This window comes from Cupressus sempervirens, chromosome 1, assembly GCF_028749045.1.
Source record: "Cupressus sempervirens isolate cs-2001-9-10 chromosome 1, ASM2874904v1, whole genome shotgun sequence".
In the NCBI taxonomy this organism is placed as follows: Eukaryota; Viridiplantae; Streptophyta; class Pinopsida; order Cupressales; family Cupressaceae; genus Cupressus; species Cupressus sempervirens.
In genome coordinates, this window is record NC_143118.1 from 348,136,538 (window position 1) to 348,208,626 (window position 72,089).

At 33.9% G+C, this 72,089-nt stretch overlaps 1 protein-coding gene across 1 annotated transcript; it reads left to right on the plus strand.

The window, feature by feature from the left end:
- The first annotated feature begins 26,240 nt into the window (after positions 1 to 26,240).
- Positions 26,241 to 56,655, plus strand: LOC149577661 (uncharacterized). Its single transcript, XM_089797221.1, has 3 exons — positions 26,241 to 26,433; positions 55,488 to 56,252; positions 56,519 to 56,655. The coding sequence occupies exons 1-3, from the start codon at positions 26,241 to 26,243 to the stop codon at positions 56,653 to 56,655; spliced, it is 1,095 nt and encodes a 364-aa protein (XP_089653347.1).
- Positions 56,656 to 72,089: the final 15,434 nt, after the last annotated feature.

Below are 72,089 nucleotides of genomic sequence, written 5' to 3' on the forward strand. Positions count from 1 at the left end.
AGTGCAATAAAAGACTTATAGTTTTATTGTATGAGCTATTTCATGGAACTAGTCAATTAATAATAATTTTAGTTATTAGATATATTGTTTGATTTTATTCTCGCAAGTTTTTTTAATTTAGTGATTTGTAGAATTTGAACAAGAAATTTCATATTAATTCTTTCAGGTCTTATTAGTAAAATATGGTAGATGCTAGTATTGTTTGTGGGAAAAATAATTAAATCCCTTAATGAGGATGGGGTAACACCGCAAATTTTCTTTAAAGATGATTAATGTGAAGGCTACAATTGATAAACGATGTGAGATATGTAAGATGGGTTTTATTGTAATGAAAATTAAGTTGGATATATAAGAAGAACATACCATTTTTTAATTTGTCAATTTCTTTCTTAGGTGAATGGACATTAAAAAATCTATTGAAAGTAATTTATGAAGTAGTGTTTTTACTTTTTTGACTAACAATAGTTACTTTTGCTAGGTTTGAAAAAGAGTCCTATTTGGGGTGGGTGAATAGATTGTTATGCAAATAGTTATCAAATAGTACACCAAATTATGTTGTTGCAAGTAAAATCCTTACAGATAGACACCCATCTTTATTTTGAAACTTGTGGTCTGCTAAATGCATCAATCTCTTATTGGAGGACTTTGGCAAATGCATGTTGTTGTGGCTAGACTTATTATAGATATGTCTCCATCCCTACTTTAAACTTTGTGTTGCTCATTGTGTTGACCTTATAGTCGAGGATTTTGGCAAAATCCATGGATTATAGCATTATGGAACAAGGTAAAAATACTTTGAAATACATGTACACCCATGTTTGAGTCTTCAATTTAATGAGGTAATGAATGGACAAATTTGACCTAGTTAAAATAGTTCACTTTGCAATAAAATTTATAATGTTGCAATCTTACTTTAGTCAGAGATGCTTGAGCCATATTTTTGTCAGGGAAGTACAATTTACATCCAACACTTACCAAAACTTATCCAAGGGTTAGTGTTGTTGACTGAGTTTTGAATGAGCATAGCTTTTGGTATTCAGTTAAGGATATTGAGAAGGCAAGGTCATTTTTATTTATTTATTTATTATTATTATTTTCATTTCTATTTTTTATGTATTTATGTTGACACTGATTTATGTTAATTTTTAATAATAATTGTAGCTCATAGAGCCTTTCATTTTTCTTCTTTAGGCCATTGAGAGGGAGAAGTTTGGAAATATATATATAAATGAGGGTATGGATGGGGCCAATGAGACCATTATATCCATTTATATTGGGTTAAGGATAAGTATTGTTTCATATGGGACATCTTTGATTAATGATGACACCTTTTATTTTAGAAGCCCTTACTTGTGGCCACCTAATTGGATCTAATGTTCTAGTTTCAATTATTAGTCCTTACCTTATAAAAGGCAGGGAACTAATGTTTTCAATAGACCCCATATTAATTTAATGGAAAAAATATAATGTCAAAACTTAAGGTTTTTACATATATATTTTCAAATTCAATTATTAACATCAAATTTCTATTTTTTTATTTGTCAAGAACCAATTTCCTGGGGTACAAATGTCTTTTTCTTGAATGAAAAAAACCCAAAAAAATCAATAAGAGGTAAGCATGTATTTAATGCTTGTCAATGTCCTACTGTCAAATTTTTGATGCACGTTATTGGCGTTTAAAATTGTCCCTGGTTCTCCACACGTCATTGGATGCATGCCTCATCACCATGCCATACCATACTTGGCAACTTCGTATTGTTCTTAATTCACTTTGAAAGTAAATTGCGGTATAATTGGATTATTGCTCAGAATATACAATTATTTAAAGTGCCCAAGTGGGGAAGAAAGATTATTTATAAGTAAATTTCAAATACTTCCTCCTCGTAAGCACTTTTATATAAAAAAAATTAGATATTAAAATTTAATATATTTAAATTTTAAATTTTTATTGTTCTTTAAATTTTTAATAATACTCGTACTATAATTTATAACTTTATATATTTAATATAAACTTATTTAATAATGTTATTATTAATTTTCTTAAAATATATAGCATGTGTTGGTCAAAAGTATGGTTATTGTCAATGGGCCCTTCTCGTGAAGTTGAATAGCTCACAAAGAGCCCACCAGGGATCAAGTACAAGGCTCCAACACAATAAGGGATGAGGCTGGGATCGGGTTGCCTCACCTTACACTACCCCGTGAGTTTTTCGGGAAAGTGAGACTTTATCTAAAACATTTACACTTTATTCACACCACAATGTTGTGATTTTTGAAGTTAATTTTTAATTTATTATAATAAAAATTATTATGAAGTAAAATTAATTTGATTATATAATTAAAGCTTTTAATTATAAACTTAAAACTAATAATAAAGTAAAAACTTCAACACTTGTTTTAAGTATTTTGTGTTAATGAAAGATTTTACTTTTACAAACTTTATTGTAAATTATAAAAGCTTTTTAAATTTATATAAAATGATTATTAATTGTTAGTAAAAAAAGTTTGGTTATTTGATTAAAATTTAAAAATAATTAAAATATAGAGAAGAATAAATGTTTTAGAAAATTATAGATTAATATTTTATTCTATTTTTTAAAAAGTTAGATCTTAATAAAAGTTCACAAATTACTATTGTATTGTAAGTTGTTGCCTTCAAATATAATATATATTAACAGATATATAAGAATATATTATATTTAGATAGTAAAATCCTATTATACCAAAGGTGTCTTAGTATATAAATTGACATAGAGAAGAAGATGAAGCTTTTTAATATTAGTTCTATAGTGTTTTATTAGTTTTGTCTAAGTTATTTTATTTTCTCTTAATTGATTTTCATTTTTTATATTTCTATTTTTTTCAATATTCTAATTAAATATATCTAATTAAAAAATTAATAAATGTTGTAGTTGACATTTTTTAAAATAAAATTTGAGGCTTTACTAATTAATTAATGTCTTTAAATATTAGCATAATATTCTATTAACTTTGAATGCATTATATTCTATTAATTTTGAATGCAATTGTTCATTTATAATTGGTTAATAAATTTGTTAAAAATTGTACTATCCCATGCATATATTAAAATCTTTGAAGTACATATAAGTAGCATTACAAATTTTAATTAAATTTAATTCAAATTTGCAATAAAATTACAATTTATTAAAAAATTGTGAGCTCAATCTAGTGAAATAGAGCTTAGTCAACTTCATGGTTGCTCCCATTTTTTCAGAAGGCAAAAGACAGGGGCTCTAGCTCACCAAGAGCTCTTGTTTATTCTAGGATCTTTGTGAACATCATAGTATTAAGAGAGAAATAAGTAAATATGGACCATCCTCAATAAAATGTTGTTATTGAGAGGAAGAATAAAACTTGAGTGGAGATAGTGTGGTTCATGATACTATATAACAGTCTTCCTTTGTTGCTATGGGTTGAGTCCATCAATACAATTCATGTTTTGAATACATCTACTACAACTTGTTTGTTGAATATCACTTCAAAGGAAGCGTATGGAAAGATAAGAAACATTTTTTTTCTTCAAATTTTAGAGTATTAGATGTGAAACTTTTTCCCACTTTATAATACTGATATAAGAAAGTTCTACAATCTACATATTTTACCTAGTACAATAATAAAGTAGTAACATGACAAATACTTGAAAGTCTATGTAGATCAAATTAATGAGGAATATAGTATTTGTTAACTAATCTTATATAAAAAACAACCATACCAAAATAAATCATAAACAAACAAAAATAAAATTAAAATAAATATACTTAAATTAAGAAGTTCAATTTTTTTTTACAATTTGTAAACTTGACCTCAAAAACCTCAAACGTATGCAATCCACATATTTAACCTATATGCCAAACAGCATGATGAATCTTTGACCAGAAACATACTAGGCCAACTAATCTTATACAAGAAACAACCAGTTAAAAACAAGCCATAAAAAACAAGAAAAAGTACAAGATGCTCATTTTTCATGAATACAAATGCCTAAGCCTCCAAACGTTTGTGACATCATGCCACTGAAGGGAAGAAACAGTAAACCAGATAAGACCTAACGTGTAATAATAATAAACATAATCACCAAAACTAATGATGAAATAAAGAGAAAAGAGAGACACCCCAAAAGCTTGGATTCGTTTTGTCGAGATTATAAAGCAAATACAATGATAATCACAATTCACCGGCATAACATCCAAATGTTTTAACTGACTTTTGAGTTGTGTACAAACGCGGTTGTAAGGAAAGTTATGAGTAATGATGGGAGCTTGGCCGCGTTATGATTACGTAGCTAATCATGTGCGCTCTTTCTCTTTTCTCTTTTTCTTTTCCATGCATTTTATGCTGCCTTTGAATTAGGGTTACAAAAAAGGTGGATAAGGTAGATTCTTCACGTCGGTCCAACAAATACGTGAAGGAATTTCAACTGCTGCTTGTTCTTAGTCCCCCTTGCACATGGGATTTTTACTGTGAAGAAGAAGCTTGGTCTTTGTTCTAAATGTTTTTTTAAGGGTTTTGATTCTCTTTGGCCTTTTCTAATACATTGCTAAGCCTCATATATATAAGATTCAATTTCTTTGATAGTGTACTTTGTATGCACATGTTTTAGGCTTTTTCCAAGTGGTTGTCTCCTTTTTCACATGTATATGTTGGTGCATGGGATTGTTGCTAGTTGGTAGTTGTGATGTTATGTTGATGTAAGGAATTAGTTGAATTAGTTGTAGTTGTGACCTCATGTTAAGGTAAGTAATTGATGAAATTACTAACATGGCAAGTGCCATTGATAGAAGTATTAGTATTTGTGAAATTGAATCAATTATATATTATGAGTTTTTCATTAGATAACAAATTTTGTTTAATATAAAGTTCTTAGTGGTAAGATTTAGTAATTATTTATTGAGATATTTTTTGGTATAATTTTAGTTTTACAATTTGAGAGGATATTTTGTCAATAAAATTTAATTTGAAAGTGTGATTAAGAGTTGAATTTAAGTTATTTTTATAGACAAATAGAATCAAGGCCAAGCATGTCAATGACTATATATATCCCATTACAACATAGATGTCATATGAGACATTAGAAAAGCAAGTTCAAACATCAATAATTAGTAATGAGAATAATTAGCAAATAAATATTAATGCAAAACATTTAGGGGTTTTAGTCTCAAATTGTGCAAGAAGCTATTATTTCCTCTAATGATTTTCTCAATCCTTCAAGCTCAAGGTTTCAATTGAATCCTTGATTCTAGTGCTTCCCAATTGATACAATAGTAAATTTCCAAAAGCAGTTTTCAACACCAGCTTTTTCTAGAGATTACGATGAAGACGTCATGTGTTTATTCACTTTCTTTTCTCGCTCTATTGGAAGGAAATTATCCATATTATTCTAATGTTAGCTCTCCAAATCAAAGAGAAGAGGAGTTAGTGCAATCTAGAATAAATAATTATTTCAAATATAATATCATGTATGTGATATATTTTTTGACTTAGAACATGTGCTAATCTTGATGACCTCGATAAGAACAGATCTTGATATTGTTACATTTGTGTACATACTTTGTAATGTGCGTAGTAGCAATTTCCATTGGTTTAAATAATTAAAATTAAATTACTAATAGAGTTAGAACCATTTGGTTATATGCCATGTATCACATGTTGGGGAATATGGTTGCTCGTAATGGATATTTCACGTTGTTTCCTCAAAATCTTACTGTTTTTCTATATATTGGGAAGCAGACACTGTTGCTGACATAGTGTCAATGCAATTCATTTTTTATGATCATTTCCTTAACCTCATTAGTAGGTATGCTTCTAAGCCAAATATATGTATCCACTAGATAATTTAGCTAATGAAAGTATATACAAATTATGATATTTTTTCAGATTGAGCTATTGTATGTAGTCAGTTGATATTTTTTCAGATTGAGCTATTGTATGTAGTCAGTTGGTTAGATTCAACTAATGTATTAATATATAAGTGTTCCTAATAGCTTTCATAATGCTAGCAAGACTATAATTGATAAATAAAGAGTATTTTTCAATCTTTCTATTTATTAGGCTTCTCTACTTTAATTTTTCTTAAATTATATATTCTATATGATTTTTTTCCCCTTTATGTTCATATTACTATTTGTTTCAAGTTGCTAATATACAAACCATAAGTGGATATCAATGATATAAGCATCTCTAAACTTTCTCATTAATATGATTTAATGTAATTAATGATATGTATAAGAATATTATAATTCTAAGTCTTTTTGAATATATGATATGTGTTTATAAATAATGTGATGAAATATAAAATTTGATTTCATATCAATATATTAGATAAACAATGTGACATAACATAAAATCTAAAATCTATTTAAGGGAAATAAATAAATGATAAATAATGTTACAACACTTGGATGATGGAAATAAGAATATGCAAGATAGTTTCAAAAGAAATAATAAATCCTAATGGGCAGAAAGAGATTCAAATAGTTTCAAAAGAAATAATAATTCTTCATGTGCATAAAGAGATTTATATGATAGATAAAAATTTAGCAAATTATCAAGAGAATAGCGGGGAAGTGAAGAAGGTTCCATCTCACAAAGTAATGAAAAAGATTATTAAGGTATAAACACAAAAACCTATCATGTTTTATTTGTTTAAATCCAATTCAGTCACTTGGTAGCCTCAAGAGTGATTCTATAGGAGCTAAAGCTTAAACCATGCTGATGATTGGGTTTAATGGGAATAGTTCTAGAAAGAATTTACAAGCCATAGTGTGTCCTAGAGAGGTTGAGGAAAGTTTCAATATTTATGTTTCAAGTACTTATTTAAATCAATAAAAGGTTATATAACATATGCATGATAACTCACTATTTAAAGGAAGAAAATCTTTAAAACTAATGGGATCTCTCAATCTCACTTCATGACATGATATTTTTGAAAACTTGTAACTTGGGATCCTTACATAATGGAAAAGGAGAAATATGATTCATCACCACTTAAAAAGTGTTATAAATGTAGACAAGGACGTATGAAAAATAGTCGAGTTTAGGTCATATAACATAAGAAACTTTATAGCTTGATCCAAATTTATTATGTAAAAAAATTAAACATTATAAAATGTTAAATTGAAAGAATTCCATAACATATACTATTCAAAACTTCATTAACATGGACAAATATTCAATTTTATTGGGGTGGGAATGATAGAGATTTAAGGCGGGAATTTGGCTTAAGGGATTGACAATAGACTTGCAGGGCATGTGAATGTGGATTCTGGTAATGGCAATGCTGGGAATGAAACTCTGGACAAATCCCAGGAGAAGGAAGAAGACAAAGTATTACTGGGATTTGTTTCAAGAAGGCATGGGGATGCTGACTTTTTTTAGATTGATGCTCTATCCTCTATCCTTGCTCCTCAAAGGGATCCACTTCAGAATATCAAAGGGGAGGGCTCTTCATCTGTGGTTAGTTAGGATATCAAGGATTCACATGATCTTGTGTGTAAGGAGGATACAAATGAAGTTGGAGGATGAACGTGGTCTTCTCTTTTTGGAAAAAGACCAGTATGCAAGTCAACCTTTCTCACTGTTACTTCAAAATCATGTTAGGAAAAAGGTGAATTCCAAATTTTTGTTTTGGACCCCATTGTTGATTTCTCTATTTCTTCATTGTATTTAACCGTAGTTGGGAAATTTCTAGGGCCCTGACCAAATGTTGAATTCTTATGCAATATGGTAAAAAAGAAATGGGTCCTTCGGGGTCAAGTTGATATTGCTATAATGTCTAAAGATTTTCTTCTTCTTTTTATTTACTTGTAAGGAGGATCTGAATATGGTATTATGTAGGGGGCCATGGTTTTTTGGCAATAGCTCCCTTGCGATTAAAAAATGGGAACTAAATATGGACTTATCAGATGCTCTCTTTCTCACTACTCATGTGTGGGTAAGACTCCTAGGTCCCCCCCCTGGAGTTTTGGCATGAAGATATTTTTAAAGGGATAGCTAGATCTTTTGGTGAACTTATTGCTATTAATAATATGACTTCCTCAAGGTCTAAACTTATGTCTGCTAGGATCTATGTTAAGGTTTCTCAACTAAAGGATCTACTTAGAAGGTGGAGATTATTTCTAAATTGGGAAAAAAGGATTAAGAGATTATTTTTGAAGATCTCCCTAATACTTGTTTCATCTGCAAGAAGATGAGTCATTGGGCAAAAAATTGTCCATTGAAGCCAAAAAAAAGAAAAAGGTGGCGACAATGGAAAAGAAGACTCCAAAATTGGTATGGAAGCCTAAATTAATAAAACGAGAGTCAATGCCTAAAGAAATAAAAACAAGAGACATTCCTAGCAATCAGGCTAAAGATAATGAGAGAGGGATGCAGGATGTTGATGGAAGCAAGATGATGGAAGTAGAGGAAAATATTTCCTCCATCCCATACGAAAATGACGAAACATGAATGATACAGAACTAGATGGTTATTTATTTGAATATGGATGAGGATCTGGGAAATGATGAAGAGGAAGGGGATTTTGAGGGAGGAAAAATCTAAGAGGAAGAGAAAGGAGATCTAGATGATATTCTGAATAACTATGTTGAGAACTCTCTTGATGGAGGAATTTTTCCATTAGCAGAACCTCTATTTTGTTGGATTTGAGGAAAGCCAACTCCGAAGACGCCCAAGATCACCTGCATGCGAACCTGTCAAAGAGAAACCAAGAAGGGGAAGAGCATGGAGCAAGGGAAAACCCTAAACGGACATGAGAGCAAATTATGCAAACACAATAAGAAATGTATTTACAATATGCAATATGATATATGTTGTTATGAAAATACAATGAGAGAGAGCCCGAATATAAAGAGCTCATGGAAGCTTGTAGAACAAGCTGGAAGGTGGTAGAAGATAAGATTGACAACAAGAAGGGAACAAACTCCCGTGTTGTCAACAACTAACCACTACATGCATTAAATATAAAATATTAAATAAATGCATTTACCTAAGTAAGCTTAAGCAAATAGAATAAATAATTAATTATTAATTATTTACTCTAACACCCCCCTTTAAGTGCAACTTAGGGAAATGCCTTAAGCTCACAAAACTAAGATGAAATGCATAATGGGTCCCGACAACGAGGCCATTTTAGGTACCCAAGTACAATGCAAGAAAATGCAACCTCTGTAAACGGGGAAAGAGAGAAAACCACGTGGGAAAAACCCTCCCCCAAAAAGAGGTAAGAACCTAGTGAAGAACTGAAGAAGTCTCCAACTAGGGAAATTGTCCCCTAAAATAGGAACAAGAAGTGATCATGTAAAGCAACATCACTGAAGCATAAAGAAGCCGCAAGTCTGCCAAAATGTTGATATGAAGAACCTCCATGGAAGAAGAAGGCACAAACCGAGCATGTCTATATGGTAGATGATCCATCTCACCGAAATGCATAGGTAGCCAGCCACTGCAATCGCCTTGTATATAGGATCAACCACTGAATACATAGTTCACACTATCGAACCATCGAACCACAGATGCATTAGAACAACAATATAACCCCCCTTTAATGAAGACGGGGTGTGATGACAGGCAACTGAGAAGGTGGGCCAAAATATCCTACAAACGAACCAAGAACGAGGAGAGAGGAAAAGAGGTACAGACACCGATAAAGACACGGTCTAACTGACTCTGCATGGGGCTAATGTCATGGAAGGGACACTCACTTGAAAAAAGGGAGAATGACTAAAACAGCAAAAAATAATCCCCCCCATGGTGCTTTATGAAAATAGTGCATGTACAACTGACTCAAAACAACGTTCATGACCCCCGGAATGCAAAAGTGACACTTTATCTCAGTGCGAAAAAAAAGTGCTTCAAAATGATAGCTACAATGATCAAAACTGAAAAAGAGCTGCAACGAAGGAAAGTACAGCTAAAAAGAAAGCAAACCATGCTAGGAAAACGATCCTCGAGCCTAAAACAGTCAAAATATCCACCATATAGCTAAAACGCCAAAACTATGATAGAAAGAGCAGAGGCCAAAAACTAAGGAAAAAGACTACATTTCTGAAAAGATGAGAAAACCAGCTTTCCAAAAATATAAATTTTTCCAAAAACGGGCATGGGATGCAAAAGATATGCATGCCGGAGTTAAAAACAGGACTTCGGACTTCAACAGAAAAAATGAGCAATTAAAAAGCATTAAAACCAAAAAATACCTGCACTAAAATCTTTGTCTCAGAACTAGCTTTCCGACGCTTCTTTCGGATCAGAAAAATACCTCCGTATGCAAAAGTTATGGCCAAAAAACCACAAGTAGGTCCAAAAGAGAACTTGAAGGAGAGTGCAAGCAAGGATGATGACACAACGATGACGTCAAAAAAACCATGGATTAAATTTGACGGCTTGGAGGCCGTCGCCGCAATAAGGGGTGCCACGTGGCATAGCCACATGGCAGTACGGATGATGACGTGGCAGGGGCCATGTGGCAATGTGCCACGTGGTAGCCTGCCACGTGTCACGCTTAGAACAGCGCTGACGAGGCGAATCCTCCACGCGGGCGCTGACTGTAAACCCAGCGGAGCGGAGCTGGAGGCGGAGGTCGGCGGGCGGAGGTGGCCGCAGGGGCGGTGAAATGAAGCGGCACCGCCGGAAGGGCGGAGAAGGGGTGGCCGGCCGGCGGCGGCCGGGCTGGGGCTGCCCAGCGGCAGCTCAGCCGGTTGCGGTGGCCGGCGAGCGGTGCACAGGTGGCTGCCCGGCGGTGCGCTGGCGGCAGCCAGTTTTAATTTTTTTAATTTTTTTCGACCCTGCGTCTGTACGATCCGTACGGCAGACCCTGAAGGCTTCAAAAAATCCCCAAAATTTCCCTGTGTCAAAAATCGAAAAGCTTTATATGAATCCTGACTGCAAACGGCCTTCCGGATCCAATGGTGATGTCCATTTGGGCTGAAAGTGCTCCGAAAAAATGCTGATCCTCTGATTTGAAGAAAAAATGCACAAACAAACTAGGGTTTGTGACTTCAAATCACGGCTTCAAAATTCTTCAACGAAGCAGCAGCAAGAAGGCTCTGATACCATGTTGGAGTTGAGGAAAGCCAACTCCGAAGACGCCCAAGATCACCTGCATGCGAACCTGTCAAAGAGAAGCCAAGAAGGGGAAGAGCATGGAGCAAGGGAAAACCCTAAACGGACATGAGAGCAAATTATGCAAACACAATAAGAAATGTATTTACAATATGCAATATGATATATGTTGTTATGAAAATACAATGAGAGAGAGCCCGAATATAAAGAGCTCATGGAAGCTTGTAGAACAAGATGGAAGGTGGTAGAAGATAAGATTGACAACAAGAAGGGAACAAACTCCCATGTTGTCAACAACTAACCACTACATGCATTAAATATAAAATATTAAATAAATGCATTTACCTAAGTAAGCTTAAGCAAATAGAATAAATAATTAATTATTAATTATTTACTCTAACATATTTGAGGAGGTAATCTTGACTGTTCTAGTCTCTGGTTCTCCAAGCATCCATAGGGAACAAAAAGTGGGTAAAGAATAATTTAAACAAAAAATTGGACAAAGGAAGAAAATTGAAAAGAAAGTTCCCCCAACAATCTCATCTTCAGGAGTTGTGACTAGAAGAAGTAAATTGGAGATAGTGTCACCAAAAGTAAAGCTGGATGTTGGATCTCTAGGAAAAATGGGTAGAAAGACTATTAAAAACAAGAGAGAAACAAAAAGCATGCAAAATATAGCTAATGGAAAGAAAGCTACTTTTCTAGATTTTACCCCGAAAATCTAATGAAGACTATATCCTGGAATATAAGGGGGATGAATAGCATCCATAAACTAGATGTAGTTAGGAATTTTGTTCAGGATCACAAGATGGATATCATGGTGATCTAGGAAATGAAAATGGAGAAGGGAAAAACAAAATTTTAAAAATCTTTCAACAATTATGGCCTTTTGGCTAGTAGTTCTGAAGGGTCCTCAGTGTAATCAACTAAAAATGGTCATCTAGACTATGAGCCCCCTTTCTAGCATTTTTTCATAATTTATCTAATGGTTATTTTTGATCAAATCCTCAAAATTTATTTATTCAATTATAACCTATGGTATGACCACTTTATCTCAAGTTCATATTTAATTAAAAGAACATGTCCCCCTTTTAATTAAATAAATTTTTTCACTCATCTCTTATCTTAAGTGTGCACACATAAAGCATTACTCCTATTTTAGAAATAAAAGAAAAGGCATTTTTGTCTGCAAATGAATGCACAATTTTTTATGTGAGAGGAATCTTCTACATTTAAAATAACTTTAATTCTCCTCCACACATTTGAAACCCTCTCAAAAGTCAACCATTAATTGTGATTGGTTGAGGTGCTTGTGCACATGGATCAATCAAGATGTATTCTCCTCCCTTGATTATTCCTCCTTTGCCTCTTAATCTATACCGTCCATTTTTCTTTGAAAGGGAGGGCTCTCTTCTCATTCAAAAAATCTTAGTCTCTCATGCTATTGTTACGTTGTAGGTTTTCTTGGTGATTTTGGAGACTTGGAGCATTCTTGCATTTTTGTATTTTAGCTTAGCTCTTATTCTACTTACATAATGGCATACTTTTTTTTTATCTTAGTTTTATTTATGCTTTAGCTTACTTCTCTTTGTTAGCTTGCATTTCATTTAGAATAGTTGGCATTTGCATTGCATTTTATTCTAGATTCTTGAATATTGGCACTCTTGCCTCTACTCTTTGAATCTCTCATTCTATGGTGCACCTTGCAAGGGTTGCATAGTTTGGTTCATTTGAGAGCCACCATCTCATAGCCTTTGCACGTCATAGATAGAGAGCTATAAGCCAGCTCTTGAGACTCCCTCTTCCGTGGGTTGTCTCAAGAATAATGGTTTATAGAAGTGTGACACTTTTATGCACACATTTTTTGGCGCCCACCATGGGGCTTGAATCAAGTTTCTAGCTCCATTTTCTTTCATTTCTCATTTTTAATTTTTTACAGCAGCATATTGGATCTAATCAAGTGGTTCTATAGAGTTCTCACTTTGGTTTTAAGGCTAACCCATATGCAGATTGGTTTGAAGGCCAAAACCTTAGGTTTTTGAAGATTTGATCATATCTCCTAAAATACTTGGAGTTTGGTCCTGAAATTATTTTTGCAAGTTGACTATGTGTTCGAGATGCCTCAATCCAATATTCAGACCATTTCAACTTGATTTGCATTAGTTATGATTTTAAAAAAAAATAAAAAATCATTTTTGGTCACAAATCAGTGATTTTTTCAAAAAAAATTTACATTTTTAGAATTTTTTTAAAATTCTAATGGGGGTGCTTTCTTTGTATTTTGAATTTTGAGGTCATATTAAGGATCAAAAACTCGATTTGATAAATCTAGTTTGTTTTGACAAAATGGGTCCCCAGGGCACAAATGAAGAGATGAAATGAAGAGATTTTTTTGAATTTCTTGCATTTTTGAAAAGCTCTCTAGTTTTTAGTAATGGTCTCTTCTTTTTATTTCTATTTTTAGATCCAAAATTATAGAAAAGAAGTCCAATCTTTTTGACTAGGTCAAAAGCAAAGAGTAAAAATGAGAGCATTTGTGATTAGCTTGCACTTTCTTTGCATACACTTGGTTGGAAGATAACTTGGATCTTTGAGGCAACTAACCACTTTTTTTTGCATGTCTTACTTGGTTATTATTCCCTAACCTTGGTTGTTTTGTAGGGAGTTTCTCATTTCATTGCTAAAAAGAATGCATGTCAAAGCTTCAAATGCACAAGGGCTACTGATACTTGTTTGTAGGGCTTCTCGATGCTCAAAAACTCGATTTTCTTGCTTTTTATTTCATGCACGACATCTACTATTTGTTCATTTTTTTAGGCACATTAAACTTGCAATTGAGATTCCTTGGTGATAGGAGAGTATGCTCTTCACCCTTGCGGTGAATCAGAAATCTTGACCCACCTTTGGATTTCAAAAGTAAGTGGATAATTGAATCTTCTTGGTGTGTTTGGGGGAAGCAATCAAGGTATGAGAGTATGCTCTTCACCCTTGAGGCGATTCATAAATCTTGACCCTTGAGAGTGGATCCATTTTGTGGTAGCTAGGATCTTTTGGAGGGCCTACTCTTGAACAACCTGAGAGGAATGACCCAAGTGGGGACAAACAAATTACCCAGATCATCCAACCCATTATAAACTCAAGGCTATCAAGGACACAAAACATTGGTAGATGTAGTGTTTGTCTTTTCTTAGTGTGATTGCTTATGGGATTTTGACCATAACGAAATCACTAGGCAAGAACGCTTAAGGTGCTCTTGCGATCATGAAGTTTGTTACCCACTGTAAGGTGGGTTGTCCCTTAATTGGGTGCAAGAGGAAAATTACAAATGGAAGCCCTTTCTAAACACCCTAAGTTAGTATCTACCCTATTTTTCTACTCAAATTTTTGGTGCAAGGATTGATCCTAGTGGACTACTCAGATCACCCCAAGATTTACACAAACTATATGTGTTCCCTTGGTTGTGCTTATGGCACTTCCATGACAAAGCCAATATCTCATGTGAGAAACCACTTGGTGTGAGGTGAAGGAGCATCAAGTGTAGGCCAAGTTGTTGAGTAATGAACCATGACTTTTAGGTAGATATTGCTTGATGTGTTCTCAAATGTGCTAGACCTGTGGAAATCTTTTGAACATACACATGATGATAGTTCTAGGGCTTTCTTTTAAGACCTTACATATGCTTGTATCATGCAAGGTTGTTTTGTCCCTTGCTTGATTGTTTGAAAACTACTCCATGTGTCACTATCTTGCTTGGAAAGAAATTGCTTTTGAACATCAAACTTGCTATGCTATCAACTATTGTCAAACTCTATCAACCAAGTCAAAGCATCAAGTCTTAACATTTTTCTTATGTCACTTGCTAAGGGGAGTCTCATCATTTGATTTTTCTTTTCTATGTCTCTAGTGCTTGAACATGCTTAAAGTGACTTTTTGATCTTAGTGCTCTTGGTTTTTCTATCTTCATGGGCTAGGTCTGCTTGCTAGTTAGATTTTTGCTGAAATGGTTACCTTGATTTCTTGACTACACTCATATGTTGGAAAAGTTGTTCACTTGTCACCCCGCTTGCTCTATCTACTTGGCTATTTGGCTTCTTGCCTAGATCTTGACTTGAGTCACTAGTGTTGTAAGCTTCTTGGATACTTTCTTGACAAGTCACTTTACTCTATCTTTACTATTTTGGCAAGTGAATACTCTACCTCTCTAGTTTGGACATCAAGTTATCTTGTGTCACCTTCTTAGCTTCCTCTAGTCTCCTTCATGCTTGATTATCTATCTACCACTATGGCATTCAAACCTTGTGCTACCAAACCTCAACCAAAGCTAGATGATCATGATATCCTCCATGCCACTAAAGAGTTTCAAGATCTATACACTCAATACAAAGAATTAGAAGAGACAAATGATCTTTCTTACCTTCATTTCTCTAAACGTATGATAGAAATGAAGTTTGAACTTGAGAAAAGATTAGAGGAGAAGATTTCATTCTTAAATGAATCTCCCTTAAGACCTTTACATACATATGATTCATCTTCTTCAAGGTCTACATATTCTACTCCAAGACATCAAATGTCTTCATCTTCTAGATCCAAAGACCTCCTTAGAGAGAAAGAAAGTGGTACCTCCTTTGAGCCTATTCCAAGCTATCATGATAGACCTATCTTTGACCAAGACAATGATGAAGACATGGATGCATACCATTCACTTGAGAAATAACAAAAGGACTCTAGACATACTTTTGATAGAACTTTTGCTCCCTTGGAAGATTCTTATGTTGACACTTTGCAAACACTTCTTGGCACCAAGCTCATCAAGTTACTTAAGTCTAGCTCATATGGAAACCCATTCTTGAATATCTATTGTGCTTATCATCAACATAATGAGCATAGTACTTCAGATTGCATTGAGCTGAAACATAAAATCCAAGATCTTATTGATACCTCTAATGACTCATGTGATGAGGATACTTTTCTTGAGAAAGATCATATTAATGAACCTATGTCTAGTGATAATTTCCTTGATACCTCCACTTCTTCCAACACTCATGCACCTCCCAACACTTCAAATATTTTCAACATGCCTCTATCAAATAAAGAACCTAATGCTTTTCACGTACACTATGCCTATCTTGAAGGGCTACCTCTAATAGAAACTCAAGATAACCTTCACTTGGCTGCAAACCTTTTCCATGCCACTAAGCCTAAATATCCAATCGCTACTCCATTCACTCTTCATTCTCCCTTGTCCTTAGAAGTGGCTCCATGTCAAGAGGACTCTCAAAAAGAAAATGCTATAAATGTCAAGAAAGATCAAGACCAAGCACCCTTTCATCTCCTTCAAAATTTCACCCTCCATATCCTATGTCTTTTCCATTCCCCAAGTATGATGAAGATACCACTTCCATTATCTCCCTTTAGCTTACTGAAAATTATGAGAAACATTCTCTTCCTATGCTATCCAAAGCTACTTGTGAAGATCAAAGAATCCCCTCATGTTATACTTCTCCATATCCACTTCAAAATTGTGCTCAAGCTTCAAGTGATCCTATTAAAAATGTTGTTCCTATCAAAGCTACTTATGAGTCTATTGATGGCTTTGACTATGTTGCTCACTCTAAAGATGTTGATATCCCTTTTCACTATTCCTTTGCATCTTCTAAATCTATCCTTGGTCCTTATTCATCTAAGCTAAAGCCTTTAAACCTTCCATCCATATTGGGACCTTATGTTCCTTCATCTCCTATATTTTTCACTCCTAGTTCTCCCATCATACCTCAAGATCAACAAAGACACTCATCCTTAATGAATTTACACCCATCTATCCATCTAAACCTATCATATCATCCTTATTCATCCACAAATCTCATCTTTTGGAAGTGAGAATAAACATAAGAATCCATTGAAAAATGAAGATCACTATGTCCCATCTAAATGACATGTGAATGCTAAGAAGGAAAATGTGCAAAAGAGACTGTAAAGGTCCACTATTAAGAGAGCTAAATCAAAGAAAATATGGGTTGCTAAATCCATCATTGAAGAAATACACTCTCAAGCATCCAAAGAATAAGAAAAATCTAAAGCTTTACGGATTCCCAGGTCTCTTTTGAAAGACCTGAATATTAAAAATACTTCAAAGTTGACATTTAAGCTTCCAAAGGCTTCCATTCCATCTTCTTCCAAAAATCTTCCTAAAAATATTCCAAAGCCTTCCACTCCACTTTTTTCCAAATCTCTTCTACCACCTCATACATCTAAACCTCAAGCTATTTCATCCATGATTCCTCCTTCATTCCAATACCCTTCAAGGTGTGTGTCAACGTTGATCTTGTCCAATATTTCAGCTACCCTCATGAAATCCTCTAAAGCTTACACTTACTTTCTATACACGGACTCTTATCCTCCATATAATCTTCCTACTACCATCTCTCTTCCTTCACCTTATCAACATCTTTAAGCATACTTATCTATGGTCTTGGCTTCTCATGACTTATTCTTCCTATAGGCGTACTATCTAAATTGACAAAGCTTGAGCTCTTTCTAAAAATTCAAAAAGGAAAAAAAGAAAAAAAAAAGAAAAAGAAAAAGAAAAAGAAAAATTGCATTGGTGAAAACCACTTCTTGTGGCACCCTGGCAGCAAAAGTAAAGAGAAATAAATTTGTCCTATGGTGAAAACCACTTCTTGTGGCACCTTGGACAAGTACCATGATGAAAACCTGGTAAACAGGCATCATGCGTAATCCTTCCATCATCCATGTATCCCCTTTTCCCTCTTCCTCTTTGATCTTGACATTGTTGATTTATTCTTATGTATTGGCTATCTTATCCATGAGATTCTCTATTATGCTTGCTCATTCGTTCATATCCTTCATATCCAAATCCATTCTTATTTCTCTATCCCATTTCTATCCTATCTAGTTGACCCCTTGGTCTTGATCACACAAAGAAAACATGGTTCTCATAGGTCTCTTGACATGGCTACTCTTTTAGACTGCATGCTTTCATGCTATCTTGCTTATTGTCTTCCACTACTTATGCCATATACTATCTCGCATGTTGGATTCACTGCTTATCCTATATGCTATCTTGCTCATTGCTTCCATTGCTTATCCAAAATCTGCTATGTATGGATATCTTTCCCTAGCTTAGGTACTCTTAAGGAGTCAAGTCCTTGAGGATCACTATCACTTGCTTCATACTCCTTTTTTATCCATCTCTGTGTATCCACTAGCTTTCTGCTCCATCATATTCTACACTTTGCTAGACATTGGGACAATTTATGTGATCTTTCTTGAGAACTAGTAATCTCTAAATCAATCTAAAAATCTAAAAAAACTCATATATGATGTTGAAAAAATCATAAAAATAAGAAAATGTCCTAAAAAATGAGCATCTTAGTGAAAACCTAGCAATAGGCACTTTGATGTATCACCAAAATAAATAAATAAATTCAAAAATCCAAAAAAATTGATAAAAGTCCTAAAAAAATTTTCTAAGTGGTGAAAACTTGGAAACAGGTGCTACTTGAGACCCTTGCACCTATGTCTATTAGTCTAAATCACACATTCCACTACACACTTCCTAGCTTGGGATTGTTTCTTGTCCTCATCTTGGGGGCAAATATGATTAGCCTATTTGAGGTCTCCTTGTGCATTAGGGTTTCTTTAGCAACTCACACAATAGTGTTTCTCAACACTACCCCCCAACTTGATGTCAAGTGTTTCTCAACACTTTTTAGCTAGTTTACCTATGGTCTCTGATGTGATATTTCTCACTATCAGAATCAAGTCTTGAAGAAATGGCCCAATAACTTACACACACACACTCTTAAAAACGATGTGCTATGCTGATCTTTATTTGTTTTTCTTCTTTGTGTGTTGTCTATGATGATTTATTTGCTATATGTTCCCTCCCTAATAGTCTTTTGAGGATGTCATTGACTAAAAGACTGGGGGCATGGGGCATGTTTTCTTGATTTCTACTTGTGGGTATACTTTATTTATCTATAGTGTTTTAAGCATTCATGCTTGTCCTAGTTGACACTTTGACTAATAAATGCATCATCCTTGACTATTTCGCAAGACCATACTCAGGGGTTATCTGGGCACTTATGCCTTGATATAGGTGTAATCTTGCTATACTAAACTTAGGGAACCTAATCGTGTAATTATCTTGAGTTACATATCTTTGATGCTTAGGTTGGATTCCCACATACCTATCTGATATAGATCATATTCATATCCTCATAGTTTTACTAGTGATGATTGTATGATCTTATGATGTCCCTAATAAGGCTCGATGATAAAAACTAGGACCTACTTATGTAACACTTGCAATTGCACCTTTTCATACTAGCTTGCATTCTAGGGTTCATTCTAGCTTAGCTTTGTATTTTGCATGTTGAGAGAGCTCTCTTCTTTATCTTTCATGGACTTGTTAGGTAACTACATTCATCATTCTCTTACCTCTTTTCAATCTTATCTTATCTCTTCTTTCCCATTTCTCTATTCTTTTATATCTTACCATCTCATCTATGCTTTTGACCTATCTTTTCTAATCTCAACATCCTGGATCCATTTTAAGGATCAAAATCCAAATTCGGGTTCATCTTGCTACTCAAAATTTCTTCCTTCTCCTATGTAGTTGGCTGACCTATTGATGCTTAATCTTTGAATCTTGTTGGGGAAATCATCATTTCTTCATTACTTCATCATTTCTACTCTCTTCCACTCTTTGCTTTCATTTCTATTTCATCTCATTTCATCTTTCTTCTTTATTTGACCTAATTCTTATGCTTTATCTTTCTTGGTCAAAGTTTTTCAGACTGGGGCATATCTTTACTGCTTGGTGGTCACTCTTTGGTCTTAATATCTTATCTATCATCATGAACTTTTCTTTGTTCCGATTTGATCAAATTTAGCTTATTTATTCATCTCCGCTATCTCATTTTGATTTCGATCCCGAGGGGGCATGAATATTCTATCATTGTTGCAAATTGCTTTTCTTCTACAACTATATTTTTTTTCTTGGTCTATCTTCTTTTCTTGGTGTTAGTACTCTTTTTGAGTTCTGATATCATCTCTATCCTAGAGTTCAGTATTTATGCTAATAGACTGTACATTCAGGACTAGCTATCTCTTTTTGCATTTTAGTCTTCGTAATCAGATCTCTCAATCATCTTAGCTTCTTCATTCTTTGACATAATGTGTTCCTAGACCAATCACACATTAGTCAAAGAGGGGCAAATATAATCAACTAAAAATAGTCATCTAGACTATGAGCCCCCTTTCTAGCATTTTTCCATAATTTATCTAATGGTTATTTTTGATCAAATCCTCAAAATCTATTTATTTGATTATAACCTATGGTATGACCACTTTATCCCAAGTTCATATTTAATTAAAAGAACATGTCCCTCTTTTAATTAAGTAAAATTCCCCACTCATCTCTTATGTGCACACATAAAGCATTACTCCTATTTTAGAAATAAAAGAAAAGGCATTTTTGTCTACAAATGAATGCACAATTTCCTATGTGAGAGGAATCTTCTACTTTTAAAATAACTTTAATTCTCCTCCACACATTTCAAACCCTCTCAAAAGTCAACCATTAATTGTGATTGGTTGAGATGCTTGTGCACATGGATCACTCAAGATGTATTCTCCTCCCTTGATTATTCCTCTTTTGCCTCTTAATCTATACATTCTATTTTTCTTTAAAAGGGAGGGCTCTCTCCTCATTCAAAAAATCTTAGTCTCTTATGCTATTGTTATGCTGCAAGTTTTCTTGGTGATTTTGGAGACTTGGAGCATTCTTGCATTTTTGTATTTTAGCTTAGCTCTCATTCTACTTACATTATGGCATACTTTTTTTTTTAATATCTTAGTTTCATTTATGATTTAGCTTAGTTCTCTTTGTTAGCTTGCATTTCATTTAGAATAGCTTGCATTTGCATTGCATTTTATTCTAGATTCTTGGATATTGGCGCTCTTGCCTCTACTCTTTGAATCTCTCATTCTATGATGCACTTTGCAAGGGTTTCATAGTTTGGTTCATTTGAGAGTCACCATCTCAAATCCTTTGCATGTCATAGATAGAGAGCTATAAGCCGACTCTTGAGACTCCCTCTTCCATGGGTTCTCTCAAGAATGATGATTTATAGAAGTGTGACACTTTTATGCACACACTCAGGAGGCACTCTACTAATGTGGAAACACTTAGTGTTCTCTAGAAATTTGATGGATGGAAGTAAGAACTTTATTGTGGTTAATATCCAACATTTAACTCTGGGAACCTAGTGGTATAAGGTAAATATATATACTCCTAATAATAAAAGTGCAAGAAAAAAGTTCTAGGACCCTTTATCTAAGCTTAATAGTTTAGATTATAGTGGTAGATGGGTTATGATAGGGGACTTTAATGTTTCTGTCTATGAACATGAAAAAAAGGAGGCAATCCAAGTCAACTAAAAGGAAGATTGGATGTAATGGATTTTATTAATAGAGAGAGGTTAATGGATTTGGACCTCCAAGGAATATATTTTACCTAGAGAAATAAAAGAGTTGGAGATAACTTTATTCAAACCTGCCTAGATAGGGTCCTTATATCCCCATATTGGACCCAAGATTTTGATTGTGCCCTTTCTTCTATCTAGAAGATTGCTTCTAACCACTTCTCGCTTCTATTTAAAGCTGAGCCTCTTCAAGTAAGGAATAATTTCCCTTTTAGGTTTGAGAAATGTGGATGTAGCATCCTAATTTTATTACTATTTTAAAACTATGGTCAAATATCAATATTGATGGTACAACCCTTTTCCATATAACTAAAAAACTTAAGAATGTGAAAAAAAGGGTTAAAGAGTGGAACATGAGATCTTTTGGAGATATCTTTGAAGATAAATCTAATTTGAAAATGGATTTAAAGAACATTCAAGATATAATTTGGTTTGATAGTTATTCAAAAGAGTTGTTAAAGGAAGATAATTAGAATCTGGTTAATTACCATGATATTGTCTCAAAAAAAGAAACCTTTTGGAGGTAGAGATCTAGGCCTATTTGACTTAAAGAGAGTGATTGAAATGCTAATTTTTTTTTATCTAACTACTATGAAGCATAGGGCTAAGAATAAAATTTCTAGCCCAATTAAGGGAAGGGATAAAATTACTAATGAAAATGAAATAACAAGAGAGATAGTATCCTTTTTCTCCTATCTTCTCTCTATTGATTCAAATGTTGATGATACTAGACAGATGAAGCTTCTTGAAACTATTCCTCAAGTTATTACTAATGAGTAGAAAAAAATGATGACAACTATTCCTTCTGGGGATGAAATCTATAAGGTTATCTATTCCTTTGAAGGAGATAAATCCCCTAGTTTGGATGGTTTTCCTATGTTTTTCTTCCAGAAAATCTCGAAAATTGTTGTTAAAGATGTCAGTGATGTAGTGCAAGAATTATTTGGGGCTAAAAGATTGCTAAACAAGATCAAATCTACTTTTCTATGTTTGATTCCAAAGAATCTAGGTGATGATTCTTTGGAACATTTCAGGCCTATAAGTCTATGTAATTCAATCCACAAAGTTATTTCTAAAGTCCTTACTCGTTGTACTCTGACTATCCTTCCAAAATTGATTTCTGATCAACATAATGGCTTCATTCTAGGAAGGAAAATTCTGAATTCTATTATTGTTGTTCATGAAAACATACATTCTTTATCTCTCTCTAACTCTCAGGGTTTTGTGATGAAGGTGGATATAGAGAAAGCTTACGATAGAGTTGACGAGAATTTCCTTCAAAAGGTAATGCAAACCTCTAGTTTTAGTAAGCAATGTCTTATAGATTATAAAGCAACTTGACACCACTTCCTCATTGGTTGTCTTGGTAAATGGGAATTCTTCAGATTTTTTAAGCCAACTAGGTGGTTGAGACAAGGTGATTCTATCTCTCCTATTCTCTTCACTATTATGCCAAACTATCTTGGTAGGTATATTGGTAGGCTTGTCTTGAAAGGGGAAATTCAATATGTAAGGCCTACTTCCCAACCTCTCTTATGTTTTCATGAAAAATTTGTGTATGATACTATTTTCATGCTAAAGGTTGATGTTAGGGAGGCTAAGATTCTTAAAAGGGCTCTAGACTTATATTCTACAGTCACAGGGAAATTGGTCAATTAAGACAAGAGGTTTTTATTTTTTATTAACACCCCTATTCTTAGGAAAAGGAAAATTGCAAATATCTTGGGATGCTCTATATCCATTATTGACACAAAAGTCTACACCCTTGCTTGAGGTATGACCCACAAGCTACTTTGTGTAACATGGAAACAACCTCCAAGTGTGGGACTTGTGCTTCAAGGTTGAATCTCTAGAGAAGGTCGACTTCCTCACTATTAGGGTGCACCTAAACTACAACTTGAGAGGAAAAGGGAGAAGGAGAACTAGAATTAAATATGCATAAGGGGAAAAGGGGGTGATGCACCAAGATAGAATTGTGCTTACAATCTCTTCCTATGACTACACAAAACATCAATGAAAACCCAAAATACACCAATCTTAACTCTATTCTACTTCCCAAGGGACCAAATGCAAGTTTGGAACTAACTGAAGTGTTGAAAGGAAAGATATTTCACTATGCAACAACTACTAGCAAACTTAACACAACATACGAATCAAGAGAAAACATAAAAGAAACACTCACTACAAGGCAATAAACATGCACAATTTAATGAATGGAAAGATAGGTAAGGAACAAGATTTCATTAATGGAAGGAAAACAATTCTAGAGCATAATGCTATTGCAAAATACAAACAAAGAAGAACCTTGAAAACATATTTACAATTGCCTTTTAAAAAGTTTAGGCATAAATATGATTTAGCTTGAAGTTCAAACCCCAACCAAGATGGAGTTGAGTTGTAGAGGAGAGAAATAAATGAGAATCAAAAGAAAATCTGATCATGAGGTGCAATTACCCATTGGAAGTGATAGGATAAGACCAAAAAAAGTGCGCCTAGCCGCAAGAGATCAAATCACTAAAATTTGATCATTTCATGGATTAAAGAGGCATGGAGTGCAATGATTTTGTGCCCATCAAGACCCAAAAAGAAGATGGGTATTGAAGAACTGACCTTGATGGCATGCCATGGACAAATAAATCTGTCAAGAAGGATAAATTATAGAGTTGATTGCAGGGGGAAATATGATTTTCCTAAGATTGAATGATGGCTATTGAGATAGATCTCTTATTGAAATGAATGACCTAGATGCGGTGAGAATCTGCCCCAATGATAGATAAAGTTACCATCATTGATGCAAATCTTCCCCTTGAGATGGATGACTGAGATGCAACAAGGAGACTCCAAGATGAGCCAGATCCAATGATTGTCATGTAATTTTAGGCTTCGGGTCCTCAGGGAGACTCTGTGGAGTGAAGAAATGCTAGAATGACGATGCATGGTAGCATGATGCAATTTTGGGCTTTAGAGCATTGAAGGAACAAGGCAATGTGAGGAAATGTCAGAATGGTGAGACACAACAACATCTTGCACCTTGGTATTTGACAAATTGGATGGTCATCTTTTGATCTCCCATTAAATCTCCATTGTCAATCTGCACAATACATGTTGTATTAAAAAAAAGCACTAGAGATGGGACCTTCCATCACTGAGTGGGACACTTGACACACTATCATTATGTCACTATAGCTAAAGGACTTACAACTTTTCATAACAACATAGTGAGAGTCATTGATCTAGGATCCATTGGGCAGATGTGTGCAAAAAAATGAGAGCCATCAGATTTGATAGCCAAAATCAACTTGACCAAGAACAAATTGAGCCATCTCAGTGAAAGAAGAAAATGCAACTTGGTTAGAGAACAAGTCAAGTCAAGTCAATCAAAATAACAAACTAAGGTAACAAAAAAGGTTATCCACTAATCTACATTTGTCAACCCTCTACAAAAAATCTAGCCTGTTCAAAATGTCTTAGATCAGTTACCAATGACAGGTTGAATGGGGGTGAAAATAGCCCACAAGTACTTTTCCAAGTACTTACCTTGGTCTCCCTTTGGTGCATAATCCTTCTAACTCCTTTTGAAAGGATCTTATGGAGAAATTAAATATTGGTGTGAAGACTCTTCTTGTTGAAGCTCTTATTTGGGAGTTCTCTTATGTTGAAGCATTTGTAAAGTTCTTTTGAAAGAAGTCATGTTTATGATGTCATATTGTTCATCTTGTAAAAATTTTCAACTGTAATAAAAGCATGCTTTGTGAAGCATTTTGTCATCTCTTTATCTCCATATTGTTGTGTTCTTGGTATGATTTGGTAAGGGTGGTGCAACCCTTCGTCACTAATAGTAGAAGTCAAAACTAGAGGGGGAACAATTTTAAACATTCCTATGATCAAAATAATAGAGATTAATGAGGAAAAGGAAGAGGACAAGGATTACGAAGAAGAGGCTTCCATAGAACATGTTTTCACTGCAAAGAAGAAGTTCATAGAGAAATTGAATGTACTTAATTCCAAGGAAGGGCCAACTGGAGAATTGAATGTACTTAATTCATAGAACATGTTTTCACTACAAAGAAGAAGTTCATAGAGAAATTGAATGTACTTAATTCCAAGGAAGGGCCAACTGGAGAATTGAAGGCTATGCCAGAGTTGTACATGTGGATAAAGATAAAGAATTGTCACATTCCAAAGATGCTAAAAGATGAGATGTCCTAGTTAATAAGAGAATCTTTTTGAGTGGCGAGAATGAACCAAATCAAAGGAGGATCTTGTTTCTCACTAGGTGCAAGTGTGAAGACAAGTGTTGTGATGTAATAAGAATGGTGGAAGTACTAACAATTTAGAGATAGTTTAGCACATTGCTTGGGTATAGGATGACCATATGGTCATGGTCAATGAAAATTTCCTAGTAAAGTTCAAGATTGGGGGCTACTATGGTGAGGTACTATGTGATATTATACCTATGGATGCATGTCATATATTGTTGGGTAGGCCATATTGAAATTTTATAGGCATACTATGCATGATGGTCATGCAAATACGTATTCCTTGATAAAGGATAAAAGATGACATAAAATAAAGCCATTGAAAGACCTAGAAGAAAAGGTATGTAGTACTGCTAGAATAGGTTTAATTGATGGAAGAAAGTTCCTAGAAGGTATGAGGCATGAACATATGTGTTTTGATATAATTCTAAAAGATGACAAAGAGGAAGTAGAAAAGGAACCCACAGAAATTGCTGATTTGTTGGATGAGTTTTTCGATATTGTATATGATAATGTTACCGATGGATTACCACTAGTAAGAGAGATTATTCATCGGATGGAATTGATTCCAGGAGACCATTTTTCAAGTAAGGTAGCACACATAATAAAACCAACATAAAGTGAAGTATAGAACAAAAAAGTACAAGAGTTGTTGTATAAGGGGTTGATTTGAGAGAGTTTGAGTCCATATGCCATACCAACAGTATTAATATCAAAGAAGAATGGAGAATAGGTGATGTGTATAGATTCTAGGGCTATCAATAGTATCACAATCAAGTACATATTTTTCTTATCGTGGATTGATGATAATATGGATTGTTTGAGTGGAGTTGTGTGTTTCACAAAGATAAATCTTAATATTGGATATGATCAGATTCTAAATAGATAAGGAGATGAATGGAAGACTACTTCTATGACAAAGGAATAATTATATGAGTGGTTAGTCATGCATTTTAGGCTAACCAATGTACTGAGCACTTTCATGCAACTCATAAATGAGGCATTGAACAAATTAATGGGTACATTTCTCATTGTTTACCTAGATGATATTTTGATCTTTAGTAAGACATTCGAGAATCATATCATGCATATTAATAGGTGTTTGAGAAGTTGATAGAAGGAAAATTGATGATTAATTTGAATAAGTGTAGTTTTGTGAAGAACATACTCTTTGTTGGAAATATGGCTAAGTAAGATAAGTTAGTATGTTATTGGAGTTGTCTTTTATGGAAACATATACCTTGTATGAATAATGCACCATGTACAGATAAAGTCTCCACAATTAGACATGGAAAATTGTCTAAGTATCAAACAATTATCTAGCAGAACATAGATAATTTTGATAGGTATGGATGATAGAGTGATTAGTGGAACATGCACAGTTAAGAACAAATAGTACAATATCTTAGGATGAAATATGTAAGTGCATAGGTCTATACAAATAATACAAAAGGAGCTATGGAATACACACCAGTAAAGGTAGTGAACAGAGAAAAACATAGCATATCATTAATTTGGTAATTATAGGTTAAATAATTATTTTATGTACAAAATAATTATTTAACTATTGAGGGATGACATCCTAGATGTTAACCCAAAGAAAGGAAGAGTTTGTTTTTTTATTTTACCAAGCATCTGAAAGCTTGAAGGCCAACTAGGCAATTTTGATAAAATGTAAAGGTATAAAGGAAAGATTATATTATACAAAGTAATGTGCAAGTTGTGTGATATGTGCAAACTCATATACAAACTATATGATACAAATTTTGATGTATGATCAGAGGTATGCAAAGAGCAATAAAGGAAAGATCAAATATTGAAGATATTAGTAGTGAAGAGGTTTTTGTATCTATCTCTTTTGCATCAAGGAACTATATTGTATAATTGCATGTTTGGATAGTGGGATCATCTTGCATTCATTTTGTAGTTGTTTATAACAACTCCTAATAGGTTTGAGGCTTCTAATAGGGCCTAGTGCTCTAACAAGGATTGAGACACTATATGTACTTAATAGACTCGTAATAGGGTCAACATCCTTAAAAAGATACTTTTTTTTAGTGGATCATTTTATGGGTACCCTCCCCACTAGGTTTTTCCTTGGCCAGGGTTTCCCCAGTTAACAAAATATGGTCTAATGAGTTCTCTTTGTGTACGGTCATGTTTATTATTCAACATTGTTGGCTTACTTTCATATGCATGTTATAAAGTAATTAACAACATTTAGTTTTGGGTAAAAGTTTGTAGAATACTAATTCACCCCCCTCTTAGTATTCCCTATTTCTAACAATTGGTATTAGAGCATAGTTACTCTGAAGAGACTTAAAAAATTGAATAAGATCCCTATGAATATGGAGCAATTATAGAGGAATCTTGAAGAAGCCCTTGTGTAGGTTGATCTTCTTATTGAGGAAAGAGATAACCTAAAAGAAAGATATGGAGATGCAAAAGACTACATTGGGAAAAGTCAAAAGATAAGATTAATCATCTGAAATCTAGAAAGGAACCTAAAGAGAATACAAAGATAGTGATGAGGTATCAACATTAAAGAAATAAAATGAGATTTAGAAACATGAGTTGAAGATTGTTGAACTAAAGTTAAGTTTGAAGAAAGATGATATCAAGGTTGAATAAGATCTAAAATCCAATAATGAACTAATATCCCATCTTAATAAAGTGACATCTAAACTTGAATCCATCAAGATAGAGCATGAAAAACTTTAGAAGTACAATACTATTATGAAATGAGAGTTAACCCAAGCTAAGCAACAATTAGAAAAGTTATATTCTAGTAGTGAGAAAATTGATGAGAAAGTATATTATCAGAGACATTCCTATGATAAGAATGGTCTTGAATATTTTATTGGAGAAAAATCAACAAAGAAACCTGAAGTAAGAAAGGAACCAAATCTAGTTGTTGAATCCCCTGGACCTAAGAAGAATGACCTAGAAAAGATTGAATCCAATCACTCTATAAATGTACTTAAGGAAGTTGAACATGCAAGTCAACTCAATAAACATGATGAAACTAAGAATACAAAACAAGTTGAATCACCTAAAGAGGTAAGGTATAAATTCAAAGGTAGATGCTTTTTATGTAATGAAGTTGGTCATATGAAGAGAGATTGTACATATAAGTCATTCAAACCTATTACAAATTTTTATTGTTATAATTATCACAATTTTGGTTAAAATTAGTTAATTGTAAGGAACCTAAGTTTGATAGTAATAATAGAAACAGTAGAATGTTTAGAGATACTAACCCTATAGTTAATGAGAGAAGAAGATCCTATAGAAGATCTAAAGGAGAAAGATCTAATGGAACAAGGAGTAATATTGTGTGTTACAAGTGTAACAATTTTGGACACATTGCCAAAAATTGCAAAGCACCAATTAATTAGAATGGACATAATCAAAGAAGGAGTACATCGGTATGTTAGCTATGAAACAATTTTGGTCATACAACAAGATTTTATAGAATGAACATGAGAAATATCAACAAAAATCTGAATTTCATAAGAAACAATAATAGGAACAACAAAAGAAATGATAGGAACGACAATAGTCAGATAAATGAATTGAAAGAACATGCAAAAGAATTCAAAGAGGTATTTTTCAAAGAAAAATATCCATCAAGTTCACATGTGGTATTAGAAGAACAATATTTTGATGCACCTTATGAAAGATTAAGGTCATCTATCGTATGTGATTCATCTTATTTGAATTAAGCACATTTCTATTGAAGATCAAGCATAAAAAAGGCATAACAAGGTTAGAGATTGAGTTAAGAGTTAAAAAGTTGATTTGAGGTAGAAGATGATGTATAGAAGTTACAATTAAGTGCATATATAATATGGAGATCACATGAAGTTATACCAATGAAAATAAGTTGATTGATATAAATAAACAACTTTTTACAGATTGAGTAGTTGTGCAATTAATGTGAAGTTAATTTTGACAAGATATAAGCCGTGTGAGAAATATATTGTGTATCATTCAAATGAGTGAAGAGTTAAGGAGAAATCAAGAGTGATTTGATAATGATTTGAAGAAGAATCGAAGTGATTTCGAGTGCAAATTAAATGTATCCCTAGTTATGCAAAACTAAGGTATTTTCCAAATTTATAGTTGAGTTTTAAAGTATTTATTTTGTTAAAATGGGGAATCCTACTATATGTGATGTTTGCGGGAGGCCAAGGTACAAGTTCAAGAAACATCCATATGTATCTATGGAAGATGATCCCTTAGGAGCATTTTCACAAGTTCCTACATAATGCGTTGCACGTAGAAGATATTAGATCATACATACATTGAAAATTTGAGAGTATTGGGGACAAAAAAATTCATAAGGTCCTAGACCTAGTGTGTAATGGTGATTTATAACTAAAGCAAGAGTTTACACACCTGAAGGATTAGAAAATTTTCAAGCATATTCTCTTCACAGATTTTGACAATCACGAGTGGAGTAAAATCATCTTAAGAAGAATTCATGAAGGAATGATTTTATAGGAGACATCCCTATGATGATTGACAACAATATGATTCATAAGCTCACTAGTTTGAGCAATGAAGGTAGAAACCTTATTAATGAGAAGAATGTAAAGAAGTTGGTTGAAACTAACCTAGAGATGAAATCAGATGGAAGGAACATGAGAATAGATTTGATGACAGAAATTGATATGAGTGTTATTAGTAAAATCATTGGCTACAAAATGATTCATAGTTCCAGAGTGAACTTAGTACACACTAGATTCATTCATGCAATGTATTCGATGACAAAGATGAAGCAAAGAGTAAATATGTGTGAAATTGTCAAGCAACAACTATTGGACAACACTGAGAAGAAAAGAACAAAGAATGTGGCGTTTAAGTTTGAATCCCTCCTAACAAACCTATTCTTCCAAGTGATTAGATAATTCCCTGGTATGCCAGACTGAGAATGGGATGGTGATCAATGTACTATGAGATTGATAACTTAGTACTATAGGAAATAATCAAAGGAGAAGATAACACCATATATATCAAATATGATGAAGAATTTCCAATCTATAATGAAGCAGAGATTCAAAATTCTACCTACTCTAGTGGAGAAATATAAGGATGACATATGTTTCATGGTTGAAATAGATCTCACATGTATAGAGGTAGTAGAGCCTAGAGTGAAGTTCATAGACCCCGTGGGCTATGAGATGATTGAAGAAATTGTAGAAGGTTATGCAGAGATTATCTTAGAGTTAGAAAGAGACAAGGAATGTCCTAAATGGGGGACATATGATGAAAAAGTCAAGGAAGTTCATAGTGAACTCCACAACAAATATATCAAAAAGAAAGTTGAGCAGAAAATTGAAACTATTGTCAAGGAAACTAGTATGATTAGAAAGGAATATAAAGAAGAAATGGGAATTTCTATGGAAATGAGAGAAAGTGGGAAAACATAAGTCTTGATAGCTACACCTCTAGCAGTAGTAGGATTAGTAGAAGGAATTACTATAGCAAGACCCTCCACACAAATACGAAGTGCACTGTATGTTGCAGTAGCACAAGTACAACCTACTATTGTACAACTAGTTCAAAAGAAGAAGGATGAAGAGGAAGTAAAGATAAATGGTGAACAATAAATCACTCCTCCAAGAACAAGAAAATAAGAGAGACTCACCAAGGTAAAACAAGAGGTAGAGCCACCTTCTAGGAAGAGAACAAAGAAACTATCCAACGAACCAGTCAAGAGAAGGAAAAATCTACAAATGATTGAGTTTGATTAATTTGAAGAAGAAGAGGAATCATAGGATAGACCTATTGAGAAGGTTGTAATTGAAGCTAAGACAACCTTAGGTAAGAAATCTTGGAAACCAAAGGTAGCAAATCTAAATGTTTAGATTATTGATAATAAGAACTTTATTCAATTGAAAAAGTATTATAATTTGTATAATAACATGGAAAGGATGCAATAGTTAGATACATGATTTTGGAAAATAAAATATTTGAGGATATTTAGAAAGACATTCCTTAGGAATTGTAGAGTAGGTTAATTAACATAAAAAGAAGAGTAGTAGAAGATGATAGAGGAATAAGGAAAAATCAGATAAGAAAACTCTGCGAAGTTAACAATGATGAAGATATGAAAAGGATAATGAAGGCTATTAAGCCCTTGTTGAGGAAAAAGAGAAGAACAATTCTGTTGATGGGTTGCAATTATGAGAAAGTGAATGAGAAAATTAAGAAAGAAATAGTCAAATTCATGACTTGTACACCCATTTTTTTCCAAATAGAGAAAGGATTTAGGCAGAGAAATACCTATTTTAGAGAAGAAAAGTGCACCTATATTAGTAATAGAGATATCCAAAGACACTGTAATTTTAGAATCATCACCACATATTATAATTGGTACCGATACCATGCTCGTGGGAAGTGCAAAAATAATAATTGATGACAAGGAAGATCTTTTAAAGGACTATGGCACCAACATTATTGGCAATATCACTAGCTACTCTAGTTCAAAGAAGAAAGATGATAAAGAAGAGCAAAAGATAAAGAATAACGAAGAAGAGAAAAAAAGAAAAGAAGAAGAGAAAATAAGAAGAGAAAAGGAAGGAAGAGGAAGTAAGATAAAAGAAAGAGGGAAGAAGAGAAAAGAAAAGTTGAAGAGGAAAGGAAGAAGGAAGAAAATGAAAAGCAAAAGAAAGAGGATGAAGAAAAGAAGAAGAAGGAAAACAAATAACAAAAAGAAGAGAAGATAAGAAAAATAAAGAACATGAAGAAGAGAAAAGAAAGGAAAAAGAAATGAGGAGAAATGAAGAGAAAGAAAAATATGAAAGAGTAAAGCATAACTGATAGGTTGTGATGCATGAATCAACATTCCAACCTTAGCTTAAGGACATTATTATAGAATTTGATAAAGTAGAGTTCCACCATGAGGTTGATATCCTACTACATACACTTGATGAGAAAGGAAAGTCTTATACACTAACAATGCTATCCATTGCATCTAATGATGATGATGACAATCAGAAAGGACTTATATCATCACTAAGAAAACTGTTTGAGAAGAATAAAAATGTTAGAAATCTTAAGAAGACCTTGGAAAAGGTTGTTGAGAAACTTCAGAAGACAGTCACGACCAAGGTGATTGAGTAGGACATACAAATAAGAGAAGAAGATTTAGTGAATCTTTTTGATGAAGAATACACTACTTGATCAGATATTGTAGCAACTTAGACACAAATCAATCATGATGCATAGTTATTTACCATTGTGTGCAACAATGTGAGAAGTGATTTGCAGACCCTTGATACTAGTATCAAGGAATTGAGAAGATGTTTGGAAGAAGGAAGGAGATTGTATGGACAATGCACTATGCCATACAATTATCTAAAAGATATGAATGATGAAATTAGTTCAAAGGTAAGTGAACTTTAGATATTGACATCAACATTATAGAAACCAAGCACACTAATTGAAGATCTTGAGGCCATAGTTTTAAAAGTTCATAATGAAATCAGAGTCATTGAACTTAGGAAAGTAGGGTAATCAAATGGTTCTCTCTATTAAGAGAATACCTGACATTGAAGGTCAATAATTTGCAAAAGAAGTTGGAAGAATGCATTGCAACTGATGCATCTTATGAGAAGTTTGCATACATAGATTTAAATGCAGTTGAAGTAGTCTCCTATGGATTGTGTGCACTACTCAACAGAAAAAAGGTAGTAAGAGATACATGGCAGAAGGAATTTGAATTGCTAAAGAATTTTTCTGCAGATTGTCTGTCCAAAATCTCAAATTCAGCTTGAGAAGAGGTAAAGAACTATAAATTTTGACTTGTAAATATATTTTGACACCTTTGTCATTGATGTCAAAGGGGGAGAAGTATATAAGGAAAATTGTGTATAGTATATGATGCATGTACTAAGGGGGAGTAATATCTATGAAAAGTGTATTTTAATAGGATTAGTAAGGAAAGATGGTTATAAATTTAATTGATCCACAATTTTTATGTTTTGAGATTTTACAAAGGCCAAATTTTGAAGAAAGTTTTTGTACAACATTTTGGGACTTGACCAATTTTCCCATATGTTGCTATCAACGCCAAAGGGGGAGATTGTTAGAAATATGGCTAAGTAAAATAAGTTAGTATATTGTTGGAGTTATCATTTATGGTAACATATACCTTGTCTAAAGAAGGCACTATGTACAGATAAAGTCTCCATAGTTAGACATGGAAAATTCTCTAAGTAACAGATAGTTATCCAACAAAATAGGGACAATTTTGATAGGTACAAATGACAAAATGATTATTGGAATGTGGGAAGTTAAGGTCAAATAATGCAGTATGTCAAGATGACCTATGTAAGTACACAAGCCTATATGACAATACATAAGGAGTTATGGAATAAACACTAGTAAAGGTAGTGGACACATCAAAACAAAGAATCAATAACTACGTAATTAGAGGCTAACAAATTATTTTGTGTACAAAATAATTATTTAACTATTTAGGGATGAAATCCTAGATGTTAACCCTAAGAGAGAAATAGTTAGCTTTGTATTTTACCAAGAGTGTGAAAGTTTGAAGGCCGATTGGGCAATTTTGATAAAATATAAAGGTATAAAGGATATATTGTATTATGTGAAGTAATGTACAAGTTATATGATATGTGTGAACTCATATGAAAATTGTATGATACAAATTCTAATGTATGACTAGAGGTATACAAAGAGAAAGAAAAGAAAGACCAAATATTGAAGATATTAGTAGTAAAGAGGATTTTGTATCTATCTCTTTTGTATCAAGGAACTATATTGTATAATTACATGTTTGTGTTGGAATTATGATATATTTTTCATTAGTTACAACACTTATTCAATTTTGAATGCTTATCAAGCTCATCACTTAGTCTACAGTTCATATCGAGCATTCAGTAGTGGTTACCGAGTAGAATAGTTCATACCATGCTGAACAGTGGTCACCGAGAAAATGGGAAGTTCAATAGTGTTTACCAAGTTCTCAGTGTTCACTGAGTCATCAGTTGAAATCAATATTTACCGAGTGATCAAGGTAAATGAAGGACTTAGTGTTTACTGAGTGATCAAGGTAAACGAAGGAATCAATGTTTACCAAGTGGAGAAGGTTATCAATGGATTCAGTTTTTACCGAGTGATACAATATTCACTGAGTCACCAATGGTTACCAAGTTCCAAACTACTTAGAGTGATTAATATGGACCATGCCTCTACTCTTACTGAGTGCATGACGATGCAGTGTATTGTAGTGGATGCCAAGTATCAGAAGCTCACCGAGTCAATTTGAGGAACCCGAGTTTTCTACTATCTGGTCGACTTAGTAATGTTTTGTTCACTTATGTTTGGCCGACCTTGCCAGTGTAAATATTGGAATGGTATATATGTAATCTATTATATCATTTGTAAAATATGATAAAATTTTGTGTATCGTTGTATGGTATTGTATTGCAATATTTTTTAAAAAAAAAGGTGAATTAGCAATAGAATAGAGGAATACAACAAGGTCAACATAGATGCATAAAAGTTATATCTATCATATCAGGTGATCAGTGCATAAAGGATCTTATCAGCAATCAGTTGTAACCAGATCCATTGCTTCATCCTAATAGGTGAATTAGTTTGTAAATCCTTTAACAGGGTAGACTTAACAGTCTTTTGTAAATCTCCTAACAGAGTGCATACTTCATTGTATGTTTGTAAATCCTCTAACAAGGTGGATCTAGCAATCCTACTTGATCCTAACAGGGCAGATCACCAGAAGTGATCATTGTAAGCCTTAACAGGCCAACTTTATACTGCAGTATTGAAGTTTTGTGGACATCATCCCCACCCCAGTTTTACTTTCTAATTGGAAGGTTTCTGGGTCACCAAATCAATGTGTTCATGTGTTATGAATGTTTATCTTTTCATGCATACAGTAGACTAGATGGATGAAAGGTGAATATGTTATTATGCTGAATTGATTTAAAGTTTTAGAGTTATTGATTCACCCCTACCCTCTTAGTAACCTTGTTAGTCTTGATTATTTCCAACAGTTTGGGCAGTGGGCTCATCTTGTATATATTTTGTAATTGTATATAAAAAATCCTAACAAGGTTTAGGCTTCTAATAGGGCATAGTCCTCCAACAAGGACCGAGACACTATACGTACTTAATAGACTCCTAATAGGGTCAACATCCTTAACATGATACTTTTGTTTAGTGGATCATTTTGTGAGTACCATCCCCACTAGGTTTTCCCTTGGCCAGGGTTTCCCTAGTTAATAAAATATTGTGTTATGAGTTCTCTTTGTGTATGGTTATGTTTACTATTTATCATTGTTAGCTCACTTTCATATGTATGTCATAAAGTAATCAACAACATTCAATTTTGGGCAAAAGTTTGTAGAATATTGATTCACCCCCCTAATAGTATTCCCTATTTATAACACTCTTAGTATATTTAGGATTTATAGTTTTAGCAGAAGGTCTAAAAATGGACCCAGAGAAAGTGAAGGATATCCTTGAATGACCTAATCCAAGGAGTACCACCGAGTTAAGATATTTTCATGGATTGGCTAGCATTTATAGAAATCTTATCATAAGTTTTAGTTGTATGTGTGGACCCTTGACTGAAATAATGAGAGGGCATAAGAAGGATTTTAAGTGAACTATATGAGAAGATAAGAGTTTTAATTTGTTGAAATAGAAAGTTACTGAACAACCCATTTTAGCACTTTCAAATTTTAATAAGGTGATTCAAGTAGTTTGTGATGCTAGTGGTACTATAATAGGAGTTGTTTTGAGCCAAGAAGGTAGACCTATTACTTATTTCAATGATATTTTGAATGATGCCAAAAGAAAACATTCTGTTTATGATCAAGAATCTTATGCTACAATTCAAAGCATTGAAGAAGTGGAGACACTATCTTCTTCCTAAGGAGTTTTTTTATATAAATTAATCATTAAGCTTTGAAATATTTGAATAGCAAGGAAAGTTGAACCAAAGGCATTTTAAATTCATCTTACATCATTTACTAATGTTTCTACTTCACTAAACATGTAGTTATGTCCCGAAGCTTTTTTATTTTCTTATATTGCCAAAACTTACAAGTAATCATAGAAACATCTCTGTATGATTGAGAAAAATAACATGGCAAGATATACTAATAGATAAATCTAACCCTATTATGTTATTTTGAATGTTTTCCAAGAAAGTTGAAATTTTGCACTCTACCTTTCCTATAAATGGTAAATTGACTTCATGGTTGGGGAAATATAGTTATTTCATCTAGTTGTTACAATTTACTAGTTAGGAATACTCTTGGGAGGAAAACATGACTTTCCTAGTAATCCCCAATTCAATGTTAGAAGTATTATGTGATTATAAAATGAATTAAAGTTAGAATCTTGCATTTTTTCCTAATAAATTAGCAAATCAAGCTTTCCTAATAAATTAGCAAATCAAGCTTATCTTAAAATGAATTGTATGATTGGATTCATGTATTAAATAAAACTAAAATATTATCTCCTTTATCTCAAAAAATACGAAGTTGAATTTTTTTAAATAATTAATTATGTTATTTCTTCCTAATATCTAAAAATAATTAAATTAGTTAAGTGAACCCATGCATTTCGATGTAAAAGGACATATGTAGATTTGCATCTTCACAATGTTATTAAGGAAGGAAACATCCTCTTTACTTAATATCCATATGACTATATGTGTAGTAAGTCTTAGGAAAAGTATGCTCAATATTAAAGAAAGAAAGTTGACCATGTCTAGTAAATGTGCCTTTGCTAGCAATTAGTCCAGATGATAATTATGGAAATAAATCTAGTTAATCTTTTTTAACACTTAAATAGGAGTAATTACCACTTTAGTAGAACTAGAAGTTGATTAGCTAAAATAGGAATCAAGTGATTGAATCATTAAGTAATAATTGGGAAAACTATAAGAAATAGATATAATGTTGAAATGAAGATTTATTTTAATGTTGTTGCTAAAAGTATGCACATTAGGATCATCTAAGGAGAAACAAGTGTATTATAGAAATCTTGGAATAAAACTAGACTAAGGGTTAATTATTATTGTCGGAGTTACTTATAAAAGACATGTGTAACTTATGATAAAATCTTATAATAATATGTAACAATTTGAGTACATTTAAGAGGAAATATAATGTCTAGAAAAAACATGTTTTGAGTGTATGTTATGTTTATAGCATCTTGGGTTAAAATAATTTGGGGTCTTATGTTTCCATGCAATAATGGCCACATGGGAAACTTTGAACTATAAACTAATAAGCATCTCCTATATGTATATGTTATGTCTTTTACTATTTCATGTAACTATGTTCATAATATCATGGGAACATGAGGACATCTTAATGACCTAGCATAAGAAATATACTTTGTAAGTAGGCCATAGAAAATAAATTAAAGTCACGATCTCTTGTGTGACCATAATATAGGGCTTTGAAAACTAATGAAACCTTAGAGTTGTTCTTGCATTACAATAATCATTTAATGGTCTCGAATGAAGTCATAAGTTATACTTATAAAGTAGATGTGGTCATGTATAAGAATAAATTAAATGTGAATAGTTTAATTTTATGACTTCTAGGAGTATGTCAAATCCTAGTGGGGGAGGATGTAATACCCCTCTAACCCTAACATACGACTTCGAGAAAAATAGAAAACAATGTAGGGTCCTGGTGATGTTTGATACACTCTAGTTAGTTTTAAATCAAGACAATATATTGTTGATTCATATTTACATGTTTCGAATTCATACCTCTTTATTGTTTAGAATATAGTATTTTGATAAATTAATGCTTACATTCTTGTTGATAAAATTATTTTTAAAGAACTATTACATTTATTTGATTATAATATGAGCTAACCCCACTGACCCAATATGTCTATGCATTCTTCTTGGAGTGTGTGTTGGATGAGAGGGAGGCAGTCATAGTCACTCTTGTGGGATTTCAACATGATTTCACTTTCCTCATTCCTTTTCCACACCCACACACACACCCACACACACACACACACACACACACACACACACACACACACACACACACACACACACACACACACACACACACACACACACACACACACACACACACACACACACACACACACACACACGTGTGTGTGCGCACGTACGTGCACACACACGCACGCACGCACGCACGCATGATGGTCAGTTTGTGACGAAGGTGTGTGCGCACATGCACACACGCACACACACACACACATGCACAAAAAAACACACACATGTGATGGTCAGTTTGTGATGAAGGTGTGTGCGCACACACACACATGCACACACGCACACGCACACACACACATGTGTGTGATTGTCAATTTTTGACGAAGGTGTGTGCTGGTTTGAGGGACATCAAATCCACCTAGCTGCACAAGTATAAGCATGCCTTAAAATCCTCAAATTAGATGATTCAGAGATGATGGCATGATCCATATAGGCACCCTAAACCTATAGGTCATAATTAGGGAGTCAACCACCAAATTTGGGAAGCTTTTGGATTAATTTCTTAAGTTTGATATTTTGTTATTGTGATGTTATGTATGGATTATGTCTTATCTTTCTAATTACTCAACTAAGTATATTTATTTGAGTATATATGGGTGCACACATATATGCCCAAAGATATATGCAATAATTTGTTTTCTAATATTTTATAGATCTATGTTTAATTATATAATTGTCAAAAATAAATAAATAAAATTTAATAAATAAATAAAATATAGTTAAAATCATATTAATTTTTTTGAGGGCTCAAACCTATGACCTCCCACCCTCTAGATCTTCCATCCACCAATTCATCTATCTTTCTTTTCAAGAACCTTAGAAGCAAAAATAACTTATAAGTTACATTTAGGGATAAGTGGGTAAGAACATGCCAACAAAAGATAATAGGAGTTCAACCCTTGACCTTGGGAGCATATAGGGGAGCCTTAACTAATATGCTAAGAGTATTCCTTGGGATATATATTTTGCTGAATAATAGTTAAGTTAGAATTTTTTTATAACTACGAACAATAACCGTTAAACTTAGTAGTATTTAGTCTTGTTATTTTGGGTTCCTTGGTGGGGGCATGACAACTATTTTTCAAATAATTGGTGAGACTACATGGTCTACCAAAGAGCATAGTTTCAGATCGAGATACCAAGTTTGTCGGGTATTTCTGGCACACATTATGGAAGAATTTGAAGATAGATTTGAAGTTCATCTCATCACATCATCCACATAGTGATGGATAGAAAAAAGTTGTGAGTAGGAGTTTAGGGAATTTGATGAGATGTTTGGTTGGAGATAAACCAAAATGATGGGATTTGATTTTGCCACAAGAAGAATTTGCATATAATAATTATGTCAAAATGAGCACTGATAAATCACTATTCTAGATTGTATATGTGAGTAGTCCTAGAAATGCTCATGAGTTGAGGAAGTTGATAAAAGAGAGATAAGTAGTGCTAAATATGAGGGATTTGCATAACACTTGAAGGACATCTACAATGAGGTGAGTAAGTACATCACATAGATGAATATACAACACAAGGCTAAGTCAGATGAGAAAAAGAGCATAAGGAGTTTCACATTGGAGATAAAGTCACGGTTAATATGAGGAAGGAGATATTTCTAGTAGGCATATATTACAAGTTGAAAAGAAAGAGGTTTGGACCATACAAGATACTAAAAAGGCATGATTTGGGAAATTCCTATGAAGTAGAGTTGCACACTAAACTTAATATTTCACCATTATTTAACATTTTAGATTTGAAAAAATATCATGAAGATGAGGTCACATAAGCACATTGGAGTATTTTGGCAACTACATTAGTTACAAATGAGATTGAGGATACACGGGACAATCGTGTTGATAGAAGTACAATGAATATAACATATAAACAATAATTGGGCAAATGGAAATGGAGGCTTGTTGAAGATTCATCATGGATGAAAAAGGAGGGGGTTAACTATCTTGGTTTTCCTCTAAAAATATAAGGTGTCAAAAGGAAAATTCTCAAACTACCCCTAGTGTTTAATGTAGGAGCATCCTGGGTATAAGGGAAATCTTGCATCACCCAAAAAGATATCTATTTTTATCTTTTGAATAAGGTTTGTTTTAATGCAGAGTTTTGTACATAATTTTTTCTTGGTAAAATTATTGAACTAGAAACTAAGGTTTTTGTATATGGATTGTACATCCAACATAGAATCCAAAACTATTCATTAGACCCATTTACTTAATTGACTAGGGATGTAAAATTGAAATGATATCCATAAACTATATACTTTAAACCTCTTTAACTGTTATTTCTATCCTATAGAGCTAATAATAGGAACACTTAATCTGTATGAAAGTGTGAGAAACTTCTAGCTAAATGACATAAATGAAATACAAATAGGATTCTACACTATTTTTCTTTTCTGTAGGAACAACTATTGACTCTTTTACCAATGGCTATAGGAACAATAAAAATTCTTTATCTTTTCAAAACAAAATCTAATTTACCAACTAGGTTCACTCACCAAGTGGAGCCCCCTTGAGAGAGTGAAAAACTATAGATAAAAAATTCAAATACTAAAACACAACAATAACAACTTTTATTGATATCAACTCATAAAATAGTACAAACTAGAAATGTTAGTCTATATCTGAAAAAGTGCTATTGCAATTACAAACTCTCCTGAATAATATTCAGGATCTGATTCAATAGATTTATTTAAAGTAAATTACAAAAACTAACTATCTAAGATCTATCTTCAACAATGATAAATTAGCAACACAATGAATCAATACATCATGTTACACATCTCAATGGAATGAGGCTTCAAAAAATACATGACATAATGGCTTCAGAATTTGCACAACAATTGGTAGTTAAGATGAAATGATCTTCAATAATTCATAACTATCAGGTGACGATATAACTATACTATTAATGCCTTTGTATGCACTCCTGCCTTTAACTTACTCTTGCAATGGAGTAGTACACATGCAATAATTCACAATACAAATTTATTCCATTAATTTATGATAGACATTTATTGCATACATCAATCCTTGCTCACAATACATAACCATAGGAACCTACCCATTAAAGGTAAGAAAGGTGAAATGTATGCAAATCTATAAATTACACATACATAATCCCATTTTTCTATAAAAGTTTTAGCCATAACAATATACCCATAAAATCATATAGTGTCATGAAACTTATAGAAAAGCAAGGCAATTATATTTTTATATAGAGGATTATAGTAAAAAGTCTTTCAACTTAAACATGAAATATCCCATAAAAACCATAAAAATCCATAGTCTTATGCCATTCCTTTAGCCCACCATTGCCCCCAATTTAGAAGTTGGCTAGTCCTTTAGAAAAGATTAATTCCTCACCCTAGCCTTTAACCTAAAATCTTTTTCAACATTGGACCTTGCTTCTCCTTTCTACCAACTCTAGTAATACCCCTTAGAATCTTTAAGTTTTTCCTAGGCTTGTACTTTAGCAACCATGTCATGTAAAATTGACATCTTCATTGATTCCTAATAGTGGATACAATAGTAGAGGAGGCTAGAACCTAAGTGGATTCCAAAAACTACCCCTAGTCTATCCCAATATGACATACCATGACACACACCTGCTTGCCATAATGAAATTCTAGGGACAATGTGGCTCCTCAACCTGCAAGTCATGGGGAAGTCTTATCCATGTATGAATGATTGACCTCTCTCTTTCTTGTAACTCATTTGCTTGCATCTCACTGAATTTTAAATAAGTAGCTGACCTAAGAGGCTTTATGTGTTTCTCCCCTTTCTTAGAATTTTTAAATTTAAAAAAAGTCATAGTAATATGTCCATGGATCCTTTTCCTCAAACCTCAAATACAATGGTTCTAACTCCTTTGCATCTCTATACAGTTTAGCCTAATTTTCTCTAGTGATTTCATTCTAAATCTAGGACATAAATACTCTCAATTGGATATCTCCCACATACACCATGAGATTCCATTCCCTATAATTAGGAATAGCTAAATTGTGCATATATAGTTCACACAAAAAATTCTTAGTAGCTAAAGGATTTTTTTGGAAGGCATGATAAAATTCATGAGGAGTATTGAGGGAAGAATTAAGACCTTGAACAATTTGAGTCATCTGATAGTTCAACATCTTCTCCCTTAGGAATAGAGTGTAGACTTGAGCCGGTGGTTTGCACTGAAGAAGTTTAGGAATAAAAGTGGTCAACTAAGTGAGTTTTCCTTCAAAACCATAATCTTTTCTTCCTAATCCAACAACTCCCTCTTTTAATTATTAATAACTCAATGTATTCTCTTCTTTTCTTCTAACCACATAGATTTTTCTATTAACAACTACTGGTATAAACTCATTCCTGTTGATAACGATGTGGAGTTGCTAGGTGGGGACATTGATCCTTGATTTTTAACATCTACTCACTTAGAATTGTTATTACTATTAGTTCCTTCAACATGAGTTTTAGTAGTAGATTTTCCTTTCCATACCACAAGGCCTCATTTAGGGTTTTCAAGAGTTGGCTATTGTAATAAAAAGTCTTCTTCCATTTGTTTTTCAGCTTGGACTAATGCCTCCAATCCTTTACTAGCCATTTCCTTAAGAAATTTCTCAACAATGTTTATATTAACTATAGGAAAAATTTCATCTAGGTCTCAAGGATAATTAATTATAGGTTCTATAGGCTCATTTCTAGAAATAGAAACATCGTCATTCATAAAATTATACACAACTTGAGGGCTTTTCCCTTTCTTTCAGATTACACAGTTACCATGCCCTGAATCAATATCACTGCTATCACCCCCAATGTAAACAAAATCCTATTGGTATTGGCTAGGATTTTGTGGCTTACTTCCTGAATCTTTTCTTAATTCCTCTGATTTATCATTCAAGAATTCCTTCATCATTTTTAGGGATATTAGCTTGAGAAATGTTATCTATAGTGGTATCTGTTGGAACATAATTCTTAGATATCATCTCACTCCTCCTTAGAGGTGTTCCAATAGGAGTTTTAGACACCTTCTTCCTTTTCTTTGAAGATCCTCTTTTAGCATATGCTATAGGAGTTTCCTTATAAACTCTCTTTTTCTTAACAAAGGGTGAGGGAGTGACAATATTATCATGAACATCCCTTGATTCTTTTGTGTGATATGAGTTAAGCTCTTCTTGTTCCTAGATTGGTTCACGTTCAAACCTATGTGTAGAAGACCTAGTTTTTATACTATCCTTGAATTGAGGTGAAGTGGGTCTTCTTGAACAAAATTTTCCTCCCTTTTTCATTTTTAGAGATGGATGGTGATTTCTCTACTATTTTATTCTTTTTATTCCTAGGTGATGGCTCATCAGATACATTTCACTCTACAATTTTTATAGTTCTAGTTGCTATAACAAACCTTCTTCCTACTCCTGAACCCTCCCCAAAATGTTGGGAGGAAATTATCCATCAATAAGAAATCATCCAAAGAGATAATAGAAATCTATCTTAATGCCTAGTCTATTATCAATTTAATCAAATAATGATGGGAGACTGAGTTAGGCTTATCTTCCTTCACATATACAACTCATTCCTTCAACAAACTAAACAACAAATGTGGAAGGTTGATAGGGCTATTGTCATGCCTTAAACAACTGGGGAGTTTGAAATGAACACCATGCAACTAGTGATACCTTTGATCACATGTAATGTACTTTGAATGATATAAAAGGTCCACTAATTATATGGTTCTTGTACATAAAGTCTCCTCATCCCTTTATTCCTATCTACTTCCAATGACCCATTTGTGTGAAAGGTGAATTGGGTCCTCGTCATTTGTGGGTCCATATATTCTTCAAAAATTTCTCCTTCCAATGGAAACACTAAGAATTCAAAGATTATCGCCTAACTATATTCATTCCTAAGCCCTTTTACCATAGCAACTCAATTGCTCAACAAACTCATAAACTGGATAGCAACTTCATCATCCTAATTAGTGAGCTTCTAAAAATATTGGAGTCAACCACAATTTTCAAATAGTGGATGATAGAGATTGTCTTGGAGAATGATGTTATAAACTATGGTTTCATGTTGCATCAAATCACCCCCATGGTTATATTATAAAAATTTCCAAATGTAAACTTCCACACTCAAAGAACAAATACAAGATAGAGAGATAAATTCAAGATTTACCAAGCATGTATTTTTGGAGACAATGGAGAACAAAAAGGTTTGTATCTTTTGGGAAAACAATAAGCCATATAATAATCTCATATCATCATTAAAATTTTACCTTTGATCCAAACTTCCATAAATGCAGGTTATGTATGTACTTTCCCAAAGGGAGGCAAATGTCACATTGGCTTGATAATTGTAAAGGGAATGATATGACATATCTTTAAATAATTACTCAAAGTATGATATTGTACTTATTTAATAATAATAAGATTTATATGTGAAGAGAAATGTATACACGCAATCCCTCCCCAACTTAAAATAAAGAATGGGTCCCACCATGCAATGTGAGCAAAGAATGAAATGGCAGAAAAATATAAATGCATGAAATTAAAGGAAATAAATAAGGATGGAAAAAAAGGTGCATGGTACGAACCTGTAGAATGTGTTGAAAAATTGTATTACTGCATACCTATTGTAGAAGCAGAAAAATGAGATGGATGGGTGAGAAAGAACGAAGGTGAGATCGAATTATTATGGAGAAAGTGATGATGAATTATGAATAATTCTTAGAGTTAAAGTAATGAAGAATTATGAGTGGAAGACTCAAGTACCATTTCTATAAGAGAATTTGTAAAAGAAAACTGCTATAGGAAGTCTTCTTTAGTGTATGATTTATTGTAGATTTTGAGTTGATGCCTATTGACTAGAAGTTGAAATTGAATAGGATTAATTGTAGCCAATTGTACTACTCCATTATTATATACTGCTTCAATTTCATATGATCCTAACGATCTAGTTTGGAATGTTGCCAGATTGTGTTGATACGTTGAATCATAGAGGAGTACCTAGTCAACCACACTCAATTTCTTCTCTTTAATAAATTTATTGTGTCATTTCTTGCATTGTATTTGAATCAATTCAGTATTATGCAACACAAATTTCTAAAACTCATTAAATCCACTTAGCTGTAGGATACATTCCTGTTGAGCATCATGGAGATCTATATTGAGCTATAAAGCATTGCAGAGTGTTTTATGTTCAAACTCAATGGGCATCATGGCTATTTTTCCATAAACTAGTTCAAAAGGACTAAATGCTATTGTTGTCTTCAATGTTTTTGTATATACCTACATGTCTTTGGAAGCTCGGTTTCCCAACTTTTTAAATCTATTTGAATAATTTTTGTCAAGATGGCTTCTAGTTCCCTATTTTTTTATCTCAACTTGTCCATTAGCTTGTGGATGGTAAGGAGAATATTTACCATGCCAAATTGTGTATTGAGTCATGAGTGTAGTAATGTGATTGGATGTAAATTGGGTCCCTTAATTAGTGTCATCAATTCTCTAGGGACTCTAAATTGTGTAAAGATGACTTTATATAAGAATTACACAACATTGTTATCCCTAGCATGTTTCATAGGTTTCACCTTAGCCCATTTGGTGACATAATCAGTATAGACCAAAATATAAGGTTTACCTTTTGATGAAGGGTCAATTGGTCCAACAAAATTGATTCCCCATTTGTCAAATGGTGTAACAATTTCTTGTGGCTACATGAGCATTTCATCTAATTTTGTTGGTCTTCCCATATATTTACATCTATCACACTTCTTTGTGTATTTTACTGCATTCTTGTGTAGATTTGGCCAACAGTATCTAGTTTTCAGGATCTTGAATGCTATCCTTTTAGTTGCAAAATGTCCTCCACATGTTTCATCATGGTAGGATTGTCAGATATCATAAGTTTCATCATCTCTAAGACATCTATGCATAACTTGATCATCCAGTATAAAACATGCAACCAACCATCCAAGAAAAAATGAAACTCTTTTCAGCTAGAAGTCTTTTATCCTTAGGATAGAAATGAATTGGAATTCTCCCTATAGTGAGATAATTGGCAATATCAACATACCATGGATTATGTGTTATTAAAGAGAATAATTGTTCATCTGGGAAATTATCATCAATAACCATAGGATCATCAGGCATGCTAGTTTTCTTGAAATAGCTAGTTTATTTATGATCTACTTGATTACAACATGGTCAATGTGCACAAAGATTTCATATCTAGTCATTTAATGTCTGAACTTGTTGAAAGCATAAATCATAACTAATAATTCCTTTTCTGTGATAATGTAGTTTAGTTATGCTCCTTGTCAATTTTTACTGATATAATAGATAACATGTTTGAAAATCCCTTCTTTTTGTCTTAAGACATCTCCTATAGCATAATTTGAAGCATCAATATGAATATCAATATGAATATGAAATGAAATGCTCCAATTGGGACCTCTAAGCACATGTGCTTTAGTCAATACATCTTTAAGGAGTTGAAATAATTTGTCACATTCCAAAATCCAAGAAAATTTATAATCTTTCTTTAAAAAATCATATAGTAGAGCTGCTATTTGACAAAAATATTTTATGAATCTCCTATAGTAACTAAAAAGACCTAGGAAGCTTCTAACATCCTTTTGCTTTGCAGATGTAGGTAGAGTGATAATCACTTCTATTTTCTAACATCCTTTTTCCTCCTACAAATCCTTCCCCATCATCATATAACATTTCTCACTATTAAATGAAAGATTATGTTCTTGACATCTTTTCAACACTTTATCCAAATTGGATTTTTCTTCATCAAAAGTAGATCCATAAATTGTGAAATCATCCATATAGATTTCCATACATTCAACAAACATATCAAAGAAAATACTTATTACTGCTCGTTCAAAGGTAGTAGGAGCATTACACAATCCAAAGGGTAATTTTGAATAGGAAAATGTGCCTTAGGGACAATTGAAACGTGTCTTGTCCTGATCTTCTAGTGCTATTTGTATCTAATTATACCTTATGAATCCATCCAAGAAAGAGAAATACTTTTTCCCCTACAAATTGTTAAGAACTTAATCAATGAAGGTAAGGGAAAATGATCATTTTTAGTTTCTGTATTTGTAATCACCTAAAAATGGTCACTAAGCCTATTATCCCCCTTCTCAACATTTTGGCTAAATTTTTTAATCATTTATCTAGGCTAAATTTTTTAATCATTTATCCAGGCAAAATTGCTAAAAATTAATTTATTTGATTTTAACCTATAGTTTGACTATAATATCCTAAGTCTATATTTGATTAAAAGAACATGCCCCTTTTTTAAATAAATAAAAGACCACATTCTTCTAACCCACTCTAATGTGCATACATAAAGTCTTTTTCCTATTTACAAATTAAAAGAAAAGACTTTGTCTCACATGTTAAGTTAACTATATCTCATTGGTAGAAATGATCTTGCACATGGATCATGCTAAAATTTAACTCCTATCCTTGATCATTCATTGCTTGATTTTGATCTCAACTATGCATACACCTCTAAAAGGAATAACTCTCCCCTTCTCTATGGATCCCAATTTTGAGCTATTATTATGCTGTAGGTTTATTTATAGATTTATTAGAGCATTTTGTGGAGAACTTCTATCTTCTTGTCTGATTCTTGCATTCTAATTCTAGTTTAGATTCATTTATACTAATCTAGTTTCTTTGTTATAGCATAGCGCACCTAGTTTAATTAGAATGGCTTGGTAATACTCTCATTTATTTATCTTAGTTGCATTGGGCATCTCACTTTAGCATAGTTTCATCTTTGCATTGCATACTCAAGAATTTTTTGACACTAACATTCTTGATTTTTTCTAAACAATCTCCCATTTCATGGTTTACTAGAAAGGTTTGCATCTCTAAGGCTTTGTTGAGAGATATTTTAATACTTATGCACACACCTTTGCACTCTATGACTAGGGAGCTCTAAGCCACCATTCAAGCTTTCCAATCTATGCAATACCTTGGATAGAATGATTTAGAGAAGTGCACAATTCTAGTGTACATTTTTAGCTATTTGAGACCCTCGTGCTGGAATTCTTTATAATATCTAAAGCGGAGGGGGGGGTGGTGAATTAGGTATCCATGGTTTTGATGTACAAATAAAACTTTTCAATGCTTAGTATATCGATATCCATAAAACTTAATTATGCGTGCATCCATTAGATCATACAAAACTTTAACTTTGTAGGTTACTATCCTAGGTCAAAACTACTTTGTAGAAATGTAAACATGAAACATAACAGATTCAATAACACATTTGACACAAGGATTTTACATGGACACCCAATTTGGGAAAAACCACCAGTAACATCATACTAATTCTCACTCTTTTGAAGTGATGCTCTGTGAAAGGCCAATCCTGTTAAAGGTTACAATACACATTGTTAAATGTGACATGGTTAGAGGATTTCAATTACCCTATTAAGAGGGAGTCTTGTTAGAGGAATTTAGACTCTTCACTTGGAATGTCACCTAGTTAAAGGATTTACAAATGACTATTGGCTCAACCTTAATCCAAAGGATTTACCCTAGACTGATACCATGATTAGAGAGTAACAATAAGGCTTGATCTAATAACAAATCACAACTCATTTGTAGATTACAAATCTCTATTTTAGTCCTCCATTCTACTTGAATTTTACACACTTCAACTTTGATAGCTTGTTCAACCTTCAAGCATTCATACTCATAAGCCTTCCTTCTTTTCATGCCAATTTTAGTCTCTTATGTTTGGCTACTGAATGAAGAAATACCCTAGACTCCTTTTCTTCCTTAGGTTCTCGCACATGAAAATCTTTTCTTAAGACTAGCTCTCTCTATAAATATATATTTAAGACATTTTTCTGTTTAACCACAATTATCTATTTTAGGGTTAGGTCAAATTAGGTAGGATACAATGAATCTACCCACTTTTTCATTTGGTTCCTCTAGAAACTTCTTCCTTAATCTTCCTTTAATTTAGTACAAAATGGTTTACCTTGAATTCTATGCCACCATCTCATCATAGTTATCTTCCACATGCTTCACACAATTAAAGAAAAAAAAATAGTTATCTCAAATTTTTCAAATCTATGATTTAACATGAATACTGGCACTCAACATCAATATGTTGTCACATGGCTTCTATACTGCTCTTCCACTCAGTCAACACTAGTTTATTTAGTGAAAACTAAAGTAAAACTTTACTTGGCATATACTGCCAATCACTCAGTTTGCACTCATTTTCATCTTTACTTGACACCTCTTGTTTTTCACTCAACCTTCACTGATTTCTACTTGGCTTGCACTGACTGCTCAACAAGGCTTGGCAGATGCTTTTCATACTTGATCTTCTTCTAGTCTTAACTTGAGTAATCTTTCACTTTAGACTTTAAGTAGATAAACAATTCACTATAATATCAATGTCTTACTTGGTCTTACTGCTTCTTTTACATACCAAATAACTCAACCTTTCTCTAGGTGCTATTGCTATCTCCTCTTCTCAAATCCCTTCATCATTAATCAACTAAATGATAGATTTTAGACCAAAAAGCAATTGTCTCACTAATAGGTAGCAGGTTTGACACCATTTCCAAAATAATGATTTTTCCATTATAGGTTCTTCACTTCAAAACAATCTCATATCAACACTTCACACCTATATCTATTAGTCTCACTTCATGCTTATTCAATTCATGGTACTTTTCCTAGATTGGAATAAACTATTATCCTTGTCTAGGGGGCATTACTGCTCAGCTTATCAAGGTGTTCTTGTGTGTTAGGGTTTCTCTAGAAACTCATCTAAAAATAGTGTTTCTCAACACTTTTTAGATGTTTACTACTCCTCTTATCAAGGTGTTCTTGTGTGTTAGGGTTCCTCTAGAAACTCATCTAAAAATAGTGTTTCTCAACACTTTTCCCCCTTGACATTGAGTTTTTCTCAACACTTTTTGGATATCTTACCTATAGTCTAGGATGCTATGATATATCACTATCAAATGCGAGTCTTAAAGAAACACACACACACACACACACACACACACACACACACACACACACACACACACACACACACACACACACACAGACACAGACACAGACACACACACACACACACACACACACACACACACACACACACACTCACACACACACACACACACACACACACACACACACACACACACACACACACACACACACACACACACACACACACACACACACAATTAAACATTAAACTTGCTAAGACATGATAAAATTCATCTTTTTTGTGTGCTATCTATGAAAATTTATTTGTTGAGTGTTCCCTCCATAATAGTCTTTCAAGGATGTCATGGACTAGAATATTGGGGGCATGGGACATGTTTTACTTGTTTTCTTCTTGTGGGTATACTTTGTTAGTCTAAGGTGTTGAGAGCCTTTTCTCTTGTCCTACTTGATGCTTTGGGCCTACAATGTATCATCCTTATATATTTTTTGCAAGCTCACACTCGAGGGTTATCCTAATGCTTATGCCTTGATATAGGTGTAATCTCACTATACTAAAACTTAAGGGATTTGACTACATTACTCATCTTGACTTACATGTCTTTGATGCTTACGTTGGAATCCCACATACCTATCTAATATAGATCATATTCATATCCTCATAGTTATACTAGTGAGCATTGTATGGTCTTTCAATATCCCTAACAATGCTCAATGATGAAATTAGAATCTAAATGTTTTGTGTTCCTTGTAAGTAAACCATTTTACATACTAGTTTGCATTATAGGCTCATTGTAACTTAGTCTTGCATTTTACATATAGAGAGAGCTCTCTCTTCATCTTTCACGGACACATCAAGCAACTACATTCATTCCTTCTCACTTTTTCTCAATCATGTCTTTCATTCCTTGTCGATCATATCAACTTTCTTGCTTTTCCTATACCTATCATCACAAGGGGTTAATTTGATCATCACATCTAATCTATCCAAGTATCACATTTTTAAAACATGATTCTACACCATAAACATGAGGGCTAAAACATCTATGAGAGAGATCCATGAACATATAAACATGAAATCTGAGCATACATGAGCAACACATCACATGAAAATATAAATACAAGTGCTAAAACATCCATATGAAACCATCACATGAGCACAAGATGAGACACGAATACAATAACGATCAACTAGACACAGTATCTCATATATATATATATACACATATATATATCAAAATGAATAAAAGAGTACATGTACAAGTGAGATCCAAATTTTAGATAATTGTCTCAAAAAATATATATACATCAACAAGTGTTACAAGGACATCAACCTAGACCTAAGTTTGAATCCCCCCTCATGAGTGGTTTGTTTGAGGAGGAGTCACCAATGTCCTCAATGGTGGTTGGTCTAATCTACCATCTCTCTTGGAATACATAGGCACCTGCTAACCCACATAAACAAAAACAATATAGAATCCATGATAGTATATTGCCCACACTCCTTGTCACTCCACCTCATGTTGGGCTTCTTTCAAATCATCTCTCAATGCCCGCTCCTACCTATCAATCTTTGGTCACATATCCACCAGCTCTTGGTTTCTAACCATAATGGTCATCCTCAACCCTTGAATCTCTTCTTCCAATACTCAAATCCAAGCTACCCTGGGATCCCCCCCATCTCCCCCTGCCAACTACTCCTGTTGAGGCTCTACCCTCTCCACCCTCCTCTATCTCAATGACTGCTCTACCTCCCTAGGGTCCTCCTCCTCCTCCTCCTCCTCCTTTCTTGTGACCTAACTCAATGACTTCATCCATCTCCTTGAAGCCCCTTGGAAGCTTCTCCCCACCTCCATCTACCTCACCCCTTGACCTCTACATCATCCATCATACCCTCCATAACCTCGCTCTCCCGTTACCTCGGGTAGTGCATCTAGCTATGTAAATTGAGGAAATAGATGTATATGCATCTCATATAGGTATGCTAGATCTACTCCTATGTCTACTAGATTTAGATGGTAATCTCAAGGCTCTTGCTACAATGCTTTTGTATCTCTTAGCATTTCATGGTAGTCCAATATAGGTAGCCATCCCTAATCCTCCTCTCCTTAGAAGTGGGCATATATAGTAGTCTCAATCGATATCCCCTATCTCTGCCCAAACTACCTCCATACTCTACTAATAAAAACACACTCTACAATGTTTGAATGCCTCCCCATGAGTGGTCTACTATAGCACATATACTCTAACTCCCATACATCAACCCATCTCGTGCATTGCCTATATGGTCTCCACACAAGTGATATCAACTCATCAAAGAACCTCCTATAATATATCACATCCCCAATATGCGTCTGAGGGATGAAACCTATATATCTATAAATGAATAGATGACTCCCCTCTCATGGTTGTACTTAGGGTCACACTACTGCTATGTGGTCCCATGTCCAAATTTGATCCAAAATTGCATCATAGGCCCAAGTTTGCCCATCATGATACACTATCTCATGCAACTCATGGTACTTGTCTACAAGAATCACAGGTTCCCATGCCATCCTCCATGACTACCCAATCAAGTTAGCTACTAATTGACCCCAATCTAAAGGGAATCCCTTCTAGCTCTTGTCTATGACAAGGGCCTAGGAAACTAGTGAACAAACAAGGTAGATTTGTTGGAAATACAATAGGGAAGTAAACTTTGAGGGGGGTGGAGGGTGAATCAACACTTAAAACTTTCAACCTAAAAAACATTCACCACACATCCATCTCACAATTTGTGCATATAAACTAAAATACCAAATTATGCATATACATCCATAGCATGAAAGTAAAACATTCAACACATGTATGACACAAGATATTTGATTACCTAGTAACCCTCCAATGATAATGTGAAACTGGGGTGGGGATGACACCTAGAAATCTCCACTACTGTAGTAATAAAATTTATCCAATGAAGGTTACAATATCTTGATCATGAGACATGATCTACCTTGTGAAAGGTCTACCCTATTAAAGGCTTACAAGATTGTTAGATCTTACCTTATTAAAGGATTTCAACACCCTATTAGAAGTGTGTCTGGTAAAAGGACTTTAACTCACAATGAAGTAAGTACCCTGTTAAAGGATTTACAACAACCTGTCAAGACTACTTTATTAAGAGATTTAATTGATTCACATGTTAGAATGGCTCAACAATATCCATTGGTTAGAAATCTATTGCTTGACGATAGATTGCCTCTTTCCTAATGTGTACTTGATCCTTTCTGATTAGATGTATCTCTGCTATCTTCTAATTCCTTTCCTCTGTTCTTGTCTAACTAATTTTACAATGTAACTCAAATCACAACTCCTTAGTCACCATGAATGCTCTATTTTTGCATGCAAACTTCTCTCCTTTCTCCTTATACATTCATAAATTTTTTAGGGTTTTTCCTCCCTAAGAAGACCTAGATGAATTAGGGTTAGGTATGAATCAATAATTTTGATTCACCGATATTGCCACTAAATCCTTCCATTTTTCTAATTGGATGCATGTAATGCATAGGGATTCATAATAAAAATTCATCCTTATCATCTAAGATCCCAAAAAATTTCTTAAGTCAACCCAAAAATGGTTTACATAGAAGTTTGTGCTATTATAAACAACTATGTCAAAAATGTATATCTCAACACTTGAAGTCCCTAATGCTTGACATCAACTGTAACTTCAATACTATAACTCAACCTCTGTATGACTCAACATACATTGATCACTCAACATCTAAATAACTTGACATATACCATCTAATTGGCACTTGAATGATTCGACACTTAACTAGTTACTCAACATGTACTAAATATTTGTCGCTCAACATATACTATCTAACAACTTATGCTCAACATGTATTACTTGTTTGAAATTGTTGCCTGACTTTAAGTCACCCTTTTTTTTTTGGCAATATTGGAGTCATATAGTCCTCAAGTTAGTTTTGTGTCTAGGTCTAAGTCTTCTTTAGGTAGGATATCTTTGCCGAGTTTCCCTATCATTGCCTTATGCATCTCTAAGCTGACAAGTTGTGATCAAAGTCTCATTATTAGGGTAGGTTGTAGATCCTAACCTGGCAGAGTCTAGTACTTCAATGGATGTTTCTTTCTCAAGAAAATGGTGGTTTCAAGACATGATTTTCAGATGATGTAAAGAATAAGAGGAAAAATTCTTCATATAGATGACACATTGACAGAATTGGCATTTGAAAGATTTAGATGATGCAATGTCCAGGTTGATATGGACCATTCAAAGAAGCCTTTCTTATATATCAAAAGTTTAATATTTCAAAGTCTTCAATAAGGAAACAAAGGACCTTTGCTGATGGAAGCCAAACCTTCCTTACATGAAGTCATTGAAGAATGTAATGGTGCCAAGGATCGGCATCTAAATCTCTTTGAAATAGAATATGATGCTATGATGGAATTTGATTATAAGATGCCTTAAATACAGTGGCCATACTTTTAAAAGTATATCAGCAGGGGGTTTTTGACACCTTGGAGCCATAATAGGAGACCTATATTACAAGGCAATAATTGGTGTTGGGGTCATACAACAGCTTTTCTAAAATATGTTAATCTACCCTCAGATGCCCTGCACAAAGGGCATGTTCATGAAGCAAGACGGGAAGCTGCATACTTCGTTGTGGTTGTGCACCACTTGCAATGTGTTGTCATTGCTGTCCGAGGAACTAAAACTCCTAAAGATCTTTTAGCCGATGGCCTTTGTAGGGAATGCATGCTTTCAAAAAAAGACACATATGGATTACTCAATAGTAATGTTTGTAAGGAAAATGTCAAGCAACACATTGCTGCATCTTTCCCTCATTTTGGGCATGCAGGCATAGTAGAAGCTGCCAAAGAGCTCTGTATGCAATTAGATGGAAATATAGAGAATGATGATGAGATATATCTAGTACATAAAGATTCGCAAGATGTTCTCCAGCATCCAAAAAGAGGATTCTTGTCATCATTGCTTAGTGATGGTGGAGAGTGTCAAGGGTATGCATTACGATTTGTTGGGCATTCCTTGGGAGGTGCAATTGGTGCTTTAGTAGGGATAATGATGTATGGGCAATACCCAAACATGCATGTATATGCATATGGGGTCCTTCCTTGTGTTGATGCAGTGATAGCCGATGCATGCTTTGGTTTTTTTACAAGTATCATCTATAATGACGAGTTTTCATCGAGGCTTTCAATTACTTCAATCCTTCGGCTGAGAGCAGCAATACTTGCGGCACTTGCAACAAATTATTCAATAGATTCTGCTATGATATCCAAACTCACAAGGTACCTTTTGCGTGCAAATAAATACCTTCAGGGTAAGAACAATGAAGAGGTTTCAATTCAGATATCTCAATCCATCTCTATGATCCAAAAGAAAAAGAATAAAAAATGAAGGCATATTAAAAACACTATAAAAGGTGGGGTATTCCTTTGTAATCATGCAACTTCATGCATTACAAACATGCCAATACTTAGTTCTACTCATCCTGTGAGGAATCCTGTTAAATGTAAATTACATGTATCATTTAAAGGGGATTTGCTGAATGATGAGACACATAGGGATGCATTATTGATGTTGCAGAGATTGAAGAGTCCTTGTCTTTTGGGAGTAGAAGGGATAAACATACAATCATTTTTGATAAGCAGACATCTGCATTGCCTGCAGGTGTAGAATCAACAGATAATGACTCCTTTGAAGAGCGTTCATTTCTAATTTAGGATTCTGATGTAGAGAAGCCTAACAATGATGAGGATGAGGGCATACAAAAAGGAACAAACACCAATGAATTTAGTGTGCACTCTTATGAGTCAAAAATTACTCATACAACTATGTCTGGAAATACAATATCTAAGCCTATGGATACAAATTTAGAACATGATGCTCCAGGATTGGTCGTTCATATTGTTCCACAAGCCAAGGAAAATACATGGCTTTCTTTGAGAAATTGGAAGTGGCATCATGGTGAGGATCACCCTCACAGGGCAATATTGAGACATAGAGAGAGTTTCAAGGACATTGTTGTTTCACCATCGATGTTTCTTGACCATATGCCATGGAGAGTTCACTATGCAATGCAAAAGATTCTCAAAACATGGAACTTGAGAGGTCGTTGTAACAATGACATGTTGGAGGATTCTAGTGACATGTGCCACTAAGTTAATTTCCAAATAGCAGGACAAGGTCGTAAGAGAAAATTGTTCTATTAAGCAAGGAAATGAGTTTCATTTTAAATCAAAATGAAAAGGCCATGTGTCACATAATAGAGAGGATTTTATTTTTCTTGAGGCGGTTACAAAACTGAAAAGTCAGGACCATTTTAAGATTCGATTTTATGAAACCAAAAAGCCATCATAAGGAGAAGCTGAACAAGCATCTTGAGGGAGGCTATTTATTATAAATCTTTTTTTGAGAGAGGGGTCGACCTTTTTCTAGATACAGTCAGATAGCTGGAGTAGGAGGGGAAAAAATTGTTGATGTATGAGACCTAATATTGTAGAGCCAATAAAGAGGATTTTATGTCAATGGTTTTCTGTTCCATTTAATTAGTCGTTGCTTCTATGTGTCTTTCTTTTTCCAAATTACAGAAGGAGAGAAAAGATGTTTTATTCTTTTGTCATGAGGATATGAATTAACCACAGTAAGAAGTGCTTTAGGGTATTCAGAGAAAGATGCATTAGAAGTCTTTAATCATCTCATTTATTTTTCTGTTAAGTGTTTGTTCTAGGATAGCTAGTTGCTGGGTTATAAATTCATAATATTTGTGGATTATATAACTTGGTTCATTGATTAGTAAGTATTTCTTTGCTTGGATTAAGTCCTATTTAGGTTTAATTCCTTGAACATTATTCACATAGGGAGTTGTACCTTAATTTAGAGGGAAATTAGTTATTCTCAGAAATAGTTTCCCAATTGTTGTGTAAAGTTGTTCTTCATTACAAATTGGGAAAATTAAAAAGGAGAATCAAAAGAAGAACAATCTGTTTACCAATAGATTTTTGGTGGCTCCACTGGGGACGTGGAAAAGACGATCAGTGTTTAAATTTTACTTCCTTAGTTTTATTGTTATCTCTGCAAGAAATTGGCGACTCCATTTTTATTCTCATATTTTTTGGTTGAAGAGTCCAACGCTTTCATTCTCAAAAACTTTATTATCTTGCAAGAGATTGGTGACTTCATTGTAAAAAGGACCATACCTGTTAAATTGGTGAAAAGAGGGAGACCAGATCCTTCCCTTATAGAGCTTCATCACACTACTGATTTTGTATTGCACAACATGTTTGAGGCTTGAAGAGAAAGCATCAGTAATCGAGTAAGGATGAACCTGAGTATCAAAGAAGATCATGAAACAATGCTGTTATGGAGAAGTATATGTGCAAGATATCACCTATTGAAAGAGGTGGAAGAGAAAACAAAGTTGTTGCAGAAGTTAAAGAGAGAACTACATGCAGATGAGGGCGAAATGTCAGAAGCCCTTCCAGATCACATTTCTTTAAATTTTTTAGTTTTGAGTGAACAAGAAGTCAAACTAGATGTGCCTGATAAAAAACCAGTGAATGAAGAACGTTTTCAGCCTGAATCATCACAGGAAGAAGAAAAGGTAGTTTTGATCCCTTATTTCTCAACAGTTTTTCCTTTGGAATCATTAGTTTCACCAATAGATTCATCAGTTGAGGGTGAAAAGGAGATTTATTCTCCTAGTGATGATAATAATCAAAAATATTTTGAAAGTGGTCTACATGTGTCTGAACACCAAAAACACACCATCAATAGTTTAGATGCAGTTATGGAGGATTTCAGTTTCTCTCAAGAATCAATAGGTATGAATCTTGAATCACTGCCTAAATTGAAAGCAAAAGAATCAGTTTTGATTTCAGATGATGAAATTATTGAAGCCAAAGAAACTGCATTGATTGTTAAAATGAGTGAGGAATCAATGATTGAAGATAATATTGCTCATAGGCACAATGAGGAATCATCTCTCTTAGTTGAATCACTTAAGGTTGCAAAGAATTTTCTTGAAGAAAATAAAATTAGTGAGCAAAATGAAGAGTCCATGACAACTAGTGGTTCGATTCTTGAAGAAAAAGAGATGTCCTGGTTTCCAAAAGTACAACTGTCAGTGAACGAAGGTATTCCTCATAGCGATAAAATATTGGTCAACAAGGATCCCATGGTAGAATTTATTTGTTTTGAAGAAAAGGTAATGATTAATTCTCTTGATGAGTCGTATATTGAAAAGAAAGTGAGGTCATGTTTTGCTAAAGCTGAAAATATGATCAAGGAGATGATAAGCAAAATTGAAAGAGAAATAAATGCGGATCATGCTTCAAATTGTTGTCTTCCTAAAAATTATCTTGAAACAAATGTGCTGGCTGTATTATGTTTTAGTGGTCATCATACTAAATCTGAGAATGTAACTTCTTATGAGGTGGATGAAAGTGATAATGAATTACCTTGGAAGAGGCATTGAAAAAAAGAATGTTTCCAACTTAAGGAGATCCTTGAAGATCATGAAAGAAAGGTAAGTAAAATTGAAAAAGAAAATGTGACTATGTTTGCTTTTCCTTGTGTTGTTGAAAGTTATGAAATGGATGAAAAGAATGTGAGTGAAGTTTCAAACTATTTTCTTGAAGAGTATCCCAAGGCTAGAAATGAAATTTTTAATGTTATTGAAAAGCACAATAGTCTAGATTCTTCTTTCATGGCTGGTAACGATCAGATATCAAATATATCTTGTTTTCAAGATAGTATAATGCTGAATAATATTTCTGATCAAAGATGTGTGAAGGGAAAGGCTAAGATTTTTTCTGTCAATCATCCTACTAAATATGTTGATAAAGAAATTGATGCAACAATAGATTTTGAACAAGAGGTATTAGATGTGAATGAAGTACTACAACAAGACAGAGAAATAAATGAAGATTTTTCCAGTCTTGAAACAAAATTTAATCAAGTCATAATGCCCATTATATGTGAGTCCTCTTCCATAGTCGATTCAAATATTGAAGTTTTGAATCCAGATGAACATCTCGAAGGTTTGAAAAATGCTAGATATAAAGAGGATGTTTTAGTTTTGGTAGTCTATGGGTAATAAAGAACCATCCAGTTTTAGCCCAGGTTTCAAATCTAAAATTAACAATGCTTGCAATTGTTTTGATGCTAGTATTCTTGATAATTTTGTTGGCAATGAGATAAACATATGTGATTGTTTTCCAGCAGTATATCCACAGCCTGATGATTGTCTTTATCCTTCACAAAAGAAGTTAGAATGTATGGAAAATAGGGATGCATTTTTCAACTCTGGTTCAGAATCAGAAGTTGTTTTTGACAGTGCTTGCAAATGGTATGATGATATTTCTCTCCTAAAAGATTTGCAATGTTCTGATTTTGTTAATTCTGATTTGAAAGTTGATATCTCTACTAAGGATGATAACATAGCAAATGAAGATAATAATGCTGAAAAAGATGAAATGAATTATATTCCAGTAACACATCCAGAATATGTTGAATATTTTCTTCTATCACAGAAGTTTGAGTATGCAAGGAAGGATGTACATGGAAGCATAGACAAATCAGAGGTCTATAATGAGGCATGGCTATTTGGCAAGGTTCTGTTGGTCACTATGTTGCAGGTTGCTCTTGGAATCAAACTCAATAGTAAAAGGGTGGCCAAAGGATATCAATGTTACTACAATCTGGTGAAGCATTCTCCTCTTTGTCAGAAAGGTTCATATTTCTCTCTTCCTATAAATGGCCACATATGAATTTTTCTCTGCTTTGGGTTCTGCTGGTGGGGTCTCCTCACCTTTTGTAAATAAGTTTTGCTTTCCAGTTTTGTTGTGTTGTAGTGTAGTCTTTTCTCGCTTTCATTGTTGGTTTTTTTCTTGCTTATGTTTTCTATTTTCCATATCCCTCCACTCTCTCTATATGTAGCCTCTTGTTGTTTCTTTGGTCTAGACTCCACAACCCAATGTTGAAGGCACTTGTTTAACCAGAGATGTTGAATTCTCTATGCAATTTGCAGTGCATATTCCCCAGTCAGAGCCAATTGTTGCCTGACTTTAAGTCACCCATTTTTTTTTGGCAATATTGGACTCATATAGTCCTCAAGTCAGTTTCATGTCTAGGTCTAAGTCTTCTTTAGGTAGGCTATCTTTGCCGAGTTTCCCTATCACTGCCTTATCCATCTCTAAGTCGATAGGTTGTTACCAAAGTCTCATTATTTGGGTAGGTTGTAGATCCTAACCTGACAGAGTCTCGTACTTCAATGGATGTTTCTTTCTTAGGAAAATGGTGGTTTTAAGACATGATTTTCAGATGCTATAAAGAATAAGAGGAAAAAGTCTTCATATAGATGACACATTGACAAAATTGGCATTTGAAAGATTCAGATGATGCAATGTCCGGGTTGATATGGACCATTCAAAGAAGCCTTTCTTATATATCAAAAGTTTAATATTTCAAAGTCTTCAATAAGGAAACAAAGGACCTTTGCTGATGGAAGCCAAACCTTCCTTACATGAAGTCATTGAAGAATGTAATGGTGCCAAGGATCGGCATCTAAATCTCTTTGAAATAGAATATGATGCTATGATGGAATTTGATTATAAGATGCCTTAAATACAGTGGCCATACTTTTAAAAGTATATCAGCAGGGGGTTTTTGACACCTTGGAGCCGTAACAAGAGACCTATATTACAAGGTGATAATTGGTGTCGGGGTCATGCAACAACTTTTCTAAAATATGTTAATGCAATTGATGCTTTAGCAGGGATAATGATGTATGGGCAATACTCGAACATGCATGTATATGCATATGGGGTCCTTCCTTGTGTCGATGCAGTGATAGCTAATGCATGCTCTGGTTTTTTTACAAGTATCATCTACAATGACGAGTTTTCATCGAGGCTTTCAATTACTTCAATCCTTCGGCTGAGAGCAGCAGCACTTGCGACACTTGCAACAGATTCTTCAACAGATTCTGCTATGATATCCAAACTCACAAGGTGCCTTTTGCATGCAAATAAATACCTTTAGGGTAAGAACAATGAAGAGGTTTCAGCTCAGATATCTCAATCCATCTCTGTGATCGAAAAGGAAAAGAATAAAAAATGAAGGCGTATTAAAAACACTATAAAAGGTGGTGTATTCCTTTGTAATCATGCAACTTCATGCATTACAAACATGCCAAAACTTAGTTCTACTCGTCCTGTGAGGAATCTTCTTAAATGTAAATTACATGTATCATTTAAAGGGGATTTGCTGAATGATGAGAAGCATAGGGATGTAATTATTGATGTCGCAGAGATTGAAGAGTCCTTATCTTTTGGGAGTAGAAGGGATAAACATACAAGCATTTCTGATAAGCAGACATCTGCATTGCCTATAGGTGCAAAATCAATGAATAATGCCTCCTTTGAAGAGTGTTCAGTTCTAATTTAGGATTTTGATGTAGAGAAGCTGAGTAATGATGAGGATGAGGGCATACATAAAGGAACAAACACCAATGAATTTAGTTTGCACTCTTATGAGTCGACAATTACTCATACATCTATGTCTAGAAATACAATATTTGAGCCTATGGATACAAATTTAGAACATGATGCTCCAGGATTGGTCATTCATATTGTTCCAGAAGCCAAGGAAAATACATGGCTTTCTTAGAGAAATTAGAAGTGGCATCGTGGTGAGGATCACCCTCATAGGGCAATATTGAGACATAGAGAGAGTTTCAAGGACATTGTTGTTTCACCATCGATGTTTCTTGACCATATGCCATGGAGAGTTCACTATGCAATGCAAAAGATTCTCAAAACATGGAACTTGAGAGGTCGTTGTAACAATGACATGTTGGAGGATTCTAGTGACATGTGCCACTAAGTTAATTTCCAAATAGCAGGACAAGGTCGTAAGAGAAAATTGTTCTATTAAGCATCTTGAGGGAGGCTATTTATTATAAATCTTTTTTTGAGAGAGGGGTCGGCCTTTTTCTAGATACAGTCAGATAGTTGGAGTAGGAGGGGAAAAAATTGTTGATGTATGAGACCTAATATTGTAGAGCCAATAAAGAGGAATTTATGTCAATGGTTTTCTGTTCCATTTAATTAGTCGTTGCTTCTATGTGTCTTTCTTTTTCCAAATTATAGAAGGAGAGAAAAGATGTTTTATTCTTTTTTCGTGAGGATAAGAATTAACCACAGTAAGAAGTGCTTTGGGGTATTCAGAGAAAGATGCATTAGAAGTCTTTAATCATCTTATTTATTTTTCTGTTAAGTGTTTGCTATAGGATAGCTAGTTGTTGGGTTATAAATTCATAAGATTTGTGGATTATATAACTTGGTTCATTGATTAGTAAGTATTTCTTTGCCTAGATTAAGTCCTATTTAGGTTTAATTCCTTGAACATTATTCACATAGGGAGTTGTACCTTAATTTAGAGGGAAACTAGTTATTCTCAGAAATAGTTTCCCAACTGTTGTGTAAAGTTGTTCTTCATTACAAATTGGGCAAATTAAAAAGGAGAATAAGAAGAAGAACAATCTGTTTACCAACAGGCATGAACTAAGTAAATGACTTAAGTATATTTTCACTCACATGTTAATACCAGTCTGAGATTAACAATCTCCCTCCTTTGACATGAGTGGAAAAAATACTTAGTCATGCATGGATAACTCTAAGCCTTTCAAGCATAAATCAAATAATATCCATTTACATACAAAATTTCAAAAAATTTCTAAATGTTGCAAAAACTTATGACTCATCATTCATACATTAAAATTCAATAACTCATCGTGAGCTAATTCTATTGTTCTATATCTGAACCAAAATTATTCCTCCTTTTGAGTTGATGTGCATAAGTTGATATGTGTACTTAGTTTTGGTCATTGACTCCCCTTTTTTCAAAAAATAGTAGCTCCCCCAAAAATATTATAGCCTTCATCATCTCCCCTATACTTATTTCTCCCCTTTTTTGACACTTATGTCAAAGGGTTATTTACTTATAGTGTGTTTGTCCAAAAATATTTTATAGACCTCAAGCATAATTTTGAAAGCAACACCCCAATTGTCACAAGCTACCTCCAATGATTTGATTTGGAGGGCCAACTCGACAGCAAGGTGTACTAAGCCTTCATGAGTAGAAAGATGCAAATATTTCTTCATGAGTGTTTCAACAAAGGCTAGCTCCTTGTGTAATATCTCCATATGTAGAGTCAAGATAGATTGGATGTTGATCAATTTAGCCTTAATGTTTGCTTCATCTGCATGTAGCACTACTAACCAATTTTTAGAGTTTAGGAGATTCTTAAAATGTTTCTCACTTTGGATTGGAGACCTTGGCAGAGTCATGCCAGTTGACTGCAAATGAGTCTACAAACTCATTACGCGACTCCTAATTTCTTGTGTGAATAGTGTTGGATTGTATAAATTGGTGTATAAAGAGAAAATGTTCTCTAGTACCTTCTTCACATTATCAATTTTGGTTGCTAACTCAACCTGTGATAGTGCAATAGCACTTGATATATTTTCATTAACCTTATTTTTAAACTTTTTTTTAGACCATTCAAGTAATTTCACATTTGAATCCAAGTCTGTGCCATTAACTTTGTCACTAAGCTGGTTAGTTGCTCTATGATAGGCTTAGTTTCTTTTGGTGCTGGAAGATCAAATGCATCAATAAAAATTTCCTTGATATCTAGCAAAGCTTCCTTCTACCTATGCTTCCTTCTAAGTAGTTCTTGTTCCTTTTTCCTTGCAACAACATCCTGTAGTATGCCCATTTGTTCATTAGTGATGGTTTCAAGATTAAACTTTGGTAACTCAATCACTTTTTCCAAGTTCACATCACCAAATGATTTAACTTTAGCTACCTTGGATGTGCTTGGACTTGGCCTTGATGATTTTAATGGTATAAATTCTATGCTCATCTTATGAAGAGTTTGATTTGGAGGAGTAGTATATTCAGACAAAGTTACTAGTGTTTGTATTGCAAGTTGCTCCTTAGGTTTTGTAGTCAAATGTAGCTCTTTAGTCCCATCCTATGCTTTGCTGCACCTTGATCTTGTGCTGTAGGTGTAGGAGTAACATCCTATCTTGTTTGTGCTTTTGTTCCTTCATTCTCTTCTATTTCATCTTTTTCCTCTCCATATGTCTCACCCTTGTCATTTTTTTTTTCATTTTCATTTTCATTTCCTGAGATTGGAGCACTTTGTACCAATGTACTGACTATAGAAGTTGATTTCTCCTTCCTTTGATATACCACAATAGATAATGTAGCTTGTACCATGATGAATTAAGGAGGGGCTGTAGATATATTTTGTGTCTAAATTTCCTCCCCTACAGATGCCTTGTTTGCCTTCTCAATTTCATCAACACTTACCAGTATAGGAGTTTCACAAAGTTTGGCCTTGGTAGTGGATTCTACTAGTGTCTTCTTCAAGTCTTCCTCGATAAGTAGATTGATGTTCTAAGTGGGAGTATTAGAAAAATCCATAATCTTTATATTATTAGTGTCTGGATTAACTCATGTTGAGGACTGGCACTTGACACTAGTGTATCTAATACACTCTATTCTATTTGTTGCTCATCCTCAGATGGTGCCTATGTCTCTATGATAATTTTAGTGCCTTCTAAAATTGTATCTTTTTTAGTGTCTTCTATGGTAGCCTCACTTGTTCATCTTTGTCCTCACCTACCTCAATAGGTGTCTGTACTATTGCCTTGGGTGTTGTCAAACCATATAATGACTTCCACAACTAGGCGGTCTTCTGCACAACATCCTCAATATTATTCTACAATATGATGAATGCACTGTATTTAGGTGCAAATTTCCCAGTGTGCTTCTTTATTTCCTTTTCCATTATTTCCCTATCCAATTTTGGCATCACTTGTGCAAGTGTTATCTCTCTGATTTGTCTTTCTATATTGAGACTATATTGCCACTTTTGCTCAACTCTTTCATATAGATCTTTTGGTATTGAGTTGGAAATCTCAATTGGAGTTTGTTTGAATGTTTCCATCATGGCATATATTGACTCCTCTACTTGGTTCATCTCAACTTTTCCAAGTTTATCAAACTCAATATGCGTGAGACTAGATAAGTCAACATTATTCTTTATGTTCTCACAAATATTGTCTAAATGTAAGGAAGGATGATGACTTACCACTTTAAATTGGCTATTGTCATTAGATTCTATCCTCTCTTCATCAGATTTAGCTGGAGCTATATAATTTCTCTTTGGTCTCTTCTTAGGCTCTTCTTCTTTACTAGATGATTTGGCCCTCTTCTCTTTTGTCTTCTCTGCATCTTGAGCCATTTTAGCAGTAGCCCTTGTGCTTTCTCTAGTAGTAGGAATTGTAGGCTTAGGTTTTGCAACCTTCTTTTGCTTTCTCACTGCCATAGTCTTAGATTTTCTCTTCTTCTTCTCAGTGGCTATAGGTGCTTCACTAGCTTATTCTCCCTCAACACCTTCTTCAATTTCTACCTCTTCTTCTTGGTCTTCACATTGACCGTGAGTAATGGCCATTGGTGCATGAGCAGGTACATCTTCATCTTCATCATCATCATCATATTCTTCCATCATCAAATTTCTCCTTGAGTTTCTTGACCATTTTGTTCTTCTTTCTGATAACTAAGGTAGTCTTCGAATCCATTGTAATTTTAGATTTAGCCACATCATAATTTCCAAAGGTAGTAGCCTTAGTATCAATTTCTTCTGCAAGTAATGTTGTAATAGGTACAAATTTTTCATCCACTTTAATTTCATAGCCTAGTGGTCTTAACCATCTCATTCTTGAAACTGCAGCCTGTACATACGTGAAGTGAGAGTCAACTAGAGAGAAAACATCATTGAAATGTTTCTCAACTAGTGAAACTAGTATCCTTAGTCTTTTTTTCATTGACTGGTTAAAATCTTCAAAGTATCTAGTCATTATAGACTCAAAATTCTCTCCAAGTTGCTCAATAAATTCACCTATTTGCACTGCAATAGATCTATTTATTTTCCATGCAACTTTTCCAAAAGTAGGGAATGCATTATGTACATAGAAGAATATACATACAAGAATTGAACAAAATTTTCATTGTGCACTCTTGGTCTTCCTTATTGCTTCCAATTTTTTTGACAATTGTTGCATTTGCAACTCAACAAGGTCATAAGTATGATACTTCATAACTATTTTGTAGCCCATGTCAATAGAAATACAAGGTACACTGTTGAATCTGCTGGATTGATAGAATTTGTGTACTATAATCCACACTACAAAAGCAATTAGGGGATCTGAGATAGTGTCAATTGTCATTCCTCTTTTGTTCCACACTGCCCCTATATTCTTCTCAATAACTTCTTTTTCTTCACTCCTCATGGTTTTAGGTCAGTCAAGTGTTGGATATCTTGTTACTCTGTGTACAATCTTCTTTGTGATCTTCACTGGTCCATTATCCAACCATATAGAATTATCATGAATTCTGCTTAGAACTATCTTTATCTATTCTATTTTGAAGATGTTAGGGAAATCTAGGGCATGGGTTAACCCTTTTCTCTCTGCAATTTTGAATTCATCTTTCAATACTCCATTTTGCATAGTTTCCCATAGGTTTCTCTAATTTCCATGTCACCTATTCTACCCACCTTGCATGTGTAGCAACATCTTACATCATGAATCATTAAAACTTGTGGTATCATCGATAACCCACTAGATCTATCTTGCTTGTAAGAAATATAAGGAATAGCTCTAAAATTTTCTTGTCTGATCTCATTTCTTATCAATTGTACATTGAAAAATTCTTTACCCTCTTTAACCTTAGAGCTGAAGAACTAGACACCATTACAAAAAAATAGGGTTTGCAAAAATTCAAACTACTGAGATGATGTCGAACAACTATTGAATCCTATTTGCAAACACTTGTAATGATCTCTTCAATTCACTTTTCACTCTTCGTGCTCCTCTTCAAATTCAAATGATGTCAAATGAGAAGAAATAGATCAAATCGACCTTAAAACCTCGTATTTAATACTCAGTGCTTACACATTTGTAAGCTCAGCTTCAATAGAAATTTCAAGTCACTTGGCTTCCATGAAGTTTCCTTTATGCTTGACAACCACTACGAGCTTGGTCAACACTATCACTTGTGATAGCCCAACAACCATAGTGAGGCTTTTCATGCTCGACGGTAACATGAAAAATCACAAAATTTAAAGATTTCTTCTAGGTTATAATCAACACCTTGCATCTTTCTTCATGAAAATATAATCTTTTTAGAATGGAATCCTTGGAATTGATGTATAATATGTCTTTTAAATAAAAATCCCATACATACCTCTTGATTGCTTAATTGGAGGTGGCGTGATCACTTGACCCATTTGGTGAAGTGATCCCATCTAAACTTGATGTGCTGCAATCTTCCTTTCTCTTCCATGTCTTATTCATCTCATCTTTGAAATTTTCAACACTTGCCCTTCCTTTTCCTTTGTCGAACTCACTGCTTGGTGCCTTTGACCTTGTTTGATAGTTCCTGCTTATGTGACCAGTCTTTAAACAACTAAAACATGTATTTTGACTCAACCATCTTTTGTAGTCACTTTTGAAATGTGTTCTTATGAAATTTTCAGCAACATGTCCATACTCTTGACAATAGTGACAACTATACCTAGAATTATAATCCATATTATAAGAGTTTCCATTGTGCTTTACCTTTGTTTGCTTGTTTGATGACCATTTAAGCTTGGATCTACACTCATATGCTCTATGTATATATGTTTGATAGTTATAGCAATATCCTTCACATCTTTGTGTGCTTATGGTCTTGGTTATGCATTAATGTGTCTGATGTCCTTTTTTGTTGCATTTGTGGCAATGACCCATGAACTTCTTCTTAGGATTCTGGTTTGTAGTCTTGCCTTTGCAGACATTAGTAGTATGACCTATCTTACCACAATTATGACAAGTAGGTTAGGAGTTCTTACCTTTGTCATTGTTGGATCTAGGAGATCTAATCAATTTCTCAAAGTACTTGATGACTTCACTAGGTTTGTTTGGCGAAACTTTTAGCAAACAATTTTTCTCTTTTTAGATCATTTCTTCATTGTTCATTCCACAACTTTAGTGTTGTGATCTCAATTTCTTTTGCATTCAGTTCATGATTTACAATTGTCATTTGACTCAATGTTTCTAATTGCATGTTAGCAATCTTATTTACCTTTGATGTTTTCTCTTCTAGTCTATTGGTCAAAATCCTTTTGTCATCTTCAATCATGACTTTTCCTCTTTAGTTTTCTTCTTTTGCTCAATCACCTCACATAACAATACTGATTAGACTTCTTGTTCTCTCTTAAGATTTTTGACCTCTTTAGTTAGGGTTCCATTCTTTTACATCATATTTGTAACCAGTGCATCAATTTCATTGGTGTTTCCATCTGCAAACAATTTAGTAGTGTCAATCTCTTGATAATGTGTGTCATTCTCTTCAATAGGTATTTCCTTCCTTCTCTCCAGTGATCTCTTTAACTCATTTCTTACTTCATTTAGTTGATGTAGGGAAAGTTGTATTTCAATCTTTTGGTTCTCAATAGTCTTTCCCAACTTGTACACCTCCATCGCCAAGATCTTTCCACAAAGCTGCAAAGCTTTACTTTCAAATAACTTTGCTCTAATACCAATTTTTGGAAATACAATAGGGAAGTAAACTCTCATGGGGGCTGAATCAACACTTAAAACTTTCAACCTCAAAAACATTCACCATACATACATCTCACAATCTATGCATATAAACTAAAATACCAAATTAAGTATATACATTTATAGCATGAAAGTAAAACATTCAACACATGTATGACACAAGAAATTTGGTTACCTAGAAACCCTCCAAGGAGAAGGTAAAACTAGGGTGGGGATGATACCCACAAATATCCACTACTACAGTAATAAAGTGTATCCAATGAAGGTTACAAGAAACATGATCTACCTTGTGAAAGGTTTTCCCTGTTAAAGGCTTACAAGATTGTTAGATCTTACCCTATTAAAGGATTTCAACACCCTGTTAGAAGTGTGCCCGGTAAAAGGACTCTAACTTACAATTAAGTAAGCACCTTGTTAAAGGATTTACAACAACCTATCAAGACTACTCTATTAAGAGATTTAACTGATTCACTTGTTAGAATGTTTGAGCAATGATCTTTCGGTTAACACTCTATTGCTTGATGATAGATCACCTATTTCCTGATGTGTAGTTGATCCTTTTTGATCAAATGTATCTCTACTGTCTTCTAATTCCTTTCCTTTGTTCTCCTCTAACCGATTTTGCAATGTAACTCAAATTAAAACTCCTTAGTCACCATGAATGCTCTTTGTGCATGCAAACTTCTCTCCTTTCTCCTTACACATTCATAAAAATTTTAGGGTTTTCCTCCTTGAGAAGACCTAGGTGACTTAGGGTTAGTTATGAATCAACAATTGTGATTCACCCATATTGCCACTTAATCCTTCCCTTTTTCTGATTGGATGCATGTAATCCATAGGGATTCACAATATAGATTCATCCTTATCATCTAAGATCAAAAAAAAAATCCTTAAGTTGTTCCAAAAATGGTTTGCAAGAAGTTTGTGGCATTACAAACAACTATGTCAAAACTATAAAACTCAACACTTGAAGTCTCTAATGCTCAACATCAACTGCAACTTCAATGCTGTAACTCAACCTCTGAATGACTTGACATCCATTGATCACTTGGCATTTGAATAACTTGGCATATACCATCTGCTCGACACTTGAGTGACTCGACACTTACTAGTTACTCAACATGTACTAAATATCCTTCACTTGACATATACTATTTGACAACTTATGCTTGACACATGTTACTTTTTTGACATGAAATAAGTATATTGTCACTCATATGTCAAAACCAATATGAGATTAATATAACAAGGGATATTGATCCTTGTACTCATGTATCAGCCTCTCACAAATGAGATGGCATTCTAGGATAATCACATCCTTGAACAAATTTTGTGCTTCAACCCTCCCCTCTATCAGGTTCTAATCATAGTAAACCCATGACATAAAAATGCTCTTATTAGTACACCTCATATGGAAATTAGGAACCTAAAAGAATAAATCTCAAGACATGTCTATCACACTCACTAGATCGTCATGACATGATACACATAGGATGTGATATATATCTGCGAGTTGATCGTGGCCTCACCAGTGGGAAAAGGGAAGGTGTTATGCTCATTATGCCACCTCTCAACCAATACTATCAATAAACCATAGTTTTCTCAGATATGGGGCATGCACAACAACCAACCAAAACCCATACTCTCTACTATTTCCATCTCATCATCATCTAAGTGTTGAACGACATGTAACCCCACCACCTTGGGAATTTTAATCAACAACGCCAAAAACTATATGAATAACCAAAATGAGAAAAAGAGCATCAATACCAAACATAATAGATGAAGAAAATCTCTAAACAACTAAGTATGAAAAAAAAAAATAGTCACATGCTCAAACTCTACCTCTAAACATAAAAAATGCTCATCAACAAGTTGTGCGATGCTTTTTATAATATCCGTGCGATACTTTTTGTTGATACAATATTGTGCGATACTTTTTATAATAGGTGTGTGACATTTTTTTGTTGTGCAATACTTAACATAGTGTCATGCAAGATTTGGGTGCCTCCTACACGATAGACTCTTTAATGGTCATGTAATACATTGTGACCATTAGAGGTATTATGCGATACTTTTCATAATAGGAGTGTGATAATTTTAATGTATCGCATGATATTTTGCACAAAAAGATTAAAAATGCATAAAAATGCATTAAAAAGAGAAATAAATTACTCAAAAGCTCAAAATTTTTGAACACTTACTGGGGCCTCGTACTCTTGTGGGTGGTTGTGCAACTAGCTGCGCTGAAAATGGTGTTAGTGGGTTAGAATGCCTACCAAAGCCATCACTCTCTCTCAAACCAGTCAAAAGCTCACAAATTCACAAAAGACAAAATGGGTTGAAAATGACCCTTGGACCCCTTATATAGTCCTTTGACTCAATTTTGACCCATTTTTCAAACTCCTTTGAATTTGTCAAAAATTGCACCCCTAGCTCATTTTGATGTCCTAGATCCATTTTTAGAATTGAAATCA

Excerpts from the sequence above, each read along its gene's own strand:
- LOC149577661 (XM_089797221.1), top strand. The coding sequence starts at position 26,241 with ATGAGGCATGAACATATGTGTTTTGATATAATTCTAAAAGATGACAAA. Across the intron at positions 26,434-55,487 it reads TCCAGGAGACCATTTTTCAA|CTTTTCTAAAATATGTTAAT; the intron begins GTAAGGTAGCAC and ends GTCATACAACAG. Across the intron at positions 56,253-56,518 it reads TGCAAATAAATACCTTCAGG|AGATTGAAGAGTCCTTGTCT; the intron begins GTAAGAACAATG and ends TTGATGTTGCAG.